The following is a 72,089-nucleotide window of genomic DNA, read 5'->3' on the forward strand; positions in this document are numbered from 1 at the left end:
ACGGAATGAAACCTTCGGGAGCGTGATTTTTGGAACGAACGTGATCTAGAGGACTTGGAGTGCAAGTCAAGAAGCAGCTGAGGCCTCCACGAGATAGGAGGGCGCCCCCCCCCCCTATAGGGCACGCCCCCCTGTCTCGTGGGCCCCTCGGTCGTCCACCGACGTACTTCTTCCTCCTATATAAGCCTACGTAACCCGAAAACATCTGGGGAGCAGACAAAACACAATTTCCACCACCGTAACCTTCTGTATCCGCGAGATCTCATCTTGGAGCCTTCGCCGGCACTCTGCCGGAGGGGGAATCGACCACAGAGGGCTTCTACATCAACATCCTTGCCCCTTCGATGAGTTGTGAGTAGTTTACCACAGACCTACAGGTGCATAGTTATTAGCTAGATGGCTTCTTCTCTCTTTTTGGATCTCAATACAATGTTCTCCCCCTCTCTTGTGGAGATCTATTCGATGTAAACTCTTTTTGCGGTGTGTTTATCGAGATCCGATGAATTGTGGGTTTATGCTCAAGTTTATCTATGAATAATATTTGAATCTTCTCTGAATTCTTTTATGTATGATTGAGTTATCTTTGCAAGTCTCTTCGAATTATCAGTTTGGTTTGGCCTACTAGATTGATCTTTCTTGCCATGGGAGAAGTGCTTAGCTTTGGGTTCAATCTTGCGGTGTCCTTACCCAGTGACAGAAAGGTTTGCAAGGCACGTATTGTATTGTTGCCATCGAGGATAACAAGATGGGGTTTATATCATATTGCTTGAGTTTATCCCTCTACATCATGTCATCTTGCTTAATGCATTACTCTGTTCTTATGAATTTAATACTCTAGATGCAGACAGGAGTCGGTCGATGTGTGGAGTAATAGTAGTAGATGCAGGCAGGAGTCGGTCTACTTGTCACGGACGTGATGCCTATATACATGATCATGCCTAGATAATCTCATAATTATTCGCTTTTCTATCAATTGCTCGACAATAATTTGTTCACCCACCGTAATACTTATGCTATCTTGAGAGAAGCCACTAGTGAAACCTATGGCCCCCGGGTCTATCTCTTATCATATTTGCTTTCAATCTACTTTTATTTGCATCTTTACTTTTTGCATCTATATTATAAAATACCAAAAATATATTTATCTTATCTTACTATCTTTATTAGATCTCACTTTCGCAATTGGCCATGAAGGGATTGATGACCCCTTTATTGTGTTGGTTGCGAGTTCTTTGTTTGTTTGTGTAGGTGCGTGGGACTTTTGAGGAGCCTCCTACTAGATTGATACCTTGGTTCTCAAAAATTGAGGGAAATACTTACGCTACTATTGCTGCATCACCCTCTCCTCTTCGAGAAAAACCAACACAAGCTCAAGACGTAGCAAGAAGGATTTCTGGCGCCGTTGCCGGGGAGGTCTTCGCTTAAGTCAAGACATACCAAGTACCCATCAAAAACTCATCTCCCTCGCATTTACATTATTTGCCATTTGCCTCTCGTTTTCCTCTCCCCCACTTCACCCTTGCCGTTTTATTCGCCCTCTCTTTCCCAATCTCTCTCTCTATCTCTCTCTCTCTCTCTCTATCTCTCTCTCTTTCGCTTGCCTTTTTATGTTTGCTTGCGTGTTGGATTACTTGTTGCCATGGCACAAGATAATACCAAATTGTGTGATTTATCGAATACCAATAATAATGATTTCCTTAGTACTTTGATTGCTCCTCTTAATGATGTTGAGTCTTGTGAAATCAGTACTGCTTTGCTGAATCTTGTTATGAAAGATCAACTCGCCGGCCTTCCTAGTGAAGATGCCACTACTCATCTAAACAACTTTGTTGATTTGTGTGATATGCAAAAGAAGAAAGATACAGATAACAATATTGTTAAATTGATGTTATTTCTGTTTTCACTTAGAGATCGTGCTAAAGTTTCGTTTTCGTCTTTGCCTAAAAATAGTATTGATTCTTGGAACAAGTGCAATGATGCTTTTATCTCTAAGTATTTTCCTCCCGCTAAGATTATCACTCTTAGGAACGATATTATGAATTTTAAACAACTTGATCATGAGCATGTTGCCCAATCTTGGGAAAGAATGAAATTGATGCTTCGCAATTGCCCTACTCATGGTTTGAATTTATGGATGATCATACAAATTTTTTATGCCGGTTTGAACTTTGCTTCTAGAAATCTCTTAGATTCGGCCGTGGGAGGCACGTTTATGGAAATCACGTTAGGAGATGCTACAAAACTCCTTGATAATATTATGGCTAATTATTCTCAATGGCACACCCAGAGATCTTCTAGTAAATAAGTGCATGCTATAGAAGAAATCAATGTTTTGAGTGGAAAGATGGATGAACTTATGAAATTGTTTGCTACTAAAAATACTCCTCTTGATCCCAATGATATGCCTTTGTCTTCTTTGATTGAGAATAATAATGAATCTATGGATGTGAATTTTGTTGGTAGGAATAGTTTTGGAAACAATGCTTATAGAGGAAACTTTAATGCTAGACCGTTCCCTAGTAATTCCTCTAATAATTATGGAAATTCCTACAATAATTATTATGGTAATTTTAATAAGATGCCCTCTGATTTTGAGAATAGTGTGAAAGAATTTATGATTTCTCAAAAGAATTTTAATGCCTTGCTTGAAGAAAAATTGCTCAAAGTTGATGATTTGGCTAGGAACATTGATAAACTTTCGCTTGATGTTGATTCTCTTAAACTTAGATCTTCTCCTCCTAAGCATGATATCAATGAGTCTCTCAAAGAAATGAGAATTTCCATTGACAAGTGCAAGGAAAGAACCACTAGATTGCGTGCTAAAAAAGATAGCTTTATAAAAGAGTGTTCTTCTAGTTTCCATGAAAATAATGATGAGGATCTTAAAGTCATTGATGTGTCTCCTATTAGATCTATGTTTTGCAATATGAATCTTGATAATTATGGGACTGATGATGAGTCAACTTTACCTAGAAGGCATCCCAAGAATTCGGAGTTTTTAGATCTTGATGCTAAATTTGGTAAAAGTGGGATTGGAGAGGTCACAACTTTAAATAGCATTGAACCCACTATCTCGGATTTCAAGGAATTTGATTATGATAATTGTTCTTTAGAAGGTTGTGTTTCCTTGTTGCAATCCGTTGTTAATTCTCCTCATGCTTATAGTCAAAACAAAGCTTTTACCAAACATATCGTTGATGCCTTGATGCAATCTTATGATGAAAAACTTAATTTGGAAGTTTCTATACCTAGAAAACTTAATGATGAGTGGGAACCTACTATAAAGATTAGAATTAAAGATCAGGAGTGTTTTGCTTTGTGTGATTTGGGTGCTAGTGTTTCCATGATTTCGAAAACTTTATGTGATATTCTAGGTTTCCATGATCTTGATGATTGCTCTTTAAATTTGCACCTTGCGGATTCCACCATTAAAAAGCAAATGGGAAGGATCAATGATGTTCTCATTGTTGCAAATAGAAATTTGGTGCCCATGGATTTTATTGTTCTTGATATAGATTGCAATCTTTCTTGCCCTATTATTCTTGGTAGACCTTTCCTTAGAATGATTGGCACGATTATTGATATGAAGGAAGGGAATATTAGATTCCAATTTCCATTAAAGAAAGGCATGGAGCAGTTTCCAAGAAAGAAAGTCAAATTACCTTATGAATCTATCATGCGGGCTACTTATGAATTTAGTGCCAAAGATGGCACTAGTTAGATCTATCTTCGCTTTTATGCCTGGCTAGGGGCGTTAAACGATAGCGCTAGTTGGGAGGCAACCCGATTTTCTTTATCTTTTTTGTTTTTGCTCCTGTTTAGTAATAAATCTTGCTTCTACCTTCTGTTTAGATGTGTTTTTATCTTTTAATTAGTGTTTGTGCCAAGTAGAACCTATAGGATAACCTATGATGATAGTTGTTTTGATTCTGCTGAAAAACAGAAACTTTGCGTGCACGAATATAATTTTGTTAAATCACAGGAACGTGCTTTTGCGTTGATTCTTTTTGCTGCTGATCAATAGACAAATTTTCCAGGATTTTCTATTTTGGTAGGATGTTTAGAGTTCCAGAAGTTTGCGTTAGTTACCGATTGCTACAGACTGTTCTGTTTTTGACAGATTCTGTTTTTCGTGTGTTGTTTGCTTATTTTGATGCATCTATGGCTAGTAAATTAATTTATAAACCATATAGAAGTTGGAATACAGTAGTTTTAACACCAAAATAAATAAATAATGAGTTCATTACAATACCTTATGTGGTGGTTTTGTTTTCTTTCACTAACGGAGCTTATATGATTTCCTGTTGAGTTTTGTGTTGTGAAGTTTTCAAGTTTTGGGTGAAGCTTTTATGGACTATGGAATAAAGGGTGGAAAGAGAATAGCCAAAAGCCTAAGCTTGGGGATGCGCCAGGAAGGCATCCCCTCTTTCGTCTTCGTTAATTGGTAACTTTACTTGGAGCTATATTTTTTATTCGCCACATGATATGTGTTTTGCTTGGAGCGTCGTGTATTATATTAGTCTTTGATTTTTAGTTTAACACAATCATCCTTGATGTACACACCTTTTGGGAGAAGCATATTTGATTATAATTTGCTAGAATACTCTATGTGCTTCACTTATATCTTTTGAGCTTGATAGTTTTTTGCTCTAGTGCTTCACTTATATCTTTTAGAGTACGGTGGTGACTTAATTTTGAAGAAATTTCTAGTCTCTCATGCTTCACTTATATCTTTTTGAGAGTCATTTAGAACAGCATGGTATTTGCTATGGTTATAAAATTGGTCCTAGAATGGTAGGCATCCAAGTTGGGTATAATAAAAACTATCATAGGAAGTGAATTGGATGCTATGATCAATTTGATACTTGATAATTGTTTTGAGATATGGAGGTAGTGATATTAAAGTCATGCTAGTTGGGTTATTATGAATTTAAAGAATGCTTGTGTTGAAGTTAGAAAGTCCCGTAGCATGCACGTATGGTTAAAGTTGTGTAACAAATTTGAAACATGAAGTGTACCTGGCTTGTGCATCCTTATTAGTGGCGGTCAGGGACGAGCGATGGTCTTTTCCTACCAATCTATCCCCCTAGGAGCATGCGCGTAGTACTTGATTTTTGATGACTTCTAAATTTTTGCAATAAGTATATGAGTTCTTTTGACTAATGTTGAGTCCATGGATTATACACACTTTTACCCTTCCTCCATTGCTAGCCTCTTCGATACCGTGCATTGCCCTTTCTCACCTTGAGAGTTGGTGCAAACTTCGCCGATGCATCCAAACCCCGTGATACGATACGCTCTATCACAAATAAACCTCCTTATATCTTCCTCAAAACAGCCACCATACCTACCTATTATGGCATTTCCATAGCCATTCCGAGATATATTGCCATGCAACTTTCCACTGTTCCGTTCATCATCATCATGACATACTTTACTTTTGTCATATTGCCATTGCATGATCATGTAGTTGACATCGTATTTGTGGCAAAGCCACCATGCATTATTTTTCATACATGTCATTCTTGATTCATTGCACCATCCCGGTACACCGACGGAGGCATTCATATAGAGTCATATCTTGTTCTAGTTTCGAGTTGTAATTCATATGTTGTAATCAATAGAAGTGTGATGATCATCATTATTAGAGCATTGCCCAAAAAGAAAAAAAAGAAAAAAAGAAGAAAGGCCACAAAAAAGAAAGGCCCAAGAAAAGAAAAAAAATAAAAAAATAAAAAGGGCAATGTTACTATCTCTTTTTCCACACTTGTGCTTCAAAGTAGCACCTTGTTCTTCATGTAGCGAGTCTCATATTTTTGTGCTTCAAAGTAGCACCATGTTTTTCATATAGTGAGTCTCATAAGTTGTCTTTTTCATACTAGTGGGATTTTTTCATTATAGAACTTGGCTTGTATATTCCTACGATGGGCTTCCTCAAATGCCCTAGGTCTTCATGAGCAAGCAAGTTGGATGCACGCCCACTAGTTTTCTTTTGTTGAGCATTCATTTATAGCTCTAGTGCATCCGTTGTATGGCAATCCCTACTCCTCATGTTGATATCAATTGATGGGCATCTCCATAGCCCGTTGATTATCCTCGTCAATGTGAGACTTTCTCCTTTTTGTCTTCTCCACACAATCCCCATCATCATATTCTATTCCACCCATAGTGCTATATCCATGGCTCACGCTCATGTATTGCGTGAAGGTTGAAAAAGTTTGAGATTATTTAAGTACGAAACAATTGCTTGGCTTATCATCGGGGGTATAGAAGTTGGGAACATCTTTGTGTGACCAAAATGAAGCATATCCTAACTATATGATTTTGTAGGGATGAACTTTCTTTTGCCATGTTATTTTGAGAAGACATGATTACTTTGATTAGTATGCTTGAAGTGTTACTATTTCTTTATCAATACAAACTTTTATTTTAAATCATTTCGATCTGAACATTCATGCCACAATAAGAAATTACATTATGAATCATGATAGGTAGCATTCCACATCAAAAATTCTCTTTTTATCATTTACATACTCGAGGACGAGCAGGAATTAAGCCTGGGGATGCTTGATACGTCTCCAACGTATCTATATTTTTTGATTGTTCCATTCTATTATATTACCCCTTTTGGATGTTTATGGACTTTATTTTACACATTTATATCATTTTTGGGACTAACCTACTAACCGGAGGCCCAGCCCATATTGCTTTTTTTTGCCTATTTCAGTATTTCAAAGAAAAGGAATATCAAACGGAGTCCAAACGGAATGAAACCTTCGGGAGCGTGATTTTTGGAACAAACGTGATCCAGAGGACTTGGAGTGCAAGTCAAGAAGCAGCCGAGGCCTCCACGAGATAGGAGGGGCCCCCCTATAGGGCGCGCCCCCTGTCTCGTGGGCCCCTCGAGCGTCCACCGACGTACTTCTTCCTCCTATATAAGCCTACGTACCCCAAAAACATCCGGGGAGCAGACGAAACACAATTTCCACCACTTTAACCTTCTGTATCCGCGAGATCTCATCTTTGAGCCTTCGCCGGCACTCTGTCGGAGGGGGAATCGACCATGGAGGGCTTCTACATCAACATCCTTGCCCCTCCGATGAGTTGTGAGTAGTTTACCACAGACCTACGGGTCCATAGTTATTAGCTAGATGGCTTCTTCTCTCTTTTTGGATCTCAATACAATGTTCTCCCCCTCTCTTGTGGAGATCTATTCGATGTAAACTCTTTTTGCGGTGTGTTTGTCGAGATCCAATAAATTGTGGGTTTATGATCAAGTTTATCTATGAATAATATTTGAATCTTCTCTGAATTATTTTATCTATGATTGAGTTATCTTTGCAAGTCTCTTCGAATTATCAGTTTGGTTTGGCCTACTAGATTGATCTGTCTTGCCATGGGAGAACTGCTTAGCTTTGGGTTCAATCTTCCGGTGTCCTTACCCAGTGACAGAAAGGGTTGCAAGGCACGTATTGCATTGTTGCCATCAAGGATAACAAGATGGGGTTTATATCATATTTCTTGAGTTTATCCCTCTACATCATGTCATCTTGCTTAATGCGTTACTCTGTTCTTATGAACTTAATACTCTAGATGCAGGCAGGAGTCGGTCGATGTGTGGAGTAATAGTAGTAGATGCAGGCAGGAGTCGGTCTACTTGTCACGGACGTGATGCCTATATACATGATCATGCCTAGATAATCTCATAATTATTCGCTTTTCTATCAATTGCTCGACAGTAATTTGTTCACCCACCGTAATACTTATGCTATCTTGAGAGAAGCCACTAGTGAAACCTATGGCCCCCGGGTCTATCTCTTATCATATTTGCTTCCAATCTACTTTTATTTGCATCTTCACTTTTTGCATCTATATTATAATATACCAAAAATATATTTATCTTATCTTACTATCTTTATTAGATCTCACTTTCACAAGTGGCCGTGAAGGGATTGACAACCCCTTTATTGTGTTGGTTGCGAGTTCTTTGTTTGTTTGTGTAGGTGCGTGGGACTTTTGAGGAGCCTCCTACTGGATTGATACCTTGGTTCTCAAAAACTGAGGGAAATACTTACGCTACTATTGCTGCATCACCCTCTCCTGTTCGAGGAAAACCAACGCAAGCTCAAGACGTAGCAAACGCTTCCGCATCACGATCTTCAAGGGTATGAAGATGCACTCCCCTCTCTCTCATTGCTAGTATCTCCATAGATTGATCTTGGTGATGCATAGAAAAAGTTGAATTTCTGCTACGTTCCCCAACATGCGCCCCCTGTCTCGTGGGCCCATGGTGGCCCCCCTCCACTTATTCCTGCAACCAGACACTCCATATTCTTCCCCAAAAAATCCCCATCCAGCTCAAGCACGAGTTCTAGCTCATTTTGCTGCGATTTTTGATCTCCTTGCTCAAAACTCCATTCACAAAATTGCTTTGGGAGATGGTTGCTTGGTATGTGACTCCTCCATTGGTCCAGTTAGTTTTTGTTCTAGTGCTTTATTCATTGCAAATTTTTGCTGCATAGGTGACCATGTTCTTGAGCTTGCATGTTAAACTTATGAGGTCCCAAGTAATTCTAATGCATGATATAGTCTCTAGGCACTTGTAGGAGTAGTTGCTACCAATCTTGTTTAGTTTTATTCACTTTTTTTTGAAGTTACTAAAATTTCAGAAATTTTTCAGAAAAAAATATGTCTAGGAGAATGTATCAAGGTGGTTCCTCAATAAAGAAAGGACCCAGGCTTGCTATGCGTGAGCAAGACGATGAACTACCGAGGGATGCAGAAGTGCGAGCTTGTGAGTGGCCATCAGACGATTTTATGGTCAAGGCAGGCTTTAAGGAGGAATTTGACGCATATGTGCGCAATGCCGATCTTGAGGACTTCTTACAAGATAAGTGTCCTCAGTACTATCTATTGACTAATTCATTTGTGAGAAGGTTTAAATATAAATGTTCATGTAATTCTCAGAGTGTCCTGTTTGATATTTATGATAGATCTTATACCATGGACTTAGAGGATTTTACAACTGCTTGCAAACTTCCACAGTGGGGCAATGTTAATGATCCCCACAAATCTGAATTTAGAGACTTTCTTGCTAGTATTACTGTGGGAGAATCTAGGGATATAGCACAAGCTACCATAGGGAGCATTCATTTTCCTGCTATACATTATTTTGCTCTCTTTATTGGTAGATACATTAACGGTAAAGATGAAGCTTGTCATATGTGTGTCCCGGATCTTTGTGTCCTCAAGAGTGTCGTGTTAGGTTATAAAGATTATAACTTGGGGGCAATAGTTGCACGTAGGTTGCATAATAATGGTAGGGCTGGAGATTTATTTGGAGGAATTTATGCAACCCGTGTGGCTAATTATCTTGATATAGCCCCACGAGAGGGGGATATGGTGTTGCCTCCTACTTATTTAGATTATGACGCTATGGTCAAACATCATTTTCTTAGGAGGAATGAACAATTCCTCCAGTATCGACTAATCTTTGACAGACATAGCTCTGTCCATGTTACTCTTCCTGCTCCTTTCCTTTTTGATTACCAGGCAAAAGGAAGATATGTTGTTACCAGGGAGGAAGCAGCTGAAAACGAGGGTAGAGCGGAAGCGGCTCGCCAACATGTCGCAGCTCAGGAGGCATTTGCTGCTGCATCTCAGTACGACCCCAGTTGCAACTACGGATATTAGCTAGGCTACCCTTGGCCTTATACCAACTTAGGCAAAAGCCTAAGCTTGGGGGAGTACGTATTTCTCACCGACTTTACATTCATGTTCACACACTATTCTAGTCGTCGGTGCTCATACTCTTTCATTGTATTATCCATGCTAGTTTAAATTTCTTTTTCTAGTTTTCCTCTTGTATGTTTGATAAACCTTAAGAAAAAACAAAAAAAATAGTTAGTTTAATTTCCGTGCTTGTAGTAGACTTAAAATGAAAACCCAAAAAGATTTCTCGTTCTTCTTCTTACTTGTGGGGAGCTTTCCCGTGTAAATAGTTTTATTTTCTTTTCCTTCCTTTGGGGGTCGAGAGTAGAAGACCATATTGAAACTGTTTAGTGGCTCCCATATGCATGATTGTTTATTTAATTTGGAGCACATATTACTTTGTCTTCTCTCTTGAGTTGAATGCTTGCATATTCCAGCTTAGTCCAATGCACATGCACTATTATTATTATACACATCGTTCGGTCGTGCAAGTGAAAGGCAATAATGACGATATATGATGGACTGATTGAGATAAGAAAAGCTGGTATGAACTCGACCTCTCTTGATTTTGTAAATATCATGAGTTCATCGTTCCTGATTCAGCTTATTATGAAGTAAACATATTTGCAATGACATTTAGAGATTATAGTTGCTTGTGTCATGCTTGATTAGCTATGAGTTATAATGGTTTGCCTTGCGTGCCAACATGCTATTAAAATGATTGTGATGTGGTATGATGGGATGGTATCCTCCTTTGAATGAATTGAGTGACTCGACTTGGCACATGTTCACGCATGTAGTTGAAAAAAATCAACATAGCCTTCATGATATTTATGTTCATGGTAGATTATATCCTACTCATGCTTGTACTCGGTGTGAATTAATTTTAATGCATGTCCATGACTGTTGTCGCTCCTCTCAGTTGGTCGCTTCCCAGTCTTTTGCTAGCCTTCACCTGTACTATGCAGGAATACTGCTTGTGCATCCAAACTCCTTAAACCCCCAAGTTATTCCATATGAGTCCACCATACCTTCCTATATGCGGTATCTACCTGCCGTTCCAAGTAAATTTGTATGTGCCAAACTCCAAACCTTCAAATGAAATTTTGTTTTGTATGCTCGAGCAGCTCATGTTTCAACTAGGGCTGCCTATATCTTCCATGCTAGGTGGGTTATTCTCAAGAGGAGTGGACTGCGCTCCACATTCACGAGAAAGGGCCGGTAACCGGGATGCCCAGTCCCATGATCCAAAAAGATTAAAGCAAATCAAAATAATTAAACAAAACTCCCCCAGGGCTGTTTTTAGTTGGAGGCACTCGTTGTTTCGAGCAAGCCATGGATTGATGCTTGTTGGTGGTGGGGGAGTATAAACTTTTACCATTCTGTTTGGGAACTGCCTATAATGCATGTAGTATGGAAGATACAACCATCTCATAGTTGTTGTGTTGACAGTGAAAGTATGCCGCCCAAAATGTTATTCATCTCTATTTTAAAATCGATCTCTGGCACCTCTACAAATCCCTGCTTCCCTCTGCGAAGGGCCTATCTATTTAATTTTATGTTGAGTCATCACCTTCTTATTAAAAAGCACCCGCTGGAGAGCACACTATCATTTGCATTCATTATTATTGATTTATATTGGGTATGACTTGACTGGATCTCTTTTACCATGAATTACAATGTTTAGTCAGTCCTTGATCTTTAAAGGTTCTCTGCATTTATGTTTTGCGGTCTCAGAAAGGGCTAGCGAGATACCATTTTGTTATATCATGTTATGATTGTTTTGAGAAAGTGTTGTCATCCAAGTTTTATTATTATGGCTCGCTAGCTGATTATGCCATTGATATGAGTAATTGTGAGACGTAGGTGTTATTGTGAGTATGGTTAGTTCATGATATTTGCTGAAACCTGAATGCTGGCTTTACATGTTTACAACAACAAGAGCAAACCGAGTTTGTAAAAGTTTTTTCTTTATCACTTTCAGTTTATCAACTGAATTTCTTGAGGACAAGCAAAGGTTTAAGCTTGGGGGAGTTGATACTTCTCCAATGTATCTACTTTTCCAAACACTTTTGCCCTTGTTTTGGACTCTAACTTGCATGATTTGAATGAAACTAACCCGGACTGACACTGTTTTCAGTAGAACTGCCATGATGTTGTTTTATGTGTAGAAAACAAAAGTTCTCGGAATGTCCTGAAAATCCACGGAGATAAGTTTTGGAAAATATAAAAAATACTGGCAAAAGAATCAAGACCAGGGGGCCCACACCCTGTCCACGAGGGTGGGGGGCGCGTCCTCCTCCCCTGGGTGCACCCCCCTGTCTCGTGGGGCCCCTAGCGCTCCACCGACCTCAACTCCAACTCCATAGATTCCGTTTCGCGGAGAGAAAAATAAGAGAGAAAGTTTCATTGCGTTTTACGATACGGAGCCGCCGCCAAGCCCTAATATCTCTCAGGAGGGCTGATCTGGAGTCCGTTCGGGGCTCCGGAGAAGGGGATTCGTCGCCATCGTCATCATCAACCATCCTCCATCACCAATTTCATGATGCTCACTGCCGTGCATGAGTAATTCAATCGTAGGCTTGCTGGACAGTGATGGGTTGGATGAGATTTACCATGTAATCAAGTTAGTTTTGTTATGGTTTGATCCCTAGTACCCACTATGTTCTGAGATTGATGTTGCTATGACTTTGCTATGCTTAATGCTTGTCACTAGGGCCCGAGTGCCATGATTTCAGATCTGAACCTATTATGTTTTCATGAATATATGTGTGTTCTTGATCCTATCTTGCAAGTCTATAGTCACCTATTATGTGTTATGATCCGACAACCCCGAAGTGACAATAATCGGGATACTTCTCGGTGATGACCATAGTTTGAGGAGTTCATGTATTCACTATGTGCTAATGCTTTGTTCCGGTACTCTATTAAAAGGTGGCCTTAATATCCCTTAGTTTCCGCTAGGACCCCGCTGCCACGGGAGGGTAGGACAAAAGATGTCATGCAAGTTCTTTTCCATAAGCACGTAGGACTATATTCGGAATACATGCCTACATTACATTGATGAACTGGAGCTAGTTCTGTGTCACCCTATGTTATAGATATTACATGAGGAATCACATCCGACATAATTATCCATCACTGATCCAATGCCTACGAGCTTTTCACATTTTGTGTTTCGCTTATTTACTTTTTCGTTGCTACTATTACAATCACTACAAAACTATTATCTTTACTTTTGCCACTGTTACCTTTATTATCATACCACTTTGCTACTAAATACTTTGCTGCAGATACTAAGTTATCCATGTGTGGTTGGATTGACAACTCAACTGCTAATACTTAAGAATATTCTTTGGCTCCCCTTGTGTCGAATCAATAAATTTGGGTTGAATACTTTTCCCTCGAAAGCTGTTGCGATCCCCTACACTTGTGGGTTATCAGGCACCATATTAACATGCAACCAATATCACTCTATCGGGTAAAAAGTGTCTCGTCGTAAGTGCCATTTCAAGAAATTAGAAGCAGTACAAGCTAGAAGACAATGCAAGATGCAACCTACATCACAGTCCCAAGTTAAATGTGTCTTATGGCTAACTGATTGTTGCAGGTATAAGTTGTAAGCTACGCAGATGCAATTCAACATAATCAGAAGCAATACAAACTAGACATCATACAAAACACACAACCACATATAACTGTTCCAAGTTAGAGCAAGCACCTGTGATGGTGGAGTAGGGGATATGTGCTCATCATGTACACGTATGTTCTAGAAACAGGCATTATGTGTAAAGTAAGCAGATGCAATTCAACAAAGTTAGAAGCAATACAAGCTAGACATCATACGCAACATGCAACCACATATAATAGTGCCAAGTTAGAGCAAGCACCTATGATGGTGGAGTAGGGGAGATGTGCTCATCATCTACACAGCTACGTTGATTTTCTAGCCTTGTGTTGTCTTGCGAATCTTGTTGGGAGGATGGCGGAGTAGAATCTATAGAGACCCCCTGTTTGAGTTGCTCTGAAGGACCAGCATCATCCACTGCCGGACTAATTTCCTTCGGTTGTAATGATTTTGCATTGTTATGTCAAACCGATAAGAAAAAGGAATAAAATTCGCTCTTCAGAACTCATTCATGCATGATACTGATGAACACTACTCGGATGAAAGGCAAACACATGACGTGAGAATGGAATATGTACAGAAAATAGGATGGTGTGACATATTCACACCTATGATGTGGTAACTAAGCAGAAGGCATTTCTACAAATTAGAAGCACTACAAGCTAGAAACCATATGAAAGATGCAACCAATATCACGCTGCCAAGTTCAAATTGTGTGGCGTTTCAACAAATTAGAATCAGTACATGCTAGAAATCATATGCAAGTTACAACCAATATCACACTGGCGACTTAAAGGTGCCTTATCATAAGTGACTGATGCGGGATATGCAAGAACAGTAGTCCGATGTAAGAACATGGTGTAATCAGATATAGTATGTTCTAGAAACAGGAACACGTGTCATATTCACAGGCATTATGTGTAAAGTAAGAAGATGCAATTCAACAAAGTTAGAAGCAATACAAGCTAGACATCATACGCAACATGCAACCACATATAATAGTGCCAAGTTATAGCAAGCACCCGTGATGGTGGAGTAGGGGAGATGTGCTCATCATCTACACAACTACGTTGACTGTTTAGCCTTGTGTTGTCTTGCGAATCTTGTTGGGAGGATGGCGGAGTAGAATCTATAGAGAACCTCCATTTCAGTTGCTCGGAAGGACCACCATCATCCAATGCCTTACCAATTTCCTTCCGCTTTATTGATTTTGCATTGTGAGGTCAAACCGACAAGAAAATGGAATATAATTCGCTCTTCAGAACTCATTCATGCATGATACTGACGAACACTACTCTGATGACAGGCAAAGTCATGATACGAGGATGGAATATGTACGAAAAACTGGACGGCTTGACATATTCACACCTATGATGTGGTAACTAAGCAGAAGGCACTTCAACAAATTAGAAGCACTGCAAGCTAGACACCATATGGAAGGTGCAATCAATATCACTCTGCCAAGTTAAAACTGTCTCGTCATAGGTGGCATTCATCAAACTAGAAGCACTACATGCTAGAAATCATATTCAAGACGCAAACCAATGTCACACTGCCAACTTAAAGTTGTCCCATCATAAGTGACTGATGCAGGATACACAAGAAGAGTAGTTTCATGTAAGAACATGGTGTGATAGACAGATATAGTATGTACCAAAAACAGGAAAGCGTGTCATATTCACACGTATCATGTGTAAGCTAAGCAGATGCAGTTTACACTAATTAGGAGCAATACAAGCTAGACACCATATGCAACATGCAACCAAATATCACACTCCCAAGTTAGAGCAAGCACCTTGGATGGTGGAGTAGGGGAGCGGAGACTTGGACCTTGTAATGCACTAGCAGTACAAAGAGAATCCGTACAGATGCTCCGTTTACGTTGCTGCAGAGGACCACCATCATCGCCTTCCTTACTCTTTTCCTTCCTCTTTCTTGATTTTGCCTTATCAAGTCAAACCCACAAGAAAAAGGAATAAAATTTGCTCTTCAGAACTCATTGATGCATGATACTGACGAACAGTACTTTCATGTAAGGCAGCCGCAAGATAGGAGGATGGAATATGTATGAAAAACAGGACGGCGTGACATATTGACATGTATGATGTATAAAGTGTAAACTAAGCACAAGGTGTTTGAACTTGTTAAAAGGAATGCAAGCTAGAAACCATATGAAATATGAAACCAATATCACTCTGCCAAATTAAAAGGGTGGCCTAACAAATGTATTTGACCAAATTAGAAGCAATACATGGCAATAGGCTAGAAATAATATGCATTGTGCAACGAATAAAGGTGTCTCATCGTAAGTGATTGATGCTGGATACAGAAGAGAGGTAGTTTCATGTAAGAACATGGTTAACACATAGATGTAGTGTGTACCAAAAATAGGAAGGCATGTCATATTCACAGGTATAATGTGTAAACTAAGCAGATGCAATTTACCCTAATTACAAGCATTACAAGTTAGACACTGTACGCAACATGCAACCACATATCAGACTGCGAAGTTAGAGCAAGCACCTGTGATGGTGGTGTAGGGGAAGTGCGGTCTTCAAGTACAAAGCTACGTTTAATATCTTCATTTAGGATTGCTGCTTCTTGAGAATCATGTGGAGAGGATGAAACTGCACTCTTTATAAGAGTAGCGCCTCTCATACTAACCCACGGGTGTGACTATCTCATCATAAGTGATAGATGCAGGATACACAAGAACAGTAGTTTGATGTAAGAACATGGTGTGATAGGCAGATGTAGTATGTACCAAAAACAGGAAGGCGTGTCATATTCAAATGTATAATGTGTAAGCTAAGGAGATGCAATTTAACAAATTAGGAGCTATACAAGCTAGGCACCATATGCAACATGCAACCAGATATCACACTGCCATGTTAGAGCAAGCACCTAGGGTTGTGGAGTAGGGGAGATGAGATTTGGAACTTGCACTGTAGTAGGAGTAGCAGGAGAATCTGCAGAGATCATCTGTTTTGGTTGCTCCAGAGGACCACCATCATTCCGTGCCTACGTCCTTTTAGATTTTGCCTTGTCAAGTAAACACACAAGAAAAAGGAATGAAATTCGCACTTCCAAATTCGTTGATGCATGATACTGACGAACACAACTTTTATGTATGGCAACCACATTGTAGGAGGATGGAATATGTATTAAAAACGCTAAGCAGAAGGCATTTCAACAAATTGGAAGCACTGCAATCTACACACCATATGAAAGATCCAACCAAAATCACTCTACCAAGTTAGATGTGTCTCATTATAAGTGGCACTTCAAAAAATTAGAGGCGATACATGTTTGAAATGATATGCAAGATGCAACCAATATTACACTGTCAACTTGAAGGTGTATCGTCAGAAGTGATTGATGATGGATACACAAGAAAAGTAGTTTGATGTAAGAACATGGTTAATAGAAAGACGTAGTATGTACCAAAAACAGGAAGGCATGTCATATTCACAGGTATAATGTGTTAACTAAGCAGATGCAATTTACCCTAATTAGAAGCATTACAAGGTAGACACCATATGCAACATGCAACCACATATCACACTTCCAAGTAAGAGCAAGCACCTGTGATGGTGGTGTGGGGGAATTGCGGTCATCAACTAGAGAGCCACGTTGACTATCTTCATTTAGCCTTGCTGTTTCTTGAGAATCATGTGGGGAGGATGACACCTCTTTAAACGAGTAGCGTGTCTCATAGTAACCCACTAGGGTGACTGTCTCATCATAAGAGATTGATGAGGGATACAAAAGAGCATTAGTTTGATGTACAGACACGGTTAATAGACATATGTAGTATGTTTCAAAAACAGGAAGGCATGTCATTATCAAAGGTATAATGTGTAAAGTAAGCAGATGTAATTTAACCAAATTGGAAGCAATACAAGCTAGACACCATATGCAACATGCAACCACATTTGACAGCGCAAAGTTAAAGCAAGCACCTGGGATGGTTGTGTGTGGCAATTGAGATCATCAACTGCAGAGCTACGTTTACTGTCTCCATCTGCTGACACTGCACCCTTTAGAGCACTGAAACGCTTAGTGCTTATCTTCGAATTACACTGGAGCGACTTCTGTCTTTTCTTTTTTGTATTCATCAACACCGCGTCAGAGTCTAAAATACCCATGCATAAAAAAACAATAGTGTGAGTATAGGTGAAGTGTGTGCACAATTAGTACGGTGTAAAGGTAGCAGATAGCAGGTCGGTGAGAAATAAATGACGAGAGACATATGATACCTCTACAACATGCATGGCACACGAAATTACTACAGGATTCTATGAAAATAACAGTTGACTGAAAACAAATAGGTCAGTCCATTTTTTCTGCACCGTCCGATGTACAAAGAATGGGCAGATCGCCTTCATCTACCTCTAGCTAGTCAGTGTTACAATCTTCCTCGAAACGCCAGCGACCACCGGCCCAGTCCCCTGTCTCCGCCCTACCCTCCACCTCACCGCACCACTGTGCTTGGCACCGCCCCCCAGCCATCCCTTCAAGCCCCGTTGACCTCTAGATCAGGCGCAAGAAGCTCCTGCGCCCCACACCCCTATGATAGACACCGATGCGCCACTTCCTCGGCGAACATGCGGACAAGGTGCTCCATGCGCCTAAGCGGGTGCTGCTTCTTTTAATTGCGGTTCAACTAACCCTGATTTGAAATCCAAGCGGGCTACTGACCTCTAGCAAAGGTGAAATGGTAAATGGGAGGAAACCTTGTGCATTTAGTATCACAAAGAAGATGCAATAAGAAGCGATCAACTAGTTTCTTTCATGGGATGAATACGGTGTGAGCAGAGATGTAAGATTTGCACGAATAAGGGAAGAGGAGTACCTCTTTCTGCTGGCAGTGCTGTGTCCTCCTTCTGTTTTTCCAACGATCTTCTTGTGGTTCGCTGGAAACGAGAAGTTGTGGAGGACGGCGGAGCCTTGGACGAACCCATGGCCAAGTTGTTGAGTGTGGTGCGGTGGCCGTCTATCGGTGGCGGGGAACCAAATTTGAGGCGGCGAACAACGGCATAGTGGGAATAGCTCCAGTGTGGTGGACGGTTGCGATAGTGGAGCGGCAGCGGTGAGGCGCAGGACAACGTGGTCGAAGTGGTTCTGGTATAGCGCACGTCATTGTCGTGGAGGCAGCTCTGCCTTAGCTTCAGTTGCTAAGTCCATGAGGGTGTTGTGGTTGCAGTTGCGTTGGACGAAGACATCGGGGTACCGGCTCCGGCGTGATGGAGGAGGGCGGCGGTGGATTGGGCGCTATGGGGTGGAGGGCGGAGGAGGCTGGGGTTTCGCGGCTGGTGAAGAGGGCGTTTTGGCGCCCATGGAGTATGAATGGGGAAACAGAGGGAGGGGGAACTAAGGGGGAACAATGTTTCGGTTTGGGACGCGCTTGTTTGAAATTTGGGGAAAGTTACAAACTTTGCCCCCATCTAAAATTTCAGAAATATTGCGGGTTGGGGGTAGGACAGTTATCTCAGGTGTCCCAAATGGTGGGCCGGATAGATTTCGGCTGAGCGCATGGGTGTTTAGGCGCCCACGACATATGAATGCTTCTCGGAGGCGGTTGAGACTAGCGTCTTGGTGAAGTTACAAACCTACCCCGGTTTAGACCTTTGGACATCGGGCCAATAGGCTACCTGGGCCAGAGTCAGGACAATAATTTCCTACCACCAAACATTAGTCTCGCGCGGTTTCGGGTGACCAGAGGCTTATTTGGCGCTTCGTTCAATATTTGGGAGTAGAAGCATTAACGTTTTTGGTTCTCTTGAATTGAACTTTCAGGATTTGTCAAACTTCACAAATCTTTACTCTTGACAATCCTAAAGCTACGATTATTTTGGAATGGAGGGGGTACATTTGAATATACATTGTACACGAGTATATATTAAAAAATATGCAACTTACCTCAGTTCATGCATGGTTCTAGATATAATCTCCTTGGTTGCAAAAAAAAATAGTTAGACATGCGTATGAATATATAGCATGTTCAAACGCATAACAAAGATTGATGCCCCCTTTTAGATCTGATTTACACATGCCATTATCTCGGGTTCAAATAGATGAATGCACTTCCTATGAATTCGAATCTTCGAAACCCCCTTTGTGTTGAATTCAACATGTATTCTATTTCGTAGCTAGCAATTTGGAATGTATCCATGTAAGTGACAAATGTACAAAGTGCTTCACACTAACAACATGGAGTTCACTAATTAATGTTTATATATGAATTGCAAAAGCAATGCATTGCCTGTATTTCAAACCGCTCTCACTCTATGGATCGATAATATGAAATAAACACATGCAAATGCTAGAATTCAATAGAGTATGGGTGTCTGATAGACCAATTTTCGTTCATATGCAATTTGCAAAATCCATGATCTCATCCAAAAATAATAATGCCATTTATATTTTAATTTAATGCGTAGAACCGCCTTTTACACGTAGATGCACTATGCCTCGGCCCGTTCACACAACACGCTATATATCTCTCTATCTAACGCATAAGTGCACACACTTTATATGCATCCACATTTCTCTTTCACACATGCTCATAATCTCTCCCGGGGTGTCGGGGTGTCTCTCGCACATGCTCTCTTTACATCTCGCTCTCTCTTTCTGACTACTATGTACCGATCTTTTCACTAATCTCAGTTGGAAAACACTATTTCTCTCACATGCATATATACACACGCACGGTCTCTACTAGCCCTCTATACGCACATATATGTGCCTACGTGTCTCCCGCACGCACATTATATTTAGGCCTCTCTCGCACACATTGCCCCTAACCCCCCCAGACACATCTCTCTCTTAGTAGTTCACAGATATGATTCCATTAGATCATTCGGTAGGATATCCCTAACTGTTAGGCTAGATGGTAATACGAGGCAAAGTTTTACCCTAGTTTAGACCCTTGCAGTTGAGGAAAAAGCCTACTCTTGGTACTGTATATTAGTGATAGGGGTGTGTACAAAGTACAGGTGAATACCAGGCATTGTGCGTGTGTGTATACAATCGACGAACTAGCCCACAAGCTTCTATAACATACTCGGGCCTAGGGTTACAAATCATATATAGTCGGCTTATCACCAGTGGGGATAGAGTCCTCCACGACTCTGGTAGCTTTGTGTTGTACGCCAAGTCCTCCACATGGGTCTTCGTATAATGCGTCTCGGTCCAACCTATGTGGCGCAGGATGGAACCGAGCCATGAGTCCTCATGTTGACCCACCACAACTACAAATGATGTGCCCACCCCAACTAGAAATGATATGCCCACCACACCACACACGCAATCGGCCACTAAGAAAATAAGCATATACAATAGTACAATGTTATACATGAAAGTTAATTGCATGGTGCACCCCAAAATATTTGTTCTGCATTGTGAATGTTTATATTTTCTCCTAAAATATTAGTCATGGGAAAGAGAAACGAAGGGCATATCTCTCCTTGTCTCCACCGGACACCCCCTCTTTCTACACCACTTTCACGTACGCACACAAACTATCTCTCGGCCCTCTTAAAGTATGCATGCCCATGACACATTCACATGTGACAGTCATTGTATTTCAAGCGAAAGCACTATACGGTCACTGGACTTTAGAATATGCTCATTACGGTCACCCTATACATTCTCGTGGTGATCATACGGTATCTAGCTCATGATACGTCTCCGTATTTTGTTGATGACACTGACGGACTTTGTATTTTATGCGTGCTCCATATTTTGTTGACGACAGTTATGTTCATTGTATTTGAAGTGAAAGCATAATATGGTCACTGGACTTCAAAATAAGCTCATCACGGTCACCACATACATGTTGTGGTGCTAACCAACCTGTGGCTGGATGGTTAGGAGGACAGTGGTTTCTCGAGCCCACCAGGGTTAAAGTCCCGGTGCTCGCATTTATCCTGGGCTAATTTTAGTATTTTCCGGTGTTGTGCATTCAGTGGGAGGAGACGTTCCACTCGACTACGAGGCACCTATGGTGACTTCATAAAATCTCAAGATCATATGCTGGCTAACTCTCTCCAAGGTTCTCATAGGGGTAGGGTCTGCGTGTGTGTGCTTATAGTGGTGAGTGCTTGCACGTATATATGAGCCCTTGCGTCTATACCGTGTTAAATAAATACATGTCGTGATTATACGGTCACTGGCTCACCCGTACAACTCATATTTTGTTGATGACACAATCACATGACCAGTTAAACGTTCCACGTGGCGCAACTAGTGTTGCACCATCGGGGCGCGTAACCATGGGGCCCACCTGTCAGTGTGTATATGAAAGAAAGAAATGGTAGTTTGAGTCTTTACTGTGTTAATAAAATACATTTTAGGGTGATCATATGGTCACTGGCTCACCATACAGCTTTGTAATTTGTTGATACCACGATCAATTGACCAGCCAAACGGTCCACATTCAGCAGCGCACATTACCATAGGGCCCACTCGTTAGTGCGTATATGAAGGACATAAATAGTAATAAATTAGTGGTCAATGGGGATTCGCAGTCGTGAGACCTCTGGTTGGCAGTCGCCAGCGGTGGGGGGGCGGTGATTGGGCGGTGGCGTGGGGATAGCCGGAGAAAAAGCTCGGTGTGGGGGGGGGGGGCTAGAGGGATGGCCGGGGCGGCGGCGGACCAGCGGTGGGGAGTGGTTTCGAGGCGGCGTGGCGGCACGGGCCGGTGGTTCGGCCGGTGGTGGCTGGCGGCTCAGGGGGGTGGGGGTTGAAGATAAACTGCAGGCCCTTGATTTCATATCCAACGGCTGGAAAATCTACTGATGAGAGATGAAAAAGTCAGTCGACTGACGTGTAGCCTCACCCCGCACTTACACATGCACGCACACAACATTCGCACGCATGCCGGCGTGCAACACTGACACGTACACATAACAAACACATGCACGCATGCAGGCGTGCAACACTGACACATACACATGCACTCACGAACACAAGCACATATGCACACATGCATGCAACACTGAAACGTACACGTGCACGCACGCAACACTCGCATGCATGCATGCACACAACACACGACGCAAGACACACGCTCAACCTATACGTGCATGCACCCTTTGTTAAGGATATGGATTGTTATGGGTATTAATCAATCTTATCAGTGATAAGCAGAACATTGGTGTGTGCAGCGGTCTTTATGAATCACAACGTATCGAACGGGCTATCAACGTATATATGAAAATTTTAAAATTCTCTTACATTATATAGTGGGACCATCTACATGAAATAGATGACGTCACACTCAATGAACAATCATCGGTTTATGAAATGCCCGCTTCTGACCGCCCTGGCCCACCAAAAGTTCATCTGTCGTGCGCTGCCTGCGTTGGGTCACTAACATGCAGGTCATGTACCCAAAGAGCCCACACATCAGTGGAAGAATGGCGTGATGTCGTACGATAGAGTCGAGGGAGCCACTCGCTGCACGCCCGGCTGAACACACCTCCTTGCCGCATTCAAACGGCTCCATGAAACCCGCCCGTGTGGAAGCCGAGAAACCCACTCTGGACACACGTCCGTTCATGACCGGGCCGGCATTAAACGCAATGCCGGCCGAGCTCCTCTCATCCGTCGTCTATTTAATCTCTTATTTAAATGAGGCCAAACGCTGGCCAAGAATCACACACCTTCGCCGCTCCCCTATCTCCTGCTTCACCATTTTGTCCACTCTTACAATGTCTTACCAAGAGTAGTTATCCCACATCCAAGCCGGATGGGTGGCCGCCCGCCGAGCCTGTCGGATACGAGCTATGCAGCTCGTTGATCCACCCCTCCCCTCTCCCAACGGAGCTAGTTGCCGCCCCAAGCCGGCATGCGGTTCAGCAACTCGCAGGCTCCAGGCCAGCTCGACGAGGAGTGGCGCACGAGCGTCGTCGCTGCTGACCACGCCGCCGTCTTATATCGCGGCTCCCATGTCTGCGACCGCGTATCCTGTTTCTGTGGCCGAGACTCCCATGTCGGCGGCCGCGCCATGCAAGCAGCAACAGAAGCCGGGTGCACGGAGAGCGATGAGTCAGTGGCCAGCGCCTCCGCAGCTGCCACCATCATCGAGGAGAAGTAGAACACGGGAGGCCGCCACCGCTTGGTTCCCACGAAGCCACCGCGGAGGCGATGCCGGCGTACACAATAGGTGTCGGGGGGATGAACCCTGGGCAGGCAATAGAACCCGGTTCCTCTTCAAAAACAATGGGGCCCGCATCGCCCCACAAAACCGGCACGCGCCTGGCCGGGTCTCTCGAGCCGGCGAGGCCTGCAGCCCGGCCAATCCCTTCGACCCGGCAAGGTACGTCGACCCGGACTCAGCAGCTAGCTCAAGGCGGACGAACCCGGCACAACCAAGGCTTCCCCAACAAGCCGATCCCACCCGTGGCGTGGACTGTAACCCAGCCACGGGTCAAGCTCCCGTCTCATCCCGGCCGTACGATTGTACGAGACGTCAATCACCGATGACCAAGACTACAGTGTTTTCACCCATGCCTATGGTCAACCGGAGCGTGGCAACAGTGCCCCTTACCTACCCGCTGACCATGGATGGCGTGGCAACAGTGCTTCCGCCCTCACCGCTGACTACAGCAAGCGGCAGCCTGACGGAAATCACTATACACGACTCGACTCGGCCACGCCCTGACAATCGCAAGATGGCGCACAGATCCCCTAGGCACGCGGGGCCCGCACCTAGGGGAACTTGGCGAACCACAAGCCCTCAAGCGGGACCCAGCCCGGCGTCCCAGACACCGACAATATGGACCCACCGAATTGGCATATTACCATTGTAACCCTGGGTTGGTCTATAAAACCCCGCAGGAACCCGCGCCTACAGGGAGGGAACATAGCAGATGACATGAGATAGAAGGTCACGTAATGCAAAGCTGCCTGTGAGAAACAGACAGAGCAAGCAAGCATATGACTAGCCACCAAGCCGCAACACCGGAGAGAAGGAGCAGCCTGAGCCTTGGCCAGCTTCCTTCCTCCTCACACAGCTCCAGGAGCAACATTGTACTATCGATCATCCAACTACACTCGGCAGGACTAGGGGTATTATCTCTCCGGAGAGCCCCAAACCTGGGTATGTCCGGCATCCCACGCCCGCTCGTGCCAACCTCGCCTCTGGAGCCCACCAGCACCCTCGAGCCTCCTCCTCTCATTAGCCATCCATTGGCATCTACCGTGCACCCATGACGACAGTTGGCACCCACCGTGGGGCAGCTCGGGGAGCTGGCCGGGAGCATGCTTCAGACGAGGCCCCTCTCCTACACCGACGAGTCCGTCGCATTGGCGGACAACGTCGTCGGCGCGCTTGCCGCCTCCTTCGCAGTGCTACGCATCTCCGATGTGTTTGCGGCCGATGAGTACCCAAGCAATGTGCTCAGCTACTCCGACTCTCCACTCTCCCTCGGCGGTGGCATTGCCGCCGGGGCGATGGACGTCCATGTGGAGGTTTACGCCACCGGCGACGACGCCTCCTCCTCGTCGAGCAAGATGAGGAAGGCTGCAGAAGCCAGGGCCGCCGCGGAATGGACCGAGCCGTCCGATCTGTTGCGTGCCGCGATGCAGAGCCTCCGCATCACATCGGCACCGACGTCGACGCCACCAACATCGCTGAGGCCCGATCTCAGCTCGAAGAAAGGCGCCAGCAGATGCTGGACCTGTCCGAGACGCTCGCTGCCACTAAGCGTCACCTGGAGGCCGCTCAGTTGCAGCACGACGCCACTCACGAACTCACGCCCGCCACGGCCGAGCCAAGCCGGGTCACTGATATACGCACCCGAGGAGGAGCGATTGGCTGGGCCCTCGGCGCCGTCTGAACCATCTACGAGACCCCAGTGAAGAACATGTGTGTTGTGGAGGCAGCCGCGGTCGGCCTCGACCAGCTCATGGGTGAGGAGCTGAAAGAGCGCATCAGGCAGATGTGCGAGCTCCTTCACACCGCTAACACCCAACAGGATCGCCTGCACCAGCTCGCCAAGCCGGTGGGGTCCGGCATCGTCCGCCTTGGCGGACCCGGCAAACTTCTGCACACATCTTCCTCACCGCCCGGCGAGGCGCACTCCGTCCAAGCCCGGACTCGGCGCAACCCGGCCGCCACAACCGCCGACGTCCTGGGCAACGAGCCCGCAGCGGAGACTCGGCGCGGACCCAGCCAGCCTGGCCGGCGTCCGGCTCCAACCGACCCGGCCCCTCGAGGCCTGGCTGCCAGTCAACTCGACCCGCGCGCCATCGCCGACGCCGACGCTCGCCACCGCCTCGATTAGCTCGCTCGCTCCCTGGAGGTGGAGGAGAGCGGTGCTATCGGGTCGGCCTGCTTCGGCCCACGCATCCGGAGGAGCCCTTCCCCAAGGGGTTCATGCTTCGCCGCGACACCCCAGAGTACAACGGGGTCGTGAAGCCAGAAGACTGGCTCACCGACTACACCATGACCATTGGCATCACCGGTGCCAATCGCCGTCTTGCCGTGCGCTACGCACCGCTCATGCTCTAGGGGTCGGCCCGCACATGGTTGAATAGTCTGCCGATGGGCAGCATCAACGCGTGGGTCGACTTCGAGGAGGCCTTTGTCCGCAACTTCACGGGGACCTACAAGCAACCTGGTCGCCCCAGCCAGCTCGCCATGTGCGTGCAGGGGCCGACGGAGACGGGTCGCAAGTACCTTGCACGCTGGACTGAGCTCCGAAACAGCTGCGAGGGCGTCCATGAAGTACAGGCGATCCAGTACTTCATCAGCGGGTGCCGAGACGGCACCCTCCTCAAGCACAAGCTCTTGCGCTCCGAGCCGGCCACCATGGCCGCGCTCATGGTGACGGCGGACAAGTACGCCAACGCCGACTCCGCCATGAAGACCCAGGTGGCACTGGATGAAGCCGGCAAGGCGAAGCCGGTTCCTCCCCCGAAGCGGGCCGGCGAAAGCAGCCGGCAGCACCATCACCAGAACAACAAGCGCAAGGCTGTGCAGCCAGCGCAGCATCACGACAACTGGCTCGTCGCGGCCGCCAAGCCCGCGGCGGACCCGGTGGCGAAGCGTCGGTAGACCGGCAAGATGGCGTGGCAACCCGCCATGAGTTTCGAAGAGATTCTCGACGCCCCATGCAAGCACCACAGCGGCGCAAAACCCTCCACGCGCACGCTTCGGTAGTGCGCCATCACTAAGCGCATCATGAGGGGAGACGTTCCGCCTTCGCCGGCTCCGGCTCCAGCTCCAGGCGCAGGACAGCCGCCTCCACCTCCGCCTCCGCCTCCCGCTGGAGGCGCGATCTGGAATGACGCCTACCTGGACCAGAACGCGGACTACGTCATCGTCACCAGCCTCAGCGATGACAAGCGCAGCGAGCGCCTCCTTCGGCAGGAGGTGAACACCGTCATCCCGGCCAAGCCGATCACCTGGACCCGGGAGGATCACCCGACGGTCATGCCGAGTCCGGGTGGATACGCCCTCATCCTCAACCCCACCATCGTCGCGCGGCGTACATGCAAGTTCTCCCGAGTCCTCATCGACGGCGGCAACAGCATCAACATCCTCTACCGCGACACGATGACCAAGCTCGGCCTCAAGGCCGAGGACCTGGAGCCAACCCGGACGATCTTCCACAATATCGTGCCCGGCCTCTCCTGCTCTCCCATTGGCCGGGTCCGGCTGGATGTCCTGTTCGACGACAGCAGCCACTTCCGGCGCGAGCCGATCTCATTCGAGGTGGTGGACCTGTCCAGCGTGTATCACGCGCTGTTGGGACAGCCCGCGCTCGCCAAGTTCATGGCGGTTCCCCACTACGCGTACCTGAAGATAAAGATGCCAGGTCCCAAGGGCCTGATCACAATCACCAGCAATTACCGCAAGTCCCTGGAGTGCGCCCGAGACGGCGCCAAGTTGGCCGAGTCGCTGGTCATTGCCGAGGAGTGGCGCCAGCTCGACCGGATCGTCGCCATGGCGGGCGAGGCCTCCGCCGCGTCGATCCTGACCACGGACCCGGCCAACGAGGCCGCCTTCAAGCCCTCCAAGGAGACCAAGAAAGTGAAGCTCAACCCAGAAGACCCCAGCTGCAGCAAGTACGTTGTCGTAGGCGCCCGCCTCGACAACAAATAGGAAGGCGAGCTCGTCGACTTCCTCTGTGAGAATCGAGATATCTTCGCATGGACCCCCAAGGACATGCCGGGTATCCCGAGGAAGTACGCCGAGCACAAACTTCACATCCGTAAGGATGCCAAGCCTGTCCGTCAACCCCTACGACGGTTTTCCGAAGAGAAGAGAAGAACCATTGGTGAAGAGGTCGCCAAGCTTTTGGTGGCCAGCTTCATAATGGAAGTGTTTCACCCCAAGTGGTTGGCCAATCCAGTCCTCGTCCTGAAGAAGAACAAGACCTGGCGCATGTGTATCGACTACACCAGCCTCAACAAGGCCTGTCCCAAGGATCCGTTTGCTCTCCCGCGGATCGACCAAGTCATCGACTCGACTGCCGGGTGCGAGCTCCTATCCTTCCTGGACGCTTACTCCGGCTACCACCAGATCAAGCTGGACCCGGCCGATGCCCTGAAGACGTCCTTCATCACCCCCTTTGGGGCGTATTGCTACATCACAATGTTGTTCGGCTTGAAGAACGCCGACGCGCTGCATGCAGAAATGCCTGCTGCCGCAACTCGGCCGTAACATGCATGTGTACGTGGACGACATCGTGGTGAAGACCAAGCAACACCTCACGCTCCTCGACGATTTGAAGGAAACATTCGCTAACCTCCGCGAATACAAGGTCAAGCTCAACCCGGAAAAATGCGTTTTCGGCGTCCCGGCCGGAAAGCTACTCGGCTTCCTCGTCTCGAAACACGGCATTGAGGCGAACCCGGAGAAGATCAAGGCCATCGAGTGCATGCGCAAGCCCGCTAGGCTGCGCGATGTCCAGAAGTTCGCCGGGTGCTTGGCCTTGATCAGCCGGTTTCTAAGCCGGCTGGGCGAGAGGGCGCTCCCCCTGTGCCAGCTGATGAAGAAGACAAGTCCGTTCAAATGGAACGGCAAGGCAGACGAGGCCTTCCAAGACCTCAAGCGCATGCTCTCCATTGCGCCAGTCTTGGCCGCACCGTTCGACAAGGAGCCGTTGTTGCTCTACATAGCCGTGACCTCGTGGGCGGTCAGCACAGTGGTTGTGGTCGAGCGACCAGAGAAGGGCAAGTTCCAAGCCGTCCAGCGCCCAGTCTACTACCTGAGCGAGGTGCTCTCCATCTCCAAGCAGAACTACCCGCACTACCAGAAGATGTGTTACGGTGTGTACCTCACCGCCAAGAAGTTGAAGCAGTACTTCCAAGAGCACGTCGTCACCGTCGTCAGCACGGCGCCTATCGGAGAAATCATCGGGTGCTGGGACGCGTCTGGCCGGGTCGCCAAGTGGGTGATCTAGCTAGCCGGCCATACCATCCTCTACGAGCCCCGCACCATGATCAAGTCTCAAGCCCTGGCCGACTTCCTCGTCGACTGGACCAAGACCCAGTACCTGCCGCCACCTCCTGACTCGACGCATTGGCGCATGCACTTCGATGGGTCCAAGATGCGACTCGGTTTAGGGGCCGGCATCGTACTGTCATCCCCGAAGGGCGACCGGCTCCGCTAAGCGCTCCAGATCCACTTCGCCGCCTACAACAACGTCACCGAGTATGAAGCCCTTGTGCACGGCCTCCAGCTTGCCAAGGAACTCGGCATCCGGCGCATCCTGTGCTACGGCGAATCAGACCTGGTGGTGCAGCAGTGCTCCGGTGAGTGGGACGCTCGTGACTCAAACATGGCAAGCTACCGCTTCCTCGTCTAGAACCTGTCCGGATCCTTCGAGGGCTGCGAGTTCCTCCACGTCCCGCACACGGAGAACGAAATAGCCGACACGCTCGCCAAGATTGCCTCGTCACGACAAGCCATCCCGTCCGGCGTCTCCATCGAGCACCTGCGCAAGCCATCCGTCAAGCCATCACCGGACTCCGAGTCCATTCACGTTCCAGATGATCCAGCCGCACCTCAACCCGGCCCGAGGGCTGCTGAACCCGGCCCGGGGGCTGCCGAACCCGGCCCGGGGGCTGCTCAGCTCAACCCAGCCACCATCAACCCGGACCCGATCGTCGCCAACTCCGACCCAGGGGCTGCTCAACCCGGCTTGGGGGCTGCTGACTCGGAACCCACCCTGGTGGCCGTCTTCGCCATGGTGGCAGCTCCATCCTGGGCCCTCCTAATATTAGAATTCCTGGAGAACGGGGTTCTCCCCATGGACAAGACAGAAGCTCGGCAAGTGCAGCGCCAGGTGTCTGCCTACAACATCATCAACAACGAGCTTGTCAAGCGCAGCCCCGCCGACGTGTTCCAGCGCTGCGTCGAGCAGGATCGGGGCATCGACATCCTCCTCGACATCCACCAGGGCGAGTGCGGGCACCATGCCGCTTCGTGTTCCCTGGTGGCCAAGGCGTTCCGCCACAGTTTCTACTGGCCCACGGCCCTGGAGGACGCCGAGTCGCTCGTCCTCAAATGTGAAGGATGCCAGCGCTTCAGCAAACGCAGCCACCTGTTGGGGAACATTGCAGAAAACAAAAATTTTCCTACGGTTTCACCAAGATCAATCTATGAGTTCATCTAGCAACGAGAGAGAGGAGTGCATCTACATACCCTTGTGGGAGTCGTACTCGTCGTGATCCAAATCACCGGAGATCCTAGCACCGAACGGATGACACCTCCGCGTTCAACACACGCACGGTCAGTGTGACGTCTCCTCCTTCTTGATCCGGTAAGGGGGAAGGAGAGGTTGATGAAGATCCAGCAGCACGACGGCGTGGTGGTGGATGCAGCTGGGATCCCGGCAGGGCTTCGCCAAGCGTCTGCGGGAGGGAGAGGTGTAGCAAGGGGAAGGGAGGCGCCAAGTGCAAGGGTGCGGCTGCCCTCCCCCCTCTTTATATAGGGCCCCTAGGGGGGCGCCGGCCCTAGGAGATGGGATCTCCTAGGGGGGCGGCGGCCAGGGGGGTGGCTTGCCCCCCCAAGCCAGGTGGAGGCGCCCCCACTCCTAGGGTTTCCCAACCCTAGGCGCAGGGGGCCCAAGGGGGGCGCACCAGCCCACCAGGGGCTGGTTCCCCTCCCACTTCAGCCCATGGGGCCCTTCAGGATAGGTGGCCCCACCCGATGGACCCCCGGGACCCTTCCGGTGGTCCCGGTACAATACCGGTGACCCCCAAAACTTTCTCGATGGCCGAAACCTGACTTCCTATATATAATTCTTTACCTTCGGACCATTCCGGAACTCCTCGTGATGTCCGGGATCTCATTTGGGACTCCTAACAACTTTTGGTTTACTGCATACTCATATCTCTACAACCCTAGCGTCACCGAACCTTAAGTGTGTAGACCCTACGGGTTCGGGAGACATGCAAACATGACCGAGACGCCTCTCCGGTCAATAACCAACAGCGGGATCTGGATACCCATGTTGGCTCCCACATGCTCCTCAATGATCTCATCGTATGAACCACGATGTCGAGGATTTAAGCAACCCCGTATACAATTCCCTTTGTCAGTCGGTATGTTACTTGCCCGAGACTCGATCGTCGGTATCCCAATACCTCATTTAATCTCGTTACCGGCAAGTCACTTTACTCGTACCGCAATGCATGATCCCGTGACCAGACACTTGGTCACATTGAGCTCATTATGATGATGCATTACCGAGTGGGCCCAGAGATACCTCTCCGTCATACGGAGTGACGAATCCCAGTCTTGATTCGTGCCAACCCAACAGACACTTTCGGAGATACCCGTAGTGCACCTTTATAGTCACCCAGTTGCGTTGTGACGTTTGGCACACCCAAAGCACTCTTACGGTATCCGGGAGTTGCACAATCTCATGGTCTAAAGAAATGTACTTGACATTTGGAAAAGCTCTAGCTAAACGAACTACACGATCTTTGAGCTATGCTTAGGATTGGGTCTTGTCCATCACATCATTCTCCTAATGATGTGATCCCGTTATCAATGACATCCAATGCCCATAGTCAGGAAACCATGACTATCTGTTAATCAACGAGCTAGTCAACTAGAGGCTCACTAGGGACATCTTGTGGTCTATGTATTCACACGTGTATTACGATTTCCGGATAACACAATTCTAGCATGAATAATAGACTATTACCATGAACAAAGAAATATAATAATGACCATTTTATTATTGCCTCTAGGGAATATTTCCAACACCACCAGCCAGCGTTAGCACTCCGCACCATGCCGATCGTCTGGCCCTTCGCGGTCTGGGGACTCGACATGGTGGGACCATTCAAAACCGCTCGAGCAGGCATGACGCACCTGCTGGTGGCAGTGGACAAATTCACCAAGTGGATCAAGGCAAGAGCAATCAAGAAACTGGACGGGCCAACAGCCGTCCGGTTCATCAAGGACATAGCGGTGTGCGCTACGGCATGCCAAACAGCATCATCACCGACAACGACACTAACTTCGCCAAGGGCACGCTCGAGCAATACTGCTCCGTCTCCGGCATCCGCCTCGACCTGGCCTCCGTTGCGCATCCGCAGTCCAACGGGCAGGTCGAGCGGGCCAACGAACTCATCCTGTCCGGCATCAAGTCGCGACTCGTCGAGCCACTTATCCGCTCACCCGGCAGCTGGCTCGACAAGTTGCCGGCCGTTCTCTGGAGTCTCCGCACCACGCCGAATCGGTCGACTGGGTTCATCCCGTTCTTCCTCGTCTATGGAGCCGAAGCCATCATCCCGACCAACGTCGAGTTCGACTCACCGCGTGTTGCGATGTACACCGAAGCCGAAGCCATAGAAGCCCGCGAAGACGGTGTCGACCTGCTCAAAGAAGCACGTCTCCTAGCGCTCAGTCGCTTGGCCATCTACCAGCAAGGTCTGAGGCACTACCACAGCAAGAAGATCAAGCCCCTCGTGTTCCGGGAGGGCGACCTCGTCCTCCGCCTCGTCCAAGAGCAAGCAGGCTAGCACAAGCTGTCCCCTCCATGGGAGGGCCCATTAATCGTGAGCAGGGCCTTGCGCGATCGCAACGCCTACTACCTCATCGATGCACGCAAGTCAAAAAAGCGCAAGAAGGACACCGCCGGTGAAGAAACGAAACGGCCGTGGAACGCGAAACTCCTCCGCCCGTTTTACAGTTAGCTGCACGAGTGTATGTATCGTCGCCTTTTGTAAATGCATGAAACTATGGGGTCCCCGAACGGGACTCGGGGGCTACCTTTTGCCGACCAATTTATTGCGTCCTTATTTTTTCTACATCACTATACCACTGAACACGGCCACCGGTCCGATTCGCTCGACCTGGGGGCTCGGGGGCTGGCCGGCTCGATAGCCACCCCGCCGCCTTACTTGGTGATTTCTGATAAACGTCAGGATTCCGCGGTCCCTCACTTTGCCCTAAAGCCACAGATCCAGCTTTGGCTATCGGCTGGCAAGGACAACGGGCCAAAGCTCATGTACGTTTCATACACTAAGTCAAAGGCTGCCGGATCGATCAACCCGGCCCGCCATTCACCAAATGAACAGCCGCACGACCGGCTGCTTGCCAACCGGCTTCGCTGGATTGCTGCCAGCCGGCCCAGTGGGTGTTTCGCTCGCGCTCAACGTTTCCAAAGACCAAAGTCCTACTCGCCCCCTTTCAAAAAATCAAACTCCTTGTCATGGACCGGAGCCTCGGCCGTCTGACTCGCGGGAGGGAGATTTGAGAAACGAAAAAACGCATGAAATTGGTCCGAAAAACAGAAGGCAAAAAAGCAAAGACACTCACGCCATTTACACATAGATATTTAAACAAAAGGCCCACGGCCGGAGTTCATTACACCCTAAAAAAACCAGTGGGTAGGTGGACCTGCTACTTAACAAATTCTGCGTAAAGTGTCTCAGGCATCTCCAGCGCCGCGTCGCGACGTCGACGGCTCTCCCCTGGCGGCCTCCGGGTCTGGCGAGACACCGGTGTCCTCCTCGGCATCCGTGTCGCCGTAGACGCGCGTCTCCTTCGAGCTCCCCTCCAGGTCATGGAGAAGCAAGCCGTAGTCGTCGCCATCCACGGCCCTACCGTCTTCCGTCCGCTCCGGATGGAACTCGTCATGGAAGGTGAACTCGGCGATGTAGCTGGCCCGGGAGGCGATCCGGCCGGCCTGCTCCTGCAGCAACTACTCCGAGCCAGCCTGATGGCCCATTAACGCGTCCAGCTGAAGATTTGGATGCCAAGACAGAGCAAACCGGAGCGCCATCTCAACACCAGCACGAGTGGCGGAGACACGCCACTCGCCAAGACGGTCCGGACCCGTCTCCAGCCAGTGCGCTAGGCGCGTAAAGCTGGTCGGCACGATGGCGCCCGGCCAAAGGGCCGTCGTCATCGCGGTGCCAGCCCAGGACAGCCGCTCCATCTGCGTCCCCAGGACCGCAGGCGGGCCTCAGCAGCGGCGATGATCTTCGGGAAGGTCCAGGCCGTCCGCGGATCCGTCCTAGAACTAACAACACCGGTCGGGTCATGCTGATAGCGGACGGCTTCCTCCGCCAGCCATTGCATCTCTGGGAAGGCCCCTGCCGCATAGAAAGAAGCAAGTCAGAAGAACAACAAGGAAGAAAAATCGGGTCCCGACCCGGCAAGCTACAAGAAGCAGCACTTACTGGAAAAGGACTCTTCCAGGTGCTGCGCCTCAAGCAACATACCACGCTGCTCCCGCTCCATGGCGCGGTCGCGCTCCTCGAGCGCCTTCTCCAGAGTGGCCGCCTTGGCAAGGGTCGCCTTTAGCTCGGCGTCCTTGTCTGCGGCCGCCTTCTCGGCTGCCTCGCAGCGGCGGGCTTCGTCCTCACGGGCCCCCTTGGCCGTAGTGACCTGCCCCCGCAGGCGTTCCACCTCGGCCTGGAGCCGGCCCTTGTCGTCGGCCAGCTGGCTGCGCTGCTAGTCCGCCTCCACCAGGGCCCGCTGCGCCTCCGCGACCTTGGCGGCTTCCGCCTTGAGAAGCTCCACCTCGGCCTCAAGACGGCTCTTGTGACCCGCCAACTGCTCATGCAGCCGGTTGGCCTCATCAAGAGACCACCAGGCCGCGGCCGCCTCCACCCTCGCCTGCGCTGCCTCAACGCCAAGACGGCCGGAGTCGGCAACAAGCCGGTGGTAGTGATGACCGGCCCGGAGGAGCCGAGTCCGCTAGGACAGCACCTCGGCTGTGAAAAAGAAGGAATCAGCAGAAGAAAAGAGCAACACATAAGATTTGGCCCAATTCTTACACAATTGGCCCGAATCTCGGGGGCTACACCCAGTGGGTGCGCTAGCGCGCCCCCACCAAAAAAGAGCACAAGAGTACCTGCGGCGACGCAGAGCTCCTCCTCCTTGGCAGCAAGCTGCTCCACGAGCTCCCGGTGCTTGCCTAGGAGACGGTTGTAGGCGCCTACCCAGAGGGCGTCAAGATGCTGAAGAAATCAGAAGTCAAAAACAAGGCCAACGCTCTAGAAGATCCGACCCAACTACTACGTAGTTGACCCGGATCTCAGGGGCTACACCCAGTGGGTTCGCTGGCGCGCCCCCACAAAGAAGCAAAAAGACTTACCAGCACGGCGCGCTCCAGGTCGCGCGTCCGCTGCACCTCGGCCTGGGCGAAGGCATCAAGTCACTCCGTCCGACCTCGCAGGCAGCGGCTGATGGCGTCCAGCGCCGCCTCCTCCTGGGTCTGGGGCCCGAAGACAGTGGCGCTCCCGCTCCGCGCCGGCTGCGACACGGCAACTCGGCGCCCTCCCTGCAGGGGCACCAAGGCGTGCCCCCTGCTGGCCGCTTGCGACGCGGCCAGCACCTCCTCCAATGCCCCTCCTGGCGCCGATGACGACCCGGACGCCGGGACCCCCTGCATCGCCACCACCGGCCAGCTGCCGAGGTGGCTTCCGGCACCGCCGCCTGCGGTACCTCCTCCGTGGGAGGCGGCACCTCCGGTGCCGCCGCCCGCATCGCCTCTTCCGAGACGATGCCGCTCCCACCACCATCAGCCCCCGCGCGCTCGACCATGTCGGCCTGCGGTGGAGTATCGCTCCCCACCCCCATGACCTCCTGGTCAAGGATCACCACCTCATCCCGGCCTCCACGGCCGCGCTCCCTCACCGACAATGGCTCAAAGACCATCTCCACCACCACCGTACCCTCCGGCATCTTGCACCAGGCCGGCTCCATGCCAGATCGCGCCCATGCCACCACCGCGTCGGTCCAAGCCTGGTTCGATGCCCCCTCCAGCTCCGCCTCGGCCCGGTTCCTGTCCCGCCAGGCCAAGGCCTCGGTGTCATTCGGGGCCAGGCCGAGGTCCGAGTCGGCCCGCCTATCCACCTCGCCCTGCTCGGCGAGGTCGGACCGGCTCCTGCGGAACGCGGCCCCTTCGGCGGCCGCGGCCTCCGTCGCCGCCCTCGCCAGTGCAATTGGCGACCTGAAGAAGAAGGCAGAATGAGCAAAAAAGAAGCAAGACTAGCTCGAAAAACCCCAGGTGCAAAACAAGAAATGAAGCTTACCCCGTCAAGACCGGGACCGGGGCTGGCCTCCCGTGCCCGCTGCCGCGCTTCTTCTTGGTCGGCCTCCCGGCTACCGCCGGGTCCGCCGTGCGCTTCAGGGCCCGGGGTCGCGGTGCACACTGTCTTTTCCATGCGGGCGGCTCGGCGCCGCCCCGTGAGAGGACCTGGCTCCGCCCGCGTTGCTGCCTCCCCTGCCCACCACCACTACACCAACAGTCGGTGTCAGCGTCGCCTGCAGCACGACACGATCAACAATTCAAATGAAGAAAGAAAGATGCAAGACTTACCCGCACGATGCCCAGTGCCGGTGTCGGACTCGGCCACCTCCTCCTCGCCGAGAGCCGCCGGCTCCTCTGGCACCAGCGGCGCCACCTGCGACGGAGCCCGGGCATAAGGATGCCGAATCGCATTCAGAAGAATCTCCCGCATCGCGTCAGGGCGGATGAGAAGATGCGCGGCAGCAAAATAAGAAGACCAAACACTAACCTGCGGCGCCGGGTTCGCCTAGCTGTACGGCGCCTTGCCGAACCGCCAGTCCTCTCCAAGGTTGGCCTTGGAGATTTCGTTCACGCCACGCGCGACCTGCTTCGCGGATAGCCGCGTCGACCCCATGCGGTTGGGATCCTGCAGACTAATCATATCGCCGATGAGGCAGGAGCGCCTCTGAAGCGGAAGGACCCGACGGGTGATGAACGCGGCAAGGAGGTCGGTGCCGGTGAGCCCCTCCTGCGTCCTCATCACCGTCACCCGCTCGCAGAGATTGACGATCGCCTGCGACGGGCGCTGGAGCGAGTAGCCCCAGTTTGTTTTCGCCCGCGGCGGCGCGATGGTGAAGGGCAGAAGGTTGATGTGGTCCGCGCCCTGGTTACAGACATAGAAGAAAGAGTTCTGCCACTTCGTGGCAGAATCCTCCAATGGGGTCTTGGGGAAATCGGCCCCCAACCGCTTCAAGATGACGGCGGCGCCGCAGTCGGGGAACTCCCCGGTCGACGGACCCTACTGCTTCAAGGAGAAGAAGTGCGCCCAGAGGTCGATCGTGAGCTCGACCCCCAGGTATCCCTCGCAGAGCGTGATGAAGCCGGAAAGCTGCACAATGGCGTCGACGCCAAAATGGTGCGGCTGGAGCCCTAAGAACTCCAAGAACGCGCGGAAGAAGGTGCTCGCCGGCAGCCCAAATCCGCGCTCGAAGTGCGTGAGGAAGACCATGCACTCCTGCTCCTCAGGCCGAGGCCTCTGCTCGCCGCGCGGCAGGCGAACACCGACGTCCGTCTCCCACGGCAGGCGCCGCACGCCCGGAGCCGGGTGATGTCGTCGGCGGTGACGTTCGAGGCGATCCAGGAGCCCGACGGCAGCGACATGATCAGAAGAAGAGGAAGACGAAGATGGACGACGAAGGAAGCTCTGCTTGGAGCAGCGGGTGCCGCAGTGCGTCGGTTGCAAAGGGCAGAGCGAAAGCAGAGGGACAGGAGGGCGCGAGCGAGAATAATGTCCGCCGCCCCCTACCCCCCCCCCCCCGATTTATAGCCCCGGCTCAAACGTGGGGGAGTGGGATCGTCTGCACGCGCCCGTTCCACTACCCTGCAATAAGTGCGAAAGTACACGCGCAGTAACTGATCGGGGAAGTGCAACCGGCCCCCAGACACCGCAATAAATCCGCGCATGTGTGCCAAGGGCGCGCGGCGGCGGGCCCCAGCCTGTCACCCAGTCCTGTCACGCGCGTGGCCTGTCATGCCCCTCCGGCTTCGGCCGCCACGTGGCGCCCGCACAAAGCCCGACGGATTGCCCCAAGATTCGACGGACTCCTCGATTCCCCACGACCGGGATGCCGCGATCCGGTTTCCGAGAAAACCGGTACACGGTGTGTGTTGCCGGACCCGGCGCTCGCAGAATCCGCCTTGCTCAAGGGGGAAACTGCGAAGGCCCACTCATCCAAGGACGGCGGACCTCACAGCTTCGGGGACTACTGTCGGGGGGATGAACCCCGGGCAAGCAATGGAACCCGGATCCTCTTCAAAAACGGTGGGGCCCGCATCACCCCACAAAACCGGCACGCACCTGGCCGGGTCGCTCGACCCGACGAGGCCCACAGCCCGGCCAATCCCTTCGACCCGACAAGGTACGTCGACCCGGACTCAGCAACTAGATCAAGGCGGCTAATAACCCACAAGTATAGGGGATCGAAACAGTTTTCGATAAGTAAGAGTGTCGAACCCAACGAGGAGCTAAAGGTATAACAAATATTCCCTCAAGTTCTATCAACCACCGATACAACTCTACGCACGCTTGACATTCGCTTTACCAAGTATGAAACTAGAAGTACTTTGTAGGTGTGATAGGCTAGGTTTGCAAGACAATAAAGAGCACGTAATTAAAAAGTAGGGGCTGTTTAGATAAAGACACAACTAAAGAAAGTATTAGTAGAGAGCTTTTTATTACGAGAAAGTTATTTGTCCAAGGCAATCGATAACTAGACTGGTAATCACTATTGCAATTCTATTTGAGGGAGAGGCATAAGCTAACATACTTTCTCTACTTGGATCATATGCACTTATGATTGGAACTCTAGCAAGCATCTGCAACTACTAAAGATTCATTAAGGTACAACCCAACCATAGCATTAAAGTATCAAGTCCCCTTTTATCCCATACGCAAACAACCTACTTACTCGGGTCTGTGCTTCTGTTCACTCACGCCACCCACCATAAGCAAATCATAAACATATTGCAAACCCTACAGCAGGGATCCCTCACGCTTGCGCGACACGGAGAGCGCCATAGGACAGCACCAATAATAAAAACATGCAACTCAAACCAATCACGATCATCAATTAACCCATAGGACAAAACGGATCTACTCAAACATCATAAGATGGCCATACATCATTGGGAAATAATATATAGAGTTGAGCACCATGTTTAAGTAGAGATTACAGTGGGTAAGAGAGAGGTTACACCGCTGCATAGAGAGAGGAAGAGTTGGTGATGAAGGCGGTGAAGTTGTTGGTGAAGATCGCGGTGATGATGATGGCCCCCGGCAGCGCTCCGGCGCCACCAGAAGCAAGGGGGAGAGAGCCCCCCTTCTTCTTCTTCTTCCTTGACCTCCTCCCTAGATGGGAGAAGGGTTTCCCCTCTGGTCCTTGGCTCCCATGGCTTGGGAGGGGCGAGAGTCCCTCCGAGATTGGATCTATCTCTCTGTTTCTGCATTCTCAGATTCTACCCCTTCACCGTTTCTTAAATATCCGGAGATCCGTAACTCCGATTGGGGTGAATCTTTCGCCCAGATCTTTCTCATAAAATTAGCTTTATTGCACCAAAAGAAGAGCGTCAACCGCCTTACGGGTGGCCCACAAAAGCCCAGGGCGTGCCTACCTCCTTGGGGCGCGGCCCCCCTGTCTCGTGGCCACCCCAGACACTGTTTCGCGTTGATTTTACTTCCCAAAAATCATAAATATTCCAAAAAAATCTTCGTCCGTTTTTATCCCATTTGGACTCTGTTTGATATTGGGTTTCTGCGAAACAAAAAACATGCAACAGAGAGGAACTGGCACTGGGCACTGGATCAATATGTTAGTCCCAAAAAATAGTATAAAAAGTTGCCAAAAGTATATAAAAGTTGAATAATATTGGCACGGAACAATAAAAAATTATAGATACGACGGAGATGTATCAGCATCCCCAAGCTTAATTCCTGCTCGTCCTCGGGTAGGTAAATGATAAAAAAGATCATTTTTGATGTGGAATGCTACCTAGCATAATCTTGATCATATGTCTAATCATGGCATGAATATTAAGACACAAGTGATTCAAAGCAATAGTCTATCATTTGACATAAAAACAATAATACTTCGAGCGTACCAATAAAGCAATCATGTCTTTTCAAAACAACATGGCCAAAGAAAGTTATCCCTACAAAATCATATACTCTGGCTGTTGCTCTATCTTCATCACACAAAGTATTTAATTATGCACAACCCCGATGACAAGCCAAGCAATTGTTTCATACTTTAATAATCTCAAACTTTTTCAACTTTCACGCAATACATGAGCGTGAGCCATGGACATAGCACTATAGGTGGAATAGAATATGATGGTGGGGGTTATGTGGAGAAGACAAAAAATGAGAAAGTCTCACATCGACTAGGCGTATCAACGGGCTATGGAGATGCCCATCAATAGATATCAATGTGAGCGAGCAGGGATTGCCATGCAACGGATGCACTAGAGCTATAAGTGTATGAAAGCTCAAACTGAAAACTAAGTGGGTGTGCATCCAACTTGCTTGCTCATGAAGACCTCGGGCATTTGAGGAAGTCCATCATCGGAATATACAAGCCAAGTTCTTTAATGAAAATTCCCACTAGTATATGAAAGTGAAAGCATAGGAGACTCTCTCTATGAAGAACATGGTGCTACTTTGAAGCACAAGTGTGGTAAAAGGATAGTAACATTGCCCCTTCTCTCTTTTTCTCTCATTTTTTATTCTTTTATTTTTCATTTTTTTCCTTTTTTTTCTTTTTGGTGGGCTTCTTTGGCCTCTCTTTTTTATTTGGGCTTCTTTGGCCTCTTTAATTTTTCATAAAGTCCAGAGTCTCATCCCGACTTGTGGGGGAATCATAGTCTCCATCATCCTTCCTCACTGGGGCAATGCTCTAATAATGATGATCATCACACTTTTATCTACTTACAACTCAATATCTAGAACAAAGATATGACTCTATATGAATGCTTCGGCGGTGTACCGGGATGTGCAATGATCTAGCATAGCAATGACATCAAAAAACGGACAAGCCATGAAAACATCATGCTAGCTATCTTACGATCATGCAAAGCAATATGACAATGAATGCTCAAGTCATGTATATGATGATGATGGAAGTTGCATGGCAATATATCTCGGAATGGCTATGGAAATGCCATGATAGGTAGGTATGGTGGCTGTTTTGAGGAAGATATAAGGAGGTTTATGTGTGATAGAGCATATCGTATCATGGGGTTTGGATGCACCGGTGAAGTTTGCACCAACTCTCGAGGTGAGAAAGGGCAATGCACGGTACTGAAGAGGCTAGCAATGATGGAAGGGTGAGAGTGCGTATAATCCACAACATTAGTCATAAAGAACTCATATACTTATTGCAAAAATCTACAAGCCATTGAAAACAAAGTACTACACGCATGCTCCTAGGGGGATAGATTGGTAGGAAAAGACCATCGCTCGTCCCCGACCGCCACTCATAAGGAAGACAATCAATACATAAAATTGTGCTCCAACTTCATCACAAAGCGGTTCACCATGCGTGCATGCTACGGGAATCACAAACCTCAACACAAGTATTTCTACTAATCCACAACCACCCACTAGCATGACTCTAATATCACCACCTTTATATCACAAAACTATTGCAAGGAATCAAACATATCATATTCAGCGATCTACAAGTTTATGTAGGATTTTATGACTAACCATGTGAATGACCAATTCCTGTCATCTCTCTCAATAGATATAAGTGAAGCAAGAGAGTTTAATTCTTTCTACAAAAGATATTCCCACGCTCTAACAAATATAAGTGAAGCAAAAGAGCATTCTACAAATGGCGGTTGTCTATAGAAACAGGCAATCCAAACTTCAAATGATATAAGTGAAGCACGTGAAGCATTCTATAAAGCCATACTCAAAAGATTTAAGTGAAGTGTAATGAGCATTCTATAAATCAACCAAGGACTATCTCGTACCAGCATGGTGCATAAAATAAAAGTGAAAACTAAATGCAAAAGACGCTCCAAGACTTGCACATAATGCATGAACGAAACGAATTTGAAAACATACCGATACTTGTTGAAGAAAGAGGGGATGCCTTCCGGGGCATCCCCAAGCTTAGATGCTTGAGTCTCCTTGAATATTTACTTGGGGTACCTCGGGCATCCCCAAGATTGATCTCTTGCCTCTCTTCCTTTTCCTCATATCGAGACATCCTCGATTAGACACTACATCCACACAAAACTTCAACAGAAAACTCGGTAAGATCCGTTAGTATAATAAAGCAAATCACCACTCTAAGTACTGTATAAAACCAATTCATGTTTTGTTTTTGCATTGTGTATACTGTAATATAACTTTTCCATGGCTTAATCCACTAATATAAATTGATAGATTCGTCAAAACAAGCAAACTATGCATCAAAACAGAATCTGTCAAAAACAGAACAGTCTGTGGCAATCTGAACAGTCACAATACTTATGGTATCCCAAAAATTCTAAAAAAATTAGGAAAAACAAACAAGTTGTATATCAAGACAGTTCAAAAGGAATCAGAACCAATTGACTTTCCAGTTAAAAATGAAAAATCACGCACTACAGCCAAAGTTTCTGTCCTGCACCGTACAAACCAACAAGCATTGTAAACATTCTAAAGGCAAACCTTAGCACATTATTTTTATAATACAATGGAATTGTACAAGGGGATAATTATTTTTGATGAAAAGTTTCTGTAATTAAGATTCATAAAGTTTCGGTGAGCATGAACAAAGTTCAAGGAGCTCTCCCACTTCAACAATGCTTGTCTTTCTCACTTTCACATTCCTTTTTGAAAAGTTTTTTGTGTTCCCCTCTTTATTTTTTTGTTTTTAAACTATATGAAAGCACTCAACAGAAATAAATGACTCTCTAAAACTTCCGGATTGTCTCCCTGGCAGCGCTTTCTTTAAAGCCATTAAGCTAGGCATTTAGTGCTCAAGTAATGAATCCACCCGGATCCCAAGGTATATCAAAGCCAATTCTAATTAACAATGATTTTTCATTTAGTAGTGAGCACAAAGTAACATATATCATGCAACAACAAAGTCTTACTCTCTTCCTATGCATCGGCATGTCATAAAAGAACAATTCATGCACACATAGTAAAGGCCAATGCATAGTATAAGCAGTTTCTTGCAATTTTATCGTATGGGAAACATAAAGAGGTGGAGACATAGTTCCTCTCTCATAATAATTGCAAGTAGGAGCAGCAAGCACATGCATATTATATCTATCAAAATCATCATGTGCAACGGTAGAAGGCAACCCATCAATGTAATCCTTAATAAGCACAAACTTCTCCGATATAGTGTGGTAGGGAGAATTCAAAAAGATAATAGGACTATCATGCGTGGGTGCAATAGCAACAACTTCATGTTTAACATAAGGAACTATAGCAAGTTCATCTTCATAAGCATAATTCATATTGGCATCTTGGCCACAAGCATAGCAAGCATCATCAAAAAGGGATATTTCAAGAGAATCAACGGGATCATAGCAATCAGCATAGCAATCATCATAGCAATCATCCGTTGGTAAGCACGAAGGGGAATTAAACAATGTATGAGTTGAATAGTTACTCTCATTAGAAGGTGGGCACGGGTAGCTAATCCGCTCTTCCTCCTTTTGTTCTTCGCTCTCCTCATCATCTTTTTCATCCAATGAGCTCATAGTTTCATCAATTTCTTCTTCCATAGCTTCCTGCAAAATATTAGTCTCTTCTTGGACAGTGGAGACTTCCTTCATAAAAGCATTAATATAGTAATCGTATTCATAATTTTCATAGCAATATCTAAGTATAGCAAGATTTTCAGGCCTACAAACTGCATCATCAAAATCATCAAATGCTTTAAACATAGATTCAATCTCATAAGCACCCATAAAAGCAACAAATTCTTCTATTTGTTCCACATCATAGTAGTCATATCTACCATTAGCATAAGAAGCCAAGGTTTCATTATCATTGAATTTGCATGAAAAGGGAAGGTGTGGATCCTCCACCCTAGAGCAACAAGTATAATCATGCATCACACATAGTTGACGAGCATACCAACGCAAAATAATAAATTGATCCCATAATAGTTTCCCTTTTTGTGTCGAGCGATAATCCCCAAAGTATTCACGTTGATCCAACGTGTCTCCCATTATAAAGTTGAATGGGGTTTTCTCAGGATTATCAAAGTAGTACTTAATATCTTTCTCATAATGAGAATCGAGGGTTTTAGGAGTTACCCCATCCTCATGAGTAGCAAGTACATCTAATTTTTTTGGTATTTTGCGTTCCATATCCATAACTAAAGATAGAGAACAACTTAGAGCAGCAAATAAAAATTACTTAGTGATAAAGCAAACAAGCACACACGAGAATATTCACCCCACGCTATGACTCGCCGGCAACGGCCCGGAAAAAGGTCTTGATAACCCACAAGTATAGGGGATCGCAACAGTTCTCGATAAGTAAGAGTGTCGAACCCAACGAGGAGCTAAAGGTAGAACAAATATTCCCTCTAGTTCTATCAACCACTGATACAACTCTACGCACGCTTGACGTTCACTTTACCAAGTATGAAACTAGAAGTACTTTGTAGGTGTGATAGGCTAGGTTTGCAAGACAATAAAGAGCACGTAAGTAAAAAGTAGGGGCTGCTTAGATAAAAACACAACTAAAGTAAGTAATAGTAGAGAGCTTTTTGTTACAAGAAAGTTATTTGTCCAAGGCAATCGATAACTAGACCGGTAATCACTATTGCAATTCTATTTGAGGGAGAGGCATAAGCTAACATACTTTCTCTACTTGGATCATATGCACTTATGATTGGAACTCTAGCAAGCATCCGCAACTACTAAAGATTCATTAAGATAAAACCCAACCATAGAATTAAAGTATCAAGTCCCCTTTTATCCCATACGCAAACAACCTACTTACTCGGGTCTGTGCTTCTGTTCACTCACGCCACCCACCATAAGCAAATCATAAACATATTGCAAACCCTACAACGGGGATCCCTCACGCTTGCGTGACACGGAGAGTACCATAGGACAACACCAATAATAAAACCTGCAACTCAAACCAATCACGATCATCAATTAACCCATAGGACAAAACGGATCTACTCAAACATCATAACATAGCCATACATCATTGGGAAATAATATATAGCATTGAGCACCATGTTTAAGTAGAGATTACAGTGGGTAAGAGAGAGGTTACACCGCTGCATAGAGGGAGGAAGAGTTGGTGATGAAGGCGGTGAAGTTGTTGGTGAAGATCGCGGTGATGATGATGGCCCCCGGCAGCGCTCCGGCGCCACCGAAAGCAAGGGGGAGAGAGCCCCCCTTCTTCTTCTTCTTCTTCTTCTTCTTTGACCTCCTCGCTAGATGGGAGAAGGGTTTCCCCTCTGGTCCTTGGCTCCCATGGCTTGGGAGGGACGAGAGCCCCTCCGAGATTGGATCTATCTCTCTGTTTCTGCGTTCTCAGATTCTACCCCTTCACCGTTTCTTAAATATCCGGAGATCCGTAACTCTGATTGGGGTGAATCTTTTGCCCAGATCTTTCTCATAAAATTAGCTTTCTTGCGCCAAAATAAGAGCATCAACTGCCTTACGGGTGGGCCACGAGAGCCCGGGCGCGCCTGCCTCCCTGGGGCGTGGCCCCGTGTCTCGTGGCCACCCCGGACACTGTTTCGCGTTGATTTTACTTCCCAAAAATCCTAAATATTCCAAAAAAAATCTCTGTCCGTTTTTATCCCGTTTGGACTCCGTTTGATATTGGGTTTTTGCGAAACAAAAAACATGCAATAGACAGGAACTGGCACTAGGCACTGGATCAATATGTTAGTCCCAAAAAATAGTATAAAAAGTTGCCAAAAGTATATAAAAGTTGAATAATATTGGCATGGAACAATCAAAAATTATAGATACGACGGAGACGTCAATCACCGATGACCAAGACTATAGTGTTTTCACCCATGCCTATGGTTAGGCGGAGCGTGGCAACAGTGCCCCTTACCTACCCGCTGACCAGGGCTGGCGTGGCAACGGTGCTTTCACCCTCACAGCTGACGAAAGCAAGCGGCAGCCTGACGGAAAGCACTGTACACGGCTCGACTCGGCCACGCCCTGACGATCGACAAGACGGAGCACAGTTCCCCTAGGCATGCGGGGCCCGCACCTAGGGGAACCCGGTGAACCACAAGCCCTCAAGCGGGACCCAGCCCGACATCCCGGACACCGAAAATACGGACCCACCGACTCAGCATATTACCATTATAACCCTGGGTGGGTTGGTCTATAAAACCCCCCAGGAACCCGCGCCTACAGGGAGGGAGCATAGCAGATGACAGGAGATAGAAGGTCATGTAATGCAAAGCTGCCTGTGAGAAACAGACAGAGCAAGCAAGCATAGGACTAGCCACCAAGCCGCAACACCAGAGAGAAGGAGAAGCCTGAGCCTTGGCCAGCTTCCTTCCTCCTCATACAGCTCCAGGAGCAACATTGTACTATCGATCATCCAACTACACTCGGGCAGGACTAGGGGTATTATCTCTCCGGAGAGCCCCGAACCTGGGTATATCCGGCGTCCCGCGCCCGCTCATGCCAACCTTGCCTCTGGAGCCCACCAGTGCCCTCGAGCCTCCTCCTCTCTTTAGCCATCCCTTGGCATCTGCCGTGCGCCCACCACGACAATAGGTGTCTTGCTGAATCCTTTTGTTGCGAGGACCTTCGTTGACCCCGCATGGTCTCCACTGAAGTGGAGAAGCCCCCTTCCACCATCATCTTGGGCATCAGCCAACGATATCAGTTGGGCAGTGGGGAAGCGAGCCGTCCTTTGCGCTGAAGCATATACCTCCGGGGCTCCCGGCAGTCCGGTGATCATGCTACCAGACATGAGGAACACAAATGGATCAGTGGGCAACCACTTAGGCCAGGTATTATATACCTGTGTTGTCCAGAACTAGCACCGTGTAGTTCATTTGAATGTAATGAAATCCATCATGTTTGTATGAAAATTTGGTATTTCATATGATTTCCGTCATTGATTATATGAAATATCGCCGTGTTTGCATGAATTTTGTCCGGTTGGTTGAGTTGTTGTCATGATGTGTGCGGCTACGGTTGGATGGCGTAATTTGCGGGTTGTCGGTCTGTCTGCGGCCGGCTCGGGCAGCGTGGTGGTACAAAAGAGCACAGCTCGTGCAAGCTCGTCTCCAACATACGCGTTGGAGGATGCATGAGCACCCGAGCTATTCCTCGTTCAATGGTGGCAAAGGCATCGATGGACAAAAGGGTCGCCAATATTTTGGCTACCCTGGGCAAGATCCAAATAGCCCCTCCCAGCAAATTCAAATCCCTCGTTCGCCGTGAAATTTTGCCATGTGTTGTTTTCATGGACTAGCAAGATGCCCGTGCATTGCACGGAACATCAAGATGCATTTTTTACAAAACACCTGTTGTGATTGACCCATGCAGGAGTAATCCCATGTGTAAAAACTAATGATATCTCGAGAATTTTATCGGAAAAATGGTATCTTGAGAATTTTATGGGACTCCATTTTTGTATACAAGGCCACAAACCCATATTACAGGTACCAAGGCAAAAATTAATGTCCTCTAAGTCAATGTTGCAAGCCACCTTGTTTCCTTGTTTGCCGCGTAAATTAATGTGTATTCTTCTCTTTCATGCACATCAAGCCAATGCTCACACTCTCGCATGCATGCAAGGGATAATTAATGTCCTCCTTTGCTAGTACTATGAGGCAAACACCATTAATGTTGCATCGATTAGTGTTAGTGGCCTTGTATATCTGCAAATTGTATATTTGATAGTGGCATTGTATATAAAAATGGAGGGATAAAGATGAGAGATAAGGTGAGGAGGAGTGGGGCGTGGTGTGACTAGTGGTCGGACTGGGCAGAGGCATGGGGATGGACGGCACATTATGTCTAGGTTTGTATGTTTCTCACACACACCCACGTAGGTGGGGGATGTGCACAAAGAGAAGAGGTGCTCACACGGCGCACATACCCCCGTCTCTTTCCCAACCACACCCGTGCGGGTACATGGTGGAGCTCATTTCTGTATGAAAAGACAGCCCACGTGGTAATTTGACATGTGTACTGGTTTTCCACTTGATGGAGGGAGGATCATCTACCACGGGTGAACAAACAAATTGCGACTTGACGCGTTATGTTAAAAAAGAGGCAAACCATGTGGGGCCTAACTTAGAGGCAAGGCTCTATACGCTGGAGTACTTTTGATGTGTCTCGTCAACTCATGGAACGAGGAGAAGCTTGCTTAGTACGCCGTATCCCCCGCCCACGGGCGCGATGGTTCGCAGGATGAGGTGAAGCTTGCTTACTAGTACGCCTTACGCCCGCTCCCTCGCCCACACGCGCGGTGGATCGCAGGACGAGGAGAAAATTTTATTACTCCCTCCGTTTACTCCTCATCCCTACCTTGGTTAGAGAGATTATCATATTATTTGGAATATATGTCCTTTAGTACTCCCTCCATTTATTGATACAAGGCATCTATAAAAAAATACATTTCCCATCTATACAAGGCCACAAATTGTAATCGAGACAAAAGTTACTACTCCCTCCTTTCCAGTTTAGGCCCCTCCCAATGCTCCACCTTGTACAGGTGCTAAGCCTTCCACGTAGGCAAAAAATCTAATGTGGCAAGTTATTTAAGAGGAGAGAGATGAGTGTGGTGACCCTAGCAAGAAACAATGCTAAGCGTGTGAACATAGGCAAAACATTTAAAGGAAGGAAGCCCACCAATACATGAAGAGCTTTAGTTGCTAAATCATTAAATGAAGCAAGCTTAGCAACCATAAGCTAAGCACCTATGCACTGGGGAGTATAGTTGCTAAGCTATTTAATGTGCTTAGCACCTCATCTAAGCACCCATGCATTGGCAGCAGCCTTATGGCTCAATTTCAAAATCTCTCCACCCAAGGTAGCCAGTGAGTGGTGGAATTATTTTGTAGTTTGCACAAGTAATTAGTACACTCGTTTTTCTCAAGAAGTTATATTTACCGAGGCATTCATTAGAATGAATGCATGCATGACCACTAAATTTCCATGAACTTCTACATACATTGGTGAGTTTTCTCTTGACACTACTTGCATCAGGTGATTTAACGCACCTCGAAATCCAACATGTGATGGTACTACTACTACTACTAGTAGAATTGAGACTTATAAAATGGAAAAACGATTTTTTTAGCTGAGCCCTATAAACCGGAACGAAAGTGCTACGTAGACGATGGATGTGTGCACGACTCTGGGATGATGGGCAGTCCAGCCGCTGATATGTGCTGGATAGTATGCATGAACGGCTTGATATGTGTTGTCGTGCACAAGTCGTCCGCACAGCGTCGTGTGTATAGCAGCGCTAAAACCGGAAAGGAGGGAGTAGTAAGTAGTACTACCTCCATAGTGGGTACGTACTCCGTAAAATCAGATTTTCCAAAACTAAGTCGCTCAACCTTTATTTGCTTGTTTCCCTTCCTGCCTCCTTGCCTCGAACAGGCTATGCCAAACTCCCCTACCTGCCACGCGGGAAAAGACCCGCCCTCACCTTTTTTTTAGTCCGGGTTTGTATTGATGGATCACGCGAAGCAGCAAAAACCAAGCCGTGTCTTGTACTCCTCTGTCGATGCTCACTTTCATGAATTATGTACTTCCTCTCGCTGACATGTGGGTCATATAGCAACCGGGTCGACGTGTCATGCACCAAATAATAGTGAAGAATAGCAGGGGGGACGCACCCCAGTTGTACCGCCCTAGTAGTAGTAATGAGCAATGAGACATCAAATCACAATGCCGCACCTTCCCAGACGGACGAAGCATCCATTATTTCACACTTCGGTTCACCATCATCTCCTTCAAGAAAACCACGTAGTATTGCTTCTACCATTTTTCCGCCTCAAGGGGGACACGTGCATCGCCTTGGTACATCATGACACATGGGACCGCATGACAGGCCATGCTCCCCCGCCCATCGCTCGGTAAAATCACCTCATTTTTACTACTTCCTCTATATCGTTTTACATGGCATGCACATCGTTCTAGGTTGAGAATTTAACTGGCTATATATGTGATGAATAGTATATGTTTAGAAACTACATCTGCTTAAGAATCCAATGATATACTTTTTGTGACATAGTAACTCATATTTAGTTAGTCAAATGGATGACCTAGAACTATGTGCATGCCCCATAAACCGAGACGGAGAGGGTAGTACAGTATGTATCTTTTTAGATCAACATAGTCGGGATTCACCAAGGAGCAAAACCAAGTGGTAGGCTGCTCCTGTCGCATTGGGGTAGCAACTCAAGCAGGGTTAGTCCGCACACGAAATGGCGACACACTTAACAGGACCCCTTTGGCCGACATGTGGCTCATCCACTGTCTTGTTCCATGTGCAATGCACCAAATTTCAGTTCGGAGCAGCGGTTGGAATTCGAGGCACCCCGGTCGAAGCGCTGCAGTAGTAGTAAATGAGCAATGATGGGTCAAATCACAAAGCCCCACCTTTCCGGCATTAAGCTGGACGGACGAAGCAACCATCATTTCACTCTAGGGTGCAAGAGCATAAAGAAAAGAGAAAACCAATGATGCGTGCGGCAGCTACCTAGGGCACCCTAGGGTAGGGGCCTCCACTACAAATCCTTTTTTAAAAGCGCCTCCACTACAAATCCATTTCTCCCTTGTCCTCTTGAAGAAAACCGGTGATGCGTGCGATGGTAGGGTTTGTAGGAGTACTACGGCGTGCGGGGCCACGTTGTTGTAAACGGGAGAGGGATTGAGTTCGAGTCAACGCCTTAATATGTGTGGGCCGCTTGGTTTTACGGGAACAAGACAACATTTTGGGTTCGCGGACCGATGGAGATATACGTACAAAAAATTGTGGACGTAGGTTCGACCGAAAGGCAATGATGCATGGGCCCTGCATTTTGATATACCCGAGGCTGCGTGAAATTTGCTACTCTACTCAAAACTAGTAAGGTACACATGCATTGAATGCATGAGATTTGGAAACCAAATTATGAATAAATACGTACTATAGCATGTAAAGCTTTGAGTCATATCTGCATGATGTAGATGTTTGTTTAGTTCTCATAGTTCATCTCATTCAAAATCAATTAGTTTTATAAAAATGTTAAGATTCATGGGGTTGTGCATTGTAAAGCATAAAGTAAAAAAACAAATAATGGCAATTCATTTAGAAAAAAAGTTTGGGCAATTATGATACAAAAGATTCTAGAACAAAGGAGAAGTGCTTGTGCTTTGAGGTTTGTGCATTATGCTTAAGTTCAACCATGGAGTCTTCTAAATTGTACATGTGGCAGAATCTGGTGGAATGTTGATGATATCCAACGACTAGTAGTGCTCGGATTTGCCATCTCCGCACTGTCGGATTAGCTTCATCCAGCAACCATCTTTCAAAGTTATTCGCACACTATATAGTTCTTGTGCCATAGTTGCAAGTCTTGGAAAAAAGCTACTAGTGGGTTGTACTAGCTATTTAGGAATACAAGATGTATACATGGAAATTGTAGGGAAAGAGATGACATGGAGTATCTCAATTCCTATGAGTAGGGATTGGAAAAGAGATGTCATTTGGTTCATATCATAGGAACTTTTCTATTGAATCTAGAGATGACATGTATCTCAATTCCTATGAGGGATTAGAAAAGAGATGTCATTTGGTTCACATCATAGGAACTTTTCTATTGAATATACACTAATGTTTATTTTCCTTTGAAATTATGGGAGTATAGGAATCCATTAATATGAACCAAGTGGCTCTAAAGCTATAAAAATGATATCATGTTTATTTCCTTTGAAATGTGGAGTATCTGAATCTATTCCTATGAACCAATTGGCTCTAAATGAAAAAATCCTATAAAAATCGTATCATATAGAGTTCCTATGATATTCCTCCACAACAAATGATGGTTGAAATTGTTGCATGTGATACGATGGTCTTTCTTTGTAGACTCCTCCCCCATCTTTGTAGTTACCTCTCTAAGATAAATGAAATGATATATACTGGGTATTCTATATGTGCATTTTGGTACATGAAAACTCGGTAAAAGTTTGCGAGATTCGAATTTTCAATAAAGCTATATGCACTGCATTTTGGAACGGATGGAGCATACGACGGTTGCTAACACTCACGTGGAAGATTTGTGTGTAGGAGGAGTGGTTGTTCTGTTAAATGACATGGCAAAACTGACACCATCGGATGCCGATCTAACGGTTCTTATGGTGTTCGTCAGGAAAAGGCTTGTGGCAAACGTTTGTCGGATAATGATTTACGGACACATGCATTGCATTGATACGTGCCCCCTCTCTATCGCGCACACACGCACCCTCATGAGTCATGACTCTCCCGAGTCCTCTCGTACCCACCGTCTATCTGCAGGTAGACGTCACACACATATGTGCTCTTCACACCCTACCCTTAGAACTTCTAAAAAACAAAAGACGTCGCACACATTTTATTTTAGTTCACACGTCACACACTTATACTATTACTCTTGTGGCAAACGTTCTTTGGGAATAGTATATTGTACTCTCACGAAGAGAAGCGGTGCACGCATGCACTAGTTCTCTCACACCCACTCGCGGGTACACATAGGAGCACATTTTTGAAGCTGGTACAACAAAATCACTCCACTATATATATAAGAGGAGTCTTAGCGCTTGCTTTACTAGGGTTCCTCTCTTTCACTCTCTCATGCTCTCCAGATCTAAGCAAGACATAGGTGGCCACACTCTCTCTCTGCTCATGGCTGCTCACAAATCCGACCGGACCACCTCGACCGGGGCAGGGGTGTAGGTGCATCGTTCATGTTGTCGTTAACGGCGAGGGAGGAAGCAACGGCTACCCGTGCGTCCCAATCGGCCGTGTCGTTCTCTCCAGAGAGCGCCGACTCGGGAGGGCCTCCGACCCCTTCCTCCCTGCGGTATTGTGGCCTAGATGCGGCCTCCCGACGTCATCTTTGCCACATGCCGACGACCCTCATGTATATATTCCTTCGAAAGCTGCCTTGCTCTACCGCCCCAGCTCCCCACTTGGCTACATGTGGATCTTTTTCTACTTCCATCCGCTGTTCCAAAGCCACCTAGACTTTTACTATTATTAGAGGTAAAGCTAGTTCATACAGTCGACTCTAAGAGTTGGTTCAAACAGGGAAGAAAGTGGGAAAGATGTAGCATGAATCTAGGACTTGGTTCTAAGAGGAAACGGGGGAAGTAGTAGATACTAGCTACCCAACCGGTCTCTTGGTTGAAAAGGCGAAGAAACTATGGTGGATGGCAAAGGGTGGGGGGAAGTGGACCTGTCTCTTGGTTGAAAAAGGAAAGAAAGTGATGGGTGTTGGGGGACAAGCAAATGAGAATGAGCAGGTCTAGATGTCCTGTGCTCACATAGGAAAATGTCGCCAAGGAGATAAAAAATGGGACAAATGCAGACATGCTGCCTGAGTGTTTGCCGCTATCGGCAACCACATCTACCTCACCAGTTTATGCCCATGCTGTCCCTACGCCCATATTGCTACCGTTAATGTAAAACCACATGAAGCATTAGCAATGCCACCTAATGTCACTATAATTAATGGTCTAGTGCCATCGATAAATTGAAGCAATGCCACCACCATTTTATGAAGTGCTTCTGTCTTGTTTTATTTCCCATGAATTGTGTTTTTGCAGTTACACTTAAATCTCACACCGCTAACATTTCTTCATCCCAGTGGAACTACACAAATTTGATTGCACATTTACTGACCATGTGCTACTCTCATGACAGTAATACTAATGCTATTGTTCTGCATGTTAATCAAGTGGCAGTGTTGATGTGATACTACTTACTTAAGGGCACTTTCATACTGTCAATCTAGTGCCAATTATAACACAATAGATGTTGTTTTTAATCATACACCACTGCAAATATCTGTCACTATTTAAATAACCGTATTTCGTATTTGCGCAAACAGGGATGTCTGTCTCCATATTGTTTCTATCTGCGCAATCAAAAGTACACACCTCAGTTTTAGTACAACTGCACAAAATGAGATGGCTATTCCTAGCTGTCGTGCTCTAACCACTAGTGTTCCAGGTATTCCTACATTGGCAGTAACTAGGTAGAATGACCAATGCAATCTAAAAGAAGTTGATTCATATGTTTTACTTCCTGATTGCAGTGCAGGGATGAGCGAAAACAACTGCATCCTAGTCCAGAATGCACTTTCTACCAGTTCATCCATGGACCGAGGACTAGTTGGCATGGCTGCACGACGTTTTTTTGGACAGGTGCGTGGACAAGAGGCAATGTGGTCTGCTTATTTCTGCAAATAGTGATGCTTAAATTTAGTGGAATGCACAAGAATTTTAGCTGGTCAGTACACTGCATGGTTCAGTTCAGCATTCCAGCTGAGAACAGAATTATAATTGGTTATTTAGGAATAAGAGAACCTAACCCTGGATGGTGGCAACAAGAAAAAACCAGAGTGAACTCCAGGAAATTTAAGCCTGCGGGGAGGCCCTTTGCTCAGAGAAGCCTTGCTTGTTTTTTCCTGATTTGTAAACCTTCTCACAACTTTGTCTTTTGTTGTGAACTAGTATATGTTTGTTATGTTCTATGAATCATTGAGATGTATAAAATTTCTTAACTTATGCTTTTCAAGTTTTTTATGAAGCCGAGTTTAATGTGAGTGTTCCACATGAACGCTGGACTAGCGTGTGAACGTTTGGAATTTACATTGTGGCCTCAGTTAACTGCATGAACCACTGTACCAAGATACATAGTTGCTTATATGTCAGACAACAGATTGTTGATTGTTTGCTGGTCGATAGCCTAGTGTTGAAGCAAGCCGAGCCAATGTGCCATGTTTCGCACAACTACTTACAAGTGGGGTAGCACCAATAGTGTTTACAAGTACTTATGTATATGTTGGCGCACAATTCTTGAACGAGTACTCTATTTCCTCAAACACGCACTGCTCGTATGATAAACCGTGATAACTTATGTCTTACCATGCCATATTCATGAAAAATCTAGTGAGGACGCATCTGTTTCGGCAAGAATTATGATGGTTCTCACATGATTCACGGGCACACAAAAGTAGCAGTAGTTCCCATAGACGGATTCAAACACAGTACTAGCCCCAGAGGGCTCGATAACAGGCAATATTCAGATAATTAGACACAATCCAAACTACTATTAAACACTAGCTGGGGCAACTATTTCATGCCTCGATCTAATTTGGGCTGGACACAAGACAGACCTTGCCATGAACATCATCAAGGACGTCCGGCAGCAGCTCAATCCTGTGAACATTCATGAAGATAACCTTGTGGCCTTGCCACTCATAAACTTGTTTGTGGAGGCATGCCATGTCATCTTCCTGCGTCAGCTTGACAAGAACAATATGCCTCACAATTGAAGGAGTAGCTTTGAACTTCTTGTGCTTCAGTACACCCTGGACAACACGCCTGACAATAGTGAGGCTGGAATACAACTCAACATCGGTATAAGCGCAAATGGCTTCCAGGATCCAACAACCTAAGAACTCTGTTTTCTCGGTGCGTATATTCAGCTCATCCGCCTCATAGCGAGTGACATGTACAACCACACAATCCTTGTCTGCATCAGGGCTCTAACTGAAACAGCAACAAATTGTAAATTACTTTCCAGTATAAGAAACACAAGTTATTTAAACCACTATCTATAGCATGGCATCGAAGCTAATAAAATTTTGCATTATTCATCACCAGATACTTAGATGAAAAAACACAATCGAGATCGGCAAAGAAGAAAATCATCTTGGGTAACTCAGCGGGGGGGGGACACATCCTCGAAGGGGGAAAACTGCTCCTGCAGTGCCACGGGGGCTGTAACCTCAAGCGGGGCGTTGACCTTCTCAGTAGTGGCCGTGAGCATATCTGGGGTCAGCTCGGTGCCTGCCTCCATCTTCTTGGATCTCTTTTTCTCGTGCGGACTAGCCTCCCGCATCTGCTCCAATATTGGTAGATCTTTTCCTGGTTCTCCTTGGTCCATCATGAAACTTACGAATACTAGGAGACCACTGAAAGGAAAACAAAATCGCAATGACAATGAAACAGAAAAGAGAGTGAGGATCGGTTACTGCTTTGCAAAAGTTCTTTTTTTCTCTGAATGAAAATATACCAACATCACAGATCCGCTTACCTTCCCTTTGTTGGGAGAGAAGAACAATGGCAGATGCGAGTGTTGCCTTTCTTGAAGACGGTGAGGGAGAAGGGGATTCAATGAAGAGTGAAATGATGGTTGCTTCGTCCGTCAAACTTAGACTGCGGGGAGGTGGGGTTTTGTGATACGACGGCTCGTTACTGCCACGCTACGACCAGGGTGACTCTCCGCCTGCATACTGCCTTCTAATTTGGTGGATGGCATTTGGGCCCGCGCACTGCATGCCCCGCGTGTCGGTGAACAAAAGTATAATGACATTCAATAGTGGTAGACATTTAGATGACATAGGAAGAGCCAGAAGCGGTAGTGTATCCATTGTACTAGTAGTAATTGTTTTTCTGGGTAGGTGTAGAGTGTCTCCACTGTACTAGTAGTAATTGTTTCTCTCGGCCCAAGACAAAATAGCCCATCCACCCTAGTAAATAGTAAAATCAATTCAAAAGCCCATATATTTACTTAATGAGAGGCGCTACCCACACCTAGCACACCGCCCCCAAAAAAACCTGGGTGCTCTTCTTCCTCCTCACTCCCACCCACCTCACGTCAGCTCGCTCCACTCGTACCCCCAAATTCCTCACCTCACTCCTACAGAAAACCCCAGCTCCCCTTCTTCCGCACTACTACAGAAAAACCCCAGCTCTCCTTCTACTTCACTCGCACTACAACTAGGCTCATCATTCGTTACTCTGCTAAAATCCGTGAGCGCGACACATCGCCCTCGAGGAAAATGGAGTTGGCTGACCCCAGCGCTAGGAAGATGAGGCTCCCGCCAGCGGCAATGCCTGTTGTAGATCCCGCACCTGGCAGCATGGGGAGAAGCGGCAACCCTGCCCCCACCGGATCCCAGGAACCCATAGAATCTCGGGTGGACCGCATCAGCGATCTCCCGGACGCCGTCCTTGGGGAGATCATCTCGCTTCTCCCTACCAAGGATTGTTGCCGCACCCAGGTCCTCTCAATTCGGTGGCGCCCTCTATGGCACGCCGTGCCCCTTAATCTCGACTGTCGTCATCTATCTCTCTTCAATGCTTTTGAAATCTGCAGAGCCATCATCTCCTCCCACCAGGGCTCCGTTCAAAGCCTCTACATCCCGTCATGCTATCTGAGCAAGCATACCATGCCCTACACGGTGGACGCCTGGCTGAAATCCCCTGAATTCACAGAACTATAGCTGCTTGAGTTCTACTATTCCCCTAGAAATCACCTGCCACATACCGAACTCCATGTACTTGTGCCCTCAGCACCAATGTCCATCTCGCGGTTTTCCTCCTCTCTCCACACCACCACCTTTGCACTGTGCTACCTACCAGACAGTCTGGTACTAAACCTTCGATGGCCTACCAATGGTGCTGGATTCTATCAAGATCTTATATATCCAATTGAATAGTTTTGATCTGAACAAGATTATTGGCTTGCTGCAATGCTTTCCGTGTCTGGAGAAGTTGTATATAAAGGTGATAATTTCACGCACATTGGAAGCCCGCATATAGTGTACTAGAATTAACCGTTCAGCTGCTGCTCTTTCAACACTCTTTTTTTAGACCTTAACTATTTTCAATCTTCATGTCTATTTAGGCAGCAGGACGGAGTAAGAAAGTTATAACCAATCGGTGGATTCGTAAGCACTGGGATTTTCTCACTTCTCATGACATTTGATTGAAGACAATAACGCTAGAATGATATGTAGCCAACCGTGCAAACACTAGATTTGTCACATTCTTCCTGCTGAATGCAAGGTTACTATTGTCCATCAGGTTTAAGTTTATCAGTAGCATGGTTTTGACGGATGGGTATGTCAAAGAGCTAAAAAAGGAGTTTCAGGTGGGCAAAAGAGCTTCTGAACGTGTCGGGCTTCTATTTATAACATATTGTGGTCATAATCTAGTAAATTTTACGACCCAAGGTGTTCATTCTATGGACCTGACCGATCCATTTGACCGTGACTGTCGAAAACAGTGATGGAGTTAGATTGTCATGGAATAGTCACGACAGATATCCTAGCAAAAGGATTTAGTCGTGGAGCCATCGCAACTAGGTTAGCTTAAGGGGGTTAAACGGGACAAAGGACACATGAGTTTATACTGGTTTGACCCCTTGTGGTGAAGGTAAAGGCCTAATCCAGTTTGAGGTGGTATTGCTTATGTCTCGATTTCCAGGGAGCGAATCCGCTTGACTTAGCTTTCGATCTGTTGTTTCTTGCCCTGAACCGTTGCCGGGTCGTCCCTTTATATACACAGGTTGACGCCCAGCGCCTCTCAGAGTCCCGACCGGCTCATAGACAACATGTCTGGCTCGGTGACTATCTATACATGCCTTACAATACAAGTCTTACACATAAGGCAGTTTATTTCTACGGGCCTTAAGTCGCCCTTGGGCCTTGGGCCCTTATCTTGAACCTCCATCTTCAACATCCTCGTGGGCTTCATATGATGAATCGCCAATAACCCGGTCCCTCCAGGGTGGGTCATACCTAATAGTTATATCCCCAACATTAGGCCCTAGGTTGATTTGAACTGGTTCATGTCAATCTTCAATACTTAGAAAAAATCCCCCTTCTTTATTTGTGCGAGAATTCATAACCCGCCATGGCGTCATCTCCTGGAATTGCGATAACCCGCCATGACGTCACCTGGCATTAATTCACACAATATCCAATATATCTCAACAGATATTTATCTTAATAGCCGTCCCGAGAATCAAGGCACCCGAGTAGCTGGATAACCACGTTTTTTGGCCTCCTTTTTTTCGCGCCCATCTGTTACCTTTCCTTATAAATAGGGTCGAACGGCCTCTTCTCATTCTCCCCCTTTCCTTCGTCTTCCTCCTCTCGCGACTCTCCTGCCGCTCGAGCTCCACCGCCGCCACGAAGCTCATTGTCTGCCTTGTCCTCGGCCGCTGCATCAACCTGATTCGGACAAGAAAAAACACCAACGCTCCACCATAGTCTGATCTGCATATGTAAGTTTCCCCCCTTCCATGCTCCAGACTGCATTAGGGTTTCAGTAGTTCGTCGTGTTCTTCATAGTTCTTCATAGCTCTTGTTTTTAGATCCGAGCATACCTATTAGGACATGCGGAACCTGTTTCCCTTCCTTTTGTTGTCTCAAAGCCTGCTTCGCATATGCATAGATGCCCCCCTTGTACTAGTTCTTTTGCTGCTGCAATGCTTTAGGTTTTTGATTTATTTTCTTTTTCCGCACAGCGCCAGATCCAAATTTATAATTGTAATCTATGAAACCTGTTTGTGTGGACTTAGAAATTTTTTCTTCCTGGTAGATCAACTTAGTCGTGGCGGCTTACACCACCGACTATAATTGGATTTAACACTTTAGCAAGCTTCACTCTTTGATGTATATCCATCTGTTCATGGTGGCTTACATAACACGCTGTAGCTAGTCATATACCATTAGGCCCCTTTTTAAGCTGCCATTCTGAATATGTGTTGTAATACTTTCCCTCTGGCTTAAATTTGAACCGGCAAACTTGTTCTTTTCCTTTCTAGGTTTCTTTCTTCACAATGGCCCCAAAGACAGCCACTTCCTGCAACTGGGTTCCCTCTATTATCACTGAGAAAACACTCCAAGACTTTGTGAAAACTGGCTATTTGCCCAAAAAGATTGTCATGCATTATCGCACTCCTAAGACGGGGGAGGAGAAACCTCAGCCCAAAGAGGACGAAGTCATTGTCTTTACTGACCATATGAACTGGGGCTTCTCACCGCCCGACTCTAAATTCTTCCAGGACGTTCTGCACTTTTTCAACCTTCATCCTCAAGACATTGGACCCAATTCCGTGTCGAATATATGCAGTTTCCAAGTTTTCTGTGAGGTGTACCTTCAAGACGAGCCCGGTGTGGAGCTATTTAGAGAGTACTTTTATTTGAATCGCCAGAACGAGTACTCAAACGGACCCAGCTTGGAACTCGGTGGGATCTCAATCCAACAAAGAAGAGACGCTATTTTCCCTTATGCGCAGCTGCCGAGTCATCCCAAGGATTGGAATCAAACATGGTTCTATTGCAAGGATACCTCTCCGACTAATGAGAACGGACTACCCGGCTTTCGCACCCTTCGTCTCGAATCAAATCATCCTCTTCCTGACAAGCTGACAGCCATTGAGCGCAAAAAACTTGCTCCTACTATTACCAAGGTTAAATCTTTGTTGGGAAACAGCTTGACTAGCATTGACTTGGTTCGATGCTGGGTTGCATGGAGGATCATCCCCTTGAGCCGCCACACTGGCTTAACGTGCGCCTACATGGGTGATAACCCACAAGTATAGGGGATCGCAACAGTTTTTGAGGGTAGAGTATTCAACCCAAATTTATTGATTCGACACAAGGGGAGCCAAAGAATATACTCAAGTATTAGCAGTTGAGTTGTCAATTCAATCACACCTGGATAACTTACTATCTGCAGCAAAGTATTTAGTAGCAAAGTAGTATGGAAGTAACAGTAACACTGGCAAAAGTAAAAGTAGTAGTTTTGTAGTAATTGTAACAGTAGCAACGGTAAAGTAACTAAGCAAAGCACAATATGTGAAAAGCTCGTAGGCATTGGATCAGTGATGGATAATTATGTCAGATGCGGTTCATCATGTAATAATTATAACATAGGGTGACACAGAACTAGCTCCAGTTCATCAATGTAATGTAGGCATTTATTCCGAATATAGTCATACGTGCTTATGGAAAGGAACTTGCATGACATCTTTTGTCCTACCCTCCCGTGGCAGCGGGGTCCTAATGGAAACTAAGGGATATTAAGGCCTCCTTTTAATAGAGTACCGTACCAAAGCATTAACACATAGTGAATACATGAACTCCTCAAACTACGGTCATCACCGAGAAGTATCCCGATTATTGTCACTTCGGGGTTATCGAATCATAACACATAATAGGTGACTATAGACTTGCAAGATAAGATCAAGAACTCACATATATTCATGAAAACATAATAGGTTCAGATCTGAAATCATGGCACTCGGGCCCTAGTGACAAGCATTAAGCATAGCAAAGTCATAGCAACATCAATATCAAAACATAGTGGATACTAGGGATCAAACCCTAACAAAACTAACTCGATTACATGGTAAATCTCATCCAACCCATCACCGTCCAGCAAGCCTACGATGGAATTACTCACACACGGCGGTGAGCATCATGAAATTGGTGATGGAGGATGGTTGATGATGACGACGACGACGGATCCCCCTCTCCGGAGCCCCGAACAGACTCCAGATCAACCCTCCCGAGAGAGATTAGGGCTTGGCGGCGGCTCCATATCGTAAAATGCAATGAAACTTTCTCTCTGGTTTTTTTCTCCGCGAAAGCAAATATATGGAGCTGGAGTTGAGGTCGGTGGACGTCCAGGGGGCCCATGAGGCAGGGGGCGCGCCCTAGGGGGGGCACCCCCCACCCTCATCGACAGGGTGTGGGCCCCCTGGTGCTGATTCTTTCGCCAGTATTTTTATTAATTCTGAAAATTTGCTGCGTGGATTTTTAGGTCATTCTGAGAACTTTTATTTCTACACAAAAATAACACCATGGCAGTTCTACTGAAAACAACGTCAGTCCGGGTTAGTTCCATTCAAATCATGCAAGTTAGAGTCCAAAACAAGGGCAAAAGTGTTTGGAAAAGTAGAAACAACAGAGACGTATCAACTCCCCCAAGCTTAAACCTTTGCTGTCCTCAAGCAATTCAGTTGACAAACTGAAAGTGATAAAGAAAAACTTTTACAAACTCTGTTTGCTCTTGTTGTTGCAAATATGTAAAGCCAGCATTCAAGTTTTCAGCAAAGATTATGAACTAACCATATTCACAATAACACTTAGGTCTCACGTTTACTCATATCAATGGCATAATCAACTAGCGACCAATAATAATAAATCTCGGATGACAACACTTTCTCAAAACAATCATAATATGATATAACAAGATGGTATCTCGCTAGCCCTTTCTGAGGCCACAAAACATAAATGCAGAGCACCTTTAAAGATCAAGGACTGACTAAACATTGTAATTCATGGTAAAAGAGATCCAGTCATAGTCATACCAATATAAACTAATAGTAATGCATGCAAATAACAGCGGTGCTCTCCAGCGGGTGCTTTTTAATAAGAGGGTGATGACTCAACATAAAAGTAAATAGATAGGCCCTTCACAGAAGGAAGCAGGGATTTGTAGAGGTGCCACAGCTCGATTTTGAAATAGAGATAAATAACATTTTGAGCGGTATACTTTCACTGTTAACATAAAAACTAAGAGATCTCGATATCTTCCATGCTACATACATTATAGGTGGTTCCCAAACATAGTGGTAAAGTTTATACTCCCCCACCACCAACAAGCATCAATCCATGGCTTGCTCGAAACAACGGGTGCCTCCAACTAACAACAATCCTGGGGAGTTTTGTTTGCAATTATTTTGATTTGATTTGAGCATGGGACTGGGCATCCCGGTGACCAGCCATTTTCTCATGAATGAGGAGCGGAGTCCACTCCTCTTGAGAATAATCCGCCTAACATGGAAGATACAGACAGCCCTAGTTGATACATGAGCTACTCGAGCATACAAAACAGAATTTCATTTGAAGGTTTGGAGTTTGGCACATACAAATTTACTTGGAACGACAGGTAGATACCGCATATAGGAAGGTATGGTGGACTCATATGGAATAACTTTGGGGTTTATGGAGTTTGGATGCACAAGCAATATTCCCACTTAGTACAGGTGAAGGCGAGCAAGAGATTGGGAAGCGACCAACTTAGAGAGCGACAACAGTCATGAACATGCATTAAAATTAATCAACACCAAGTGCAAGCATGAGTAGGATATGATCCACCATGAACATAAATATTGTGAAGGCTATGTTGATTTTGTTTCAACTACATGTGTGAACATGTGCCAAGTCAAGTCACTCAAATCATTCAAAGGAGGATACCACCTATCATACCACATCACAACAATTTTAATAGCATGTTGGCATGCAAGGTAAACCATTATAAACTCCTAGCTAATTAAGCATGGCATGAGCAACTATAATCTCTAATTGTCATTGCAAACATGTTTATTCATAATAGGCTAAATCGGGAATGATGAACTAATCATATTTACAAAAACAAGAGAGGTCGAGTTCATACCAGCTTCTCTCATCTCAGTCAGTCCATCATATATCGTCATTATTGCCTTTCACTCGCACGACTGAACGGTGTGGATAATAATAATAGTGCACGTGCATTGGACTAAGCTGGAATCTGCAAGCACTTAATTCAAGGGAGAAGACAAGGTGACATGGGCTCTTGGTTAAATCAACAACAATGCATATGAGAGCCACTCAACATTTTCATCATGGTCTTCTCCTCTCGACCCCCAAAGAAAAGAAAAGAAATAAAACTATTTACACAGGAAAGCTCCCAACAAGCAAAAGAAGAACGAGAAATCTTTTTGAGTTTTCTTTTAATTACTACTACTACAGGCATGGAAAGTAAACTAGTTAAAAGCTATAACTAATTTTTTTTGTTTTTTCTTAAGGTTTTTCAAACACACAAGAAGAAGGCTTAGAAAAGAAATAAAGTAGCATGGATAGTACAATAAAAAAGTATGAACACCGACAACTAGAATGAGTGTGTGAACATGAATGTAATGTCGGTGAGAAATACGTACTCCCCCAAGCTTAGGCTTTTGGCCTAAGTTGGTCTATGCCCATGGATTAAAGCTACTCTCTCCGGTGTACTGAGGAGTGTCATCTGGGTGCTACTGGTTAGCGATCTCCTCCGGATCCCACTGATAAATGGACTGTTGGTAAGGGTCAAGTGGTGGTTCCGGCTCAGGCTCTGGAGCTGGTGTCAGGATCCGGTATGCGTAAATGGCCTCCAACAAGACGAGGTACGTGCCTGAAAATATGTTAAACAAAGAGGGTGCAGGCAAGATAATAGTCTCATTGTGAGTTTTATTAAATATCATATTATACTTAAGCATCATCTCCTTATTTTTAACAATAAATTCATGTGATACCATACTCTTATAATCTAGAAAAATAGGGGGCAACAACTTTTCCTCTTTCTCATAATGCCTAATAGGTATCTTAAAGTGTTTAGCAAGGCGTGAAGCGAAGATGCCTCCAAAGATGGGGCCCTTTGTACAGTTCAGACTTAATCGTTTAGCAATAATAGCACCTAAACTAAAAGTGTTATCGCGAAACAAAGCATGGCACAAAATAACAATATCAGGGGCACTAAGGTTTCCACAGTTCCCGCAACCAATTAAACATCTACTGGCAAATATTACAAAGTAACATAGAACAGGAAAGTGTATGCTAGTAATTCTTGCATCGGAAACCTTCCTCGTCTCCCCTACAGCGATCATATCAATAAACCCTTCCACATCACTACGATGTGGTTCCTCTATGTTGCCCTCAAAGGGTATCTTGCAAACCCCACAAAAGGCATAAAGTGCCATCTCCTTAACCTCATCATATAAGTGAAACTCCACTGAAGGTGGTGATTTCCTAGCATGGAAATAAAAATTTTGCACAAAAATATTAGTGAGTAGGAGATACTGATCGAGCTGGTCATGGAGGAAAAAGGAGTGTGTGGGTGCAAGAATAAGTGGAGGGGGCCACCAGGGGGGTGGGCGCGCCCTGGACCCTTGTGGCCAGGTGGTTGCCCCCTCTGGTGTGTTCTTAGTGCCAGATATTCTCAAATATTCTAGAAAAAATCATATTTCATTTTGAAGGTATTTGGAGAAATTTTATTTTCGGAGTTTTTTTATTGCAAGGATAATTCAGAAAACAGACATAAAATACTAATTTTGCTTTATTTAATCTAAATAACGAAAAGTAAAAGGAGGGTACAGAGAGTTGTGCTTTCTAACTTCATCCATCTCATGCTCATCAAAAGGAATCCACTAACAAGGTTGATCAAGTCTTGTTAACAAACTCATTCGGAATCGCATGAAACCGGAGAATTTTCAAACAGCACTAGGTTACCTCAACAGGATATGTACATCCCCAACAATAAGAATATCATATTTCTTCTTGACAGTAGGAAGAGGAAATTCAAAAACTCCAATAGTAATAGTTGGAATTTTTCTAATAGAATTGATACTGTGAACTTGAGGTTGTTTCCTCGGAAAGTGTACCGTATGCTCATTACCATTAACATGAAAAGTGGCATTGCATTTGTTGCAATCAATAACAACCCCTGCAGTATTCAAAAAGGGTCTACCAAGGATAATCGACATACTATCGTCCTCGGGAATATCAAGAATAACAAAGTCCGTTAATATAGTAACATTTGCAACCACAACAGGCACATCCTCACAAATACCGATAGGTATAGCGGTTGATTTATCGGCCATTTGCAAAGATATTTCAGTAGGTGTCAACTTATTCAATTCAAGTCTACGATATAAAGAGAAAGGCATAACACTAACACCGGCTCCAAGATCACATAAAGCAGTTTTAACATAGTTTCTTTTAATGGAGCATGGTATAGTTGGTACTCCTGGATCTCCTAGTTTCTTTGGTATTCCACCCTTAAAAGTATAATTAGCAAGCATGGTGAAAATTTGAGCTTCCGGATTGATAAACCTTAGGTCATCCACTTGAGGGAAATTTGCTACTGTCCTACAAACCTCTGCACTTGGAGGCCCAACAACATCTAGAAGAAGAAGGTTGCGTAGTAGACATCAAGGGGCGTGCCTAGGGGGTAGGCGCGCCCCACCATCGTGGATAGGGTGTGGGGCCTGAGGGAGTCCTAGATTAGGGGGTGTCCGGATGGCCGGACTATGACCTTTGGCCTGACTCCCGGATTATGAAGATACAAGATTGAAGACTCTGTCCCATGTCCGGATGGGACTTTCCTTGGCGTGGAAGGCAAGCTTGGCGATACGATATGAAGATCTCCTCCCATTGTAACCGACTCTGTGTAACCCTAGCCCTCTCTGGTGTCTATATAAACCAGAGAGTTTTAGTCCGTAGGACGAACAACAATCATACCATAGGCTAGCTTCTAGGGTTTAGCCTCTCTGATCTCGTGGTAGATCCACTCTTGTATTACCCATATCATCAATATTAATCAAGCAGGAGTAGGGTTTTACCTCCATTGAGAGGGCCAAAACCTGGGTAAAACCATCGTGTCCCTTGTCTCCTGCTACCATCCGCCTAGACGCACAGTTCGGGACCCCCTACCCGAGATCCACGATTTTGACACCGACATTGGTGCTTTCATTGAGAGTTCCTCTATGTCATCACCTTTAGGCCCGATGGCTTCTTCGATCATCAACCACGACACGGTCTAGGGTGAGACTTTTCTCCCCGGATAGATCTTCGTATTCGGCGGCTTCGCACTGCGGGCCAACTCGCTTGGCCATCTGGAGCAGATCGAAAGCTATGCCCCTGGCCATCAGGTCAGGTTCGGAAGTTTAAACTACACGGCCGACATCCGCGGGGACTTAATCTTCGACGGATTCGAGCCACGGCCGAGCACGCCGCACTGTCACGATGGGCATGATTTAGCTCTGCCGCCGGAAAACGCCCAGAGCGTCGCTCAGGTGCCCGCTCCGACCATTAGCTCGGAGCCAACCGCGCCAATTGGGGACGGACGGTTGGACGCCGCCCCAGGTGCCGCAATCTCTACAGCGACAGAGCCGAATACCAGCCTAGTCCTTTGCAAGGCCCGTGACTCCAAGGTGCCGGACTCCGTTCCGGACTCCGTATATTCTGCACCTCTTCCGATCGAACCCGATCGGGCTCCGGTCATGGAGTTCACCGCCGCGGACGTCTTTCAGCGCTCGCCCTTTAGCAATATCCTGGATTTACTAAAGTCTCTCTCCTTATCAGGAGAGCCCTGGCCGGATTACGGTTAACATGGTTGGGATACAGACGACGAAGAAATTTGAAGCCCACCCACCACCCACTACGTAGCCACTGTCGACGATTTAACCGACATGCTCGACTTCGACTCCGAAGACATCGACGGTATGGACGCCGATGAAGGAGACGACCAAGAACCAGCACCTATAGGGAACTGGAAAGCCACCTCATCATATGACATATACATGGTGGACACCCCCAAAGCAGGGGACGGCTTTGAAAAAACGGAGGATGATCCCTCCAAGAAGCAACCCAAGCGCCGACGTCAGCGGAGCCGCTCTAAATCCCGCCAAAGTAAATACGGTGAGTCCGGCACCGGAGATAACAACACGCCGGACAGTGCCGAAGATAACCCCCTCCAGCAGGATTCAGTGCAGGAGGACGAAGGAGCCAGCCCTCATGAGAGAGTTGAGGACATGGAGGTCGAGGACGACAATTATATGCCTCCCTCCGAAGACGAGGAAAGCCTCGACGATGACGAATTCGTCGTGCCAGAGGATCCCGTCGAACAAGAGCGTTTCAAACGCAGGCTTATGGCCACCGGCAAGCAGCCTCAAGAAAAAACAGCAGCAGCTTAGAGCGGACCAAGACTTGCTAGCCGACAGATGGACCGAAGTCCTGGCGGCCGAAGAGTATAAACTCGAACGCCCCTCCAAGAGCTACCCAAAGCGCAGGCTGCTACCCCAACTTGAGGAGGAAGCAACTAAAACTACATCACCAGCGTACGATGCGCCCGATCGGCCACCCCGTGGCCGCGACAGAGAGGCCTTCAGGCCCTCAACCCAAGCCGCACCCCGGCACCGCTCAAAAAATACCAGAGTGCGGGGAGACGCAACAGACCTGCAAGACATATTGGAGAATAAGGCAAGGCAAACAAGATCGATCTACGGATCGCGCGGGTGCCCCACTTCACGTGATGATAACCGTCACGCCGGATATGATATATACGGCCTGGCCGAACAAGAAGACAAAGCTCATCCGAGTTGCATCGCGATATAGCCCAGTATAGGGGCGCCGCACACCCACTATGCTTCACAGACGAAGTAATGGATCATCAAATCCCAGAGTGTTTTAAACCCGTCAATATCGAATCATACGATGGCACAACAGATCTCGTGGTGTGGATCGAGGATTATCTCCTTCATATTCACATGGCCCGTGGTGATGATCTACACGCCATCAAGTAACTCCCGCTCAAGCTTAAAGGACCAGCTTGGCATTGGCTCAATAGCCTGCCAGCAGAGTCAATTAGCTGCTGGGAGGACCTGGAATCCGCATTCCTTGACAACTTCCAGGGCACTTATGTGCGACCACCAGACGCCGATGACCTAAGCCACATAATCCAGCAGCCAGAGGAATCGGCCAGACAATTCTGGACATGGTTCCTAACCAAGAAAAATCAAATAGTCGACTGTCCGGACGCCGAGGCCCTTGCATCCTTCAGGCACAACATCCGAGACGAATGGCTTGCCCGGCACCTAGGACAGGAAAAGCCGAAATCTATGGCAGCCCTCACGACACTCATGACCCGCTTTTGCGCAGGCGAAGACAGCTGGCTAGCTCGTAGCAATAACATAACTAAGAGCCCTAGCAATTCAGATACCAAGGACAACAATGGCAGGTCATGTCGCAACAAGCACAAGCGCCGCATTAACGGCGACAATACTGAGGATACGTCAGTCAATGCCGGATTCAGAGGCTCTAAACCCGGTCAGCGAAAGAAGCCATTCAAAAGAAACCCTTCGGGCCCATCCAGTTTAGACCGGATACTCGATCGCTCGTGCCAGATACACGGCACCCCCGAACAACCAGCCAACCACACCAACAGGGATTGTTGGGTGTTCAAGCAGGCAGGCAAGTTAAGCGCCGAAACCAGAGACAAGGGGCTGCATAGCAATGACGAGGAGGAGCCCCGGCCGCCGAACAACAGAGGACATAAGGGATTCCCCCCACAAGTGCGAACGGTGAACATGATATACGCAACCCACATCCCAAAAGGGAGCGGGATGTCTATGCGTTGGAGCCAGTCGCCCCAAAGTTCAACCCATGGTCCTCCTGCACGATCACTTTTGATCGAAGGGACCACCCCACTAGCATCCGTCACGGCGAATTCGCCGCATTGGTCCTAGACCCAATTATCGACGGATTTCACCTCACCAGAGTCCTAATGGACGGCGGCAGCAGCCTGAACCTGCTTTATCACGATACAGTGCGAAAAATGGGTATCGATCCCTCAAGGATTAAACCCACAAAGACAACCTTTAAAGGCGCCATACCAGGTGTAGAAGCCAGCTGTACAGGCTCGGTTACACTCGAAGTGGTATTCGGATCCCCGGATAATTTCCGAAGCGAAGAGTTAATCTTCGACATAGTCCCATTCCGCAGTGGCTATCACGCCCTACTCGGACGAACTGCATTTGCAAAATTCAATGCGGTGCCGCACTACGCATATCTCAAGCTCAAGATGCCAGGACCTCACGGAGTCATCACGGTAAATAGAAACACCGAACGCTCTCTCCGAACGAAGGAACACATGGCGGCCCTGGCGGCGGAAGTACAGAGTAGCCTCTCAAGGCAATTCTCCAATCCAGGTGTTAAACGTCCGGACAACGTCAAGCGAGCCTGAAGTAACCTACAACAAAGCCGACTGGCACGTTCTGAGCAAGCATAGCAGTGCGGCCCCAACCCCAGCCCTCGTCAGATGGTGATATCGGTACCGCGCGTACATAATTACGCCTTAGAAATACCATGGGCATAAGGGGAGGGGCGCAACTACGGCACGCCCAGAATGCGGCTCAACCGCACTAAGGGGCTCCCTATTCCGCCGTTTCTTTTTTATACACTTTCAGGACCCAACTATTTGGAAGGCCTGTCCGGCAACACACTCGCCGAACACATGATGCAACAGCCAGGGAGAGAACAAGCCGCGTCAAATGTCCATGTGGTCTCTATAACGAGCTTAATACCTGTTTTACTTAAAGTCCCGCAGCTTGCCCCTAGAGGGGGACATGTCAAATAATCCCATCTCTTGCTTATCGCACTACTTGTATCGTTCTGCTTTCATAGCAGCCCTTTTTTAATAAACAATACATAGCTCTTATCTATTATTGTACTCATCTATTTTTTATACAAATATGCTTAGTCATGACATTATGCAACCGTACACTTTGGTACGGCCAATACACCACGGGCTTAAGCACCCCATAACATGGTGTGAAAAGACCGAACACTCTCACGAGTGCGGCACCCCGAACTTATAGCACTATATGCATCGGCTCCGAATCATGTCTTTGGTCAATAGTTGGGTTTACCAAGCTCCCATGTTTTGGTACCTTACGTTCCGCAATGTTGGCTAAGGTAGCGCTGGGAGAACTACTGCGATTGTGCCCCAGTTGAGCTGGGTTAACACCTCAGTAGAGAAAGCTAAAACTGACCGTCATGATAGTGCGAGAGACCGGTCGCTGTTCGCGAGGTTTTTCGAGTCCTTAAAGACTTATGCCGCTTAGAGCGAGGAGCCGGACTTATCCGGCCTAGGCATGGATAGCACCCTGAACTCGGTGTTTCGAATACTAGGGGCTTTGCCGAAATTTAAAATTATAGAATTCTATGGCTAAGTGAGAGTGATAAAGCATTATAAGTCCGATGGCCTGGTTCGTTGTGTTGAGCGCCTCCCTAGATGGACCCAAGAATGGGAACAAGAGCGCTCAGGTTTATCCCGAACACCCCAGCACTCGTGGCATGGGGTAGAAGCCAAAGACTTGCATCTCTCAGATTTGATAAACGGTCGCATAGAAGGTAATATTTTAAATTAACAAAGTGTTGCTTAACGCATAAGAACAAAGTTTTCAGCGTACAGGATAACAGATGCGAGTCTACTCAAAAATTACATCTTTGGAGCATTCGTCCGCTATAAGGTGGGCACCCTTCAGGATGCCCTTATAATACATCTCGGGCGTGGGATACTCCTTGCCTGGCGGTGGCGCGTCCGTCAAAAGCTTCTCAGCGTCCAGCTTGCCCCAGTGCACTTTAGCACGGGCAAGGGCCCGACGGGCACCTTCGATACAGACGGAGCACTTGATGACCTCAATCCACGGACACGCGTCCACCAGCCGCTGCACCAGACCGAAGTAGCTCCCAGGCATGGCTTCTCTAGGCCACAGCCGAACTATGAGGCCCTTCATGGCCTGTTCAGCCACCTTGTGGAGCTCGACCAGCTGCTTCAGCTGGTCGCTCAGGGGCACCGGATGTTTGGCCTCAGCATACTGAGACCAGAACACCTTTTCCATCGAGCTCCCCTCCTCGGCTTGGTAGAATGCGGCAGCATCAGACACACTACAGGGCAGATCGGCGAACGCTCCTGGAGAGCTCCGGATTCGGGTAAGTTACAGATAATTTACTTTTATATTCTTGCTTTGCATAAAGAATGCCTTACCCACCGCTATCTTCTTCATCGCCTCGATCTCCTGGAGGGCCTTCTGGGCTTCAGCCTTAGCGGTCTTGGCACTCTCAAGGGCCAAGGCGAGCTCGGACTCTCGAGTCTTCGAGTCACGCTCCAAACTCTCGTGTTTTTCCACGAGAGCCTGGAGCTCTTGCCGCACCTCCGCCACCCGCGCCTCCTGCTTCTCTCGCTCGGTGTGCTCCAAGGCCGCACTGTTTTCGGCCTTGGAGACCGCCTCCTTCAGGGTTGCCACCTCGGCCGTGGCCCCTGCAACATTTACATTGGTCCTGTCATTATTTGCAACCAAGTATTTCTATATACATTTACATGCGGTATTACATACCCTCCTTGTCCTCGAGCTGCTTCTTGGCACGGTCGAGCTCGTTCTCGGACCGCTCGAGGTTCTCCTTCAATGCATTGACCTCCACAGTCAGTGCGGCAGAGGTCAGCAGCGCAACCTCCATTCCCATATTGACATATTTTTGTTAGACTCCTGCGTATATGTTTTTAGATCCTCAGCTCAGCTTTTCTTTTCGAACACCAAACTGAGCATCAGGGGCTACTGTCTATGCGGTAACATTCTTATATGTTTTCAAACACATACCTCAAAGCCTGTTAACAGACTTGTACAGGCTTCTGTCAGCCCGCTCTTGGCGGACTGAACCTTCTGAATCACCGCGCTCATAACAGTGCGGTGTTCCTCGTTGATGGAGGCGCCGTTAAGCACCTCCAGCAAATTGTCCGGCGCCTTCGGATGGACGGAGGTCGCCGGCGTCGTAGGCTTGCCCTTCTTACGAAGGCGCCGCCTGTCGGACTCTGGAGCCGTTGATGGCTCCGGAGCAGTGTCCGGCCCGGGGCCGGACTTGGATCCCTCCGGGGCT

Source organism: Triticum aestivum, chromosome 1B (assembly GCF_018294505.1).
Source record: "Triticum aestivum cultivar Chinese Spring chromosome 1B, IWGSC CS RefSeq v2.1, whole genome shotgun sequence".
Lineage (NCBI taxonomy): Eukaryota > Viridiplantae > Streptophyta > Magnoliopsida > Poales > Poaceae > Triticum > Triticum aestivum.